This window comes from Canis lupus, chromosome 31 (genome assembly GCF_011100685.1).
Source record: "Canis lupus familiaris isolate Mischka breed German Shepherd chromosome 31, alternate assembly UU_Cfam_GSD_1.0, whole genome shotgun sequence".
Classification (NCBI taxonomy): domain Eukaryota; kingdom Metazoa; phylum Chordata; class Mammalia; order Carnivora; family Canidae; genus Canis; species Canis lupus.
The window spans coordinates 20603782-20675870 of record NC_049252.1 but is presented as its reverse complement, the minus strand read 5'-3'; the positions used below and the strand labels follow the sequence as shown (position 1 = coordinate 20675870).

The 72089-nt window shown below is 33.1% G+C and overlaps 1 long non-coding RNA gene across 1 annotated transcript; it reads left to right on the top strand.

The window, feature by feature from the left end:
• The first annotated feature begins 21411 nt into the window (after positions 1–21411).
• Positions 21412–36396, top strand: LOC111093500. Its single transcript, XR_005381970.1, has 3 exons — positions 21412–21494; positions 31528–31570; positions 36248–36396. It is a non-coding gene; the product is annotated as an uncharacterized LOC111093500 (long non-coding RNA).
• The last annotated feature ends 35693 nt before the right edge of the window (positions 36397–72089 follow it).

Genomic DNA, 72089 nt, shown 5'->3' with positions numbered 1-72089 from the left:
CTAGAGTTTCTGGTTTTCATTCAGCTTTTCAGGTGTCCAGTTCCTCTTCATGAAGGAGAGCCTGCAGAGAATAAATCTTATTCAAGTTAGTAATTACAAATCAGGAGAAAATCTCACATGGCCTTGTAAATCATAGCATGATAATTAGTTTTTATTCTTGGTCAGATGTCAACCACTGGAAAATTTGAAAATACAAGTGTGAAGATTCCAAAGGGCAGTTCTGCCTTCAGGAGAATCTGCAGAAGTGGGAGTGGGAGGATCAGTGAGGAAACTACTAAAATAATCCAAGTGTGGGAAGATGGTAAGGGGAGGGGGCTGTATAGAAACAGTAGTATGGTGAAAAGTGATTGAAGCCCCAGATTTCAAAGGTAGAGCTACCAAGATTTTTTGAAAGACTCCAAAATAGTGTATGAAGGAAAGAAAAGAATCAGTGATGATGGTGAGTATTTTTATCTATGTGATTGAGAAACTTGAGATGTTTGAATTTATAGGGAATGAGGATAAGTACAAAAGAGACAGGGATGAAGGACCAAACCCTAAAACAACATGACATTTAGAATACAGAATGCGAAGAAGAATCAGGCAAAGACTGATTAAGATTGGCCATATGTATAAGTGGAAAATGAGATCAGTTTTATTATTCTGAAAACAAAATGAATAAGTTGTTTCATAAGAGAGAAACCAGTAGGGTCAAATGCTGGTGTGGACGAGTATTTATCACTGGAATTAGCAGTATAAAGATCATCAGTCACACCATTATTAATTATCCAGTTTATCGTAATTATATTTATCTGTGATGGAGACTTATATGCATAACAGTTTGTTGAGGAGGACTTTCTAGAACAAAACCTGTAAAAAATAATTGGGAGCATGACCAGCTGGAGGGAGAACGTTGAATTGTGATTGAGTTGCAAGAAGCCTCAAACCATCCTCCAGGAAGTTTTAGAGTGGGATGATCTCCCCAAAATGAATTAAACTGAAACACAAGGGCCAGGAATAGCCTTGGGTGAGGCATCTTCCCTCAGGCAATGGACATTCCTGGCATCAACTCATCTGGAAGCCATCAGCTGCCAACACTCTCAGAAACTGGAGAAATGAGTGCTTTATTCTTGATGGATAGTCTGCATGGTGTTTCACAGCATCCAAGAGAATATAATCACTGGTCACCTTCCCTTCTTGTTCTCTTATAGTCTATTCTCAACACAGCAGTCAGAGTAATTCTGATGAAATGGAAGTCATGTCATGCGGAAAACCCACCCCTAGCTTCCCTTCTTCCCTTCTTACTGAAGTAAACAACAAAATCTATATAGCAGCTTGCAATGGCCAGCACAAGTTGTCCCTGCATTATTTATCTGGATATGCTACTCTCTCCCTCTTTCCCACTTCTTTGAAACCTTTTTTTAAATAGAGAGGATACCCCTGACTCAGGCATTTTGCACTTTATTTTCATTTGCTTTGGATGCTTTTCTCCCAGAGAATCAATAACATCCCTATGTTTTTCATTTTGTTCTTTAAATAAATACTGACTCCTAATTTTTTTAAAAAATGATTTTATTCATTTATTTGATAATGAGAGAGAGAGCACAAAATGAGAATAGGGAGGGTGAAAGAATCTGAAGCGGGCTCCCCACTGAGTGCAGAACCCCATGTGGGGCTCAATCCCACCACCCTGAGCCAAAGCGAAGAGTTGGAAGCTTAACCAACTGAGCCACTCAGACACCTCTGAATAAATATCATCTTCTTAAAAGATATTCTTTATCATCTCATATAATATCCTAATAAACTCTCTGACTTCTCGAAACCCTATTCCCCATCCCTTCGATAGCTCTATAGTATTTATAAACTTCTGTGTAGTTAAAATACTTATTTTAATGTTTGTCTATTCACACAAGTGTCACAAGGGTAATTATGTGTTTATCTCAACACTAGAAACAGGTTGTAGAACAATCCTGACTTGGAGAGAATCTTCAGGTGATATTTGGTGAATAAAACAAACGAATGAGCGAATGAGTGTATGATAACAATTTACCCCTCCAATATCAACTTGGGTAAGTTTAATCAGAAAAAGTAAATATGATCATAATGCTTATCTTGGTGAGCAGATAAATTTTTATATCTACTGGCTGAATATTATCAGCATACTGGAATACTATAACAAGAAAGCATTCATTATAATTTTTTGGAAAAAAATATTGTAGAAAATGTTGAAATCACTTGTATATTACCAGTGAATCCATTATATGAAGAAATCTGTAACAGAATAATGTCACAGTTATCAACAACAACAACAAAAAAGTACAATATGTAAAAATCAATAAAAATAGAGCTAGTAAACTTTGGATTTAATTGTATCTTTTAGATATGTTTTATCTTTAATTATCTGGTTACTCACCTTGAGTTTCCTCCATCATGTGATCATAGGCTTACAGAATAGGTATACTAGGAAAAACTTGACTTATTTTTATTAATAATACTAGAAGCATAAGATCACTTTGAGAATAACTTAATTGGCCTACGTGCTAAAATTTAGCAGGTTAGGTTAACTGTGGTTGAAAAGTATATTCATATATGTCTATGTATATATCTCTTATTCTGATAAATTACCAAAGCATGAAATTTCTCACACATCACTTTTATTGGAATAATTTTCCAAGGCAGCATTATTTTTTGATGCTTGATAAACTATTTTGTTACAGCTGACATTCTATATGATGTGATTAAATTATATATTTGCATAAAGTTGTATGCATTGCAAGTCAAAGTCATCTTTCATATTCATTCCTTTCAAAAAAGCAATGCATCAGTAGAAACATGTCATTTTGCTTCATCATTCAAATGTAATGGGGGCACTGGAATGTATTAAATATATAGAGTTGAAACATGATTTATAGATTTGTATGAAAATCTACTGATAATGACATCTTGATATTATGCTTGCTCATCCTTGTTCTATATTTTAAAAGAATATTCCATATTTTAAAGAAAATTAGTATATCCTAACTCAAGTTATTTAATGAAATTTTATGTTAATCTATAAAATATGTTTTCCAGCATTATCATCTGTAAAAGGTTCATTTACTAATTGATCTTCTTTTCAGGAGTAGTTTTCCTACATAGAGTAGTACACAAACTTAAGGGAAAAGAAAAACATAACACGAAAATAAAGCCTAATGCCATAAAATATCTTTTTCATACATAATAGAGACAGACTCATAATGATGTGAAAAGATTAGCCAATGAATTCTTATGAAGGATTCTGAGATATTTACCTGTTTGAAATTATTGCAAAGTATGTGCCTTTGTGAGAGATTCTTGTGTCTTCTGCATTGTCTCTGGTCCATTCCACTCCCATCTATCCTACTTTCCCCAAGACATTCATTTAAAGCAATAGAAGTATCTAACTAAATATAAATAAGTTGCCCAAAATAATAATTCTCACATAATCTAGTTATAAAGAGAGAGAAATTAAAATAGATGCCAAATTTATTCAGATGTGTCAAATAGGATCTACTTCATAGGTGAGATAAGACAGTCTTGAGGTCAGTTGCTAGACTGCCTCACATGCTGGAACTTTGGTAGTTTATGGGAACAAAAGAAAATAAAGATACATATGTTGTACACTTGCTTAAAAGAAATACAATTAAATAAATTAGTATATGTACATTGTTTTAAAATAGTGTGTGATACTTAGTAAACAGCAATTATAACCATAACTGTTACTAGAGTTGTGGTATAGACCTACTTCCTCAATAGACTTTTTTTTTTTATTCTTCCTGCAGGTGTTCTGAAATAATGCTTAGTATTATCTTTCAACAGAAGAAATGTGTTTTCTATTAAAGCTTTTACTGGTAGTCATTGCTGGCTTGTGCAGGTCCTGGGGAGAAAGATGTGGGCAAGAGGCATTTTTCCTGACTCATGGTAATAATTGACTCTAGGGTAGTGGGAAAGAAATGTAAGGGAAGTTGGTTCAGTGGTAATAATAAAGGATTTATGCTTCTAATATTTTAATTATGGCTAAATTAAAATATGGATGTATAAAATATTTTTCTTATACTTTAGTTAAAACAAGTAAAAGTTAAATGAAATCCATTTATCATTCTTTTATCCAATTTTTTTGTATGCTTATTTAATATATTTTATGCATTAACTTATTACAGGAAACTGGGCAAAAATATTAAGAATTCTGATTTTCTAGAATCCATAAAATAACAAATATAGCTCCTAAGATACTTTTGCTTTCTTGACTTCCAAAATATCTTCACGCTGGACTTCATTTTATACACGTACACTTGATATAATTTGGTTGAAAACTATGAACTAATTTATAGTAGTCAAGTTTTGGATTCTACATCTATCTTATTTTAAAATATTATATTGTGATAAAATATATTTAACATAAAATTTGCCATTATAAACATTTTACGTGCAAAATTTGGTGACATTACTTTCATTCACAATGTTGTCCGGCAATCATGAATTTTTGGTTACCCAAGACAGAAACTCTGTATCCAATGAACATTAAGCCACCATTCTCACCTTCCTTCAATCTCTGGTAAACTGTAATCATTTCTGTCCTTTGATTTTGCCTTTTCCAGATATTTCATATAAGTGGAATTATGCAATGTTTATTGTTTTATATCTGGCTCGGTTAACTTAACATGGTATTTCCAGGGTCCACCCACGTTGTAGTAAATAGCAACATTTCATTCCTTTTTCTGGTTAATAATATTCCATTGCCACATTTCACTTACTATTCATCTATTGATGGACACTTGGATTGTTTCTACCTATGGCTATTATAAATAATGCCACAATGAACGTTGGTGACAAATACCTGTTTGAGTTCCTATGTCTAATTCTTTTGGGCACATACTGAAGAATGGAATTGCTATGTCATATGGTAATTCTATATTTGACTTTTTGAAGAACTATCAAAGTGTTTTCCACAGTGGATACACCATTTTACCTTCCTACCAACAGTATATAAGAGTTCCTCTTTTTCCATCTCTTCCCCCAAGCATGTTTAGTTTATTTATTTACTTTAATTATAGCTATCCAGCAGGAATAAATTGGTATATAATTGGTATATAGTGACTAATGATGTTGAGAATCTTGTGTATCTATTGTCTGTTTATATATCTACTTTAGAAAAATGTCTATTCAAGTCCTTTGATTATTTTTTAATTAATTTGTTTTTTTTTGTTATTTGAGATAAATTTTTATATATGTTGGATATTAAACCCTTTTCAGAAACATGTTTGGCAAATATTTTCTATCATTCTGTAGGTTGTCTTTCTACTTTCTTGATAACACAAAAGAAGTGCTTGAAGCTGTTTACTATATCATTTTGCTTAAATCATTCTTGCATCTATTATATTTCTCCCCACTTAGAAATATTACAAAATGCTACATGGGGCAACAACAACATAAGAAGCAATCAAGCAATCTCTATTCAAAATGTCTGCTTTACAGATGTTAAACAGACATTGAAACGTGTGCCACTTTCACTGTGACAGGGATAAATCCATCTTCCTCTGAAGGTCATTAAGTTTATTTCTATTTTTATATTTCTAGATATTTCCCGATATGAAGTAGAGATAAAATCCACAAAAATAAGTCACAAACTATTGCAACCATATCATTTTTAGTAATATTTGTATTTGGTGAAGCATCTTAACTATACATATTTTGAACATATTATTTAACATTATTAAAAAAAACACTCATCCTCCAAGAAAAAAGGGACTAAATATATTTATTTACAACATTACAATATTTTGAACTTCTTGATATAGGGCCTGATTAATACTTCTGGTTTAATATGTGTGTTTTAAAGCAAGAAGGAAACCTAGTGTGAGTAGGATATTCTCCAAGTCAGTATAGTCTAGGGAATTCTAATGTACTAATGTACATGCAAGTTTATTGTTTGAAAACAACTATCTCTTAGCTCTTGCCTTTGAGTCTAACAAATTTCCTCTCATCTATCTATCTATCTATCTATTATCTATCTATCTATCTATCTATCTATCTATCTATCTATCTATCTATCTATCTATCATCTTTAAGTAGGCTCTATGCCCAATGTGGAGCCCTATAAGGGGCTCAAACTCATGACAGTGAGATAAAGATCTGAGCTGAGACCAAGAGTCAGACATTTAACCAACGGAGCCATGCAGGCACACCATAAGTTTAATTTTAAATGAGCAATTAGTTGTATTTTTAAAATCATCTTCACATATAAATGTTTCTATCTTTATTTTTAGAGGAGGGAAATAAGAGCAGGGGATTAGATATTAGCATGCTTTTGTTAAATGTAAATTTGTTATTTCCTTACTTCTGTCTCTAATTAACCACTAGAAATCCACAAACATTTTATTTTATCTGTCGCTAGGGTAGAAAAATGATATTTATACTCTCCTCTGTCTGATTAGATAGATAACAAGGAAACTAGAGGAGAATCTTTAAATAAAAACTCTTAAATTGACTGCATTTCAGGGTTTATATGTTTAGCATAATGGAAATATTGAAATAAATACTCTAATGAGCTAAGTTCTCTAACCACTTAACATAGTCCCAGGAGCTATTTAGGCATTTTTGGATCCTAATACATAAGATATATACATGAGCATACATAATCAAATGCATTGTTGGTATTATTTTGAACAAATTGTTATGTTAGATCAGTTAGGAATAATCAATCGTGGCCGGTCTTAAGACAAGAATTCCACCCACAGTCTCTGAAGAAGGAAAATGGAATGATTTGGAAATGGGAGTGTTTGTGAAGAATTCTTCTTCCCGGAGGCTCAAGGTCAGAGTTACTGGCATATAGAGTATAGGGTAGGAACATTTTAGAGAAAGAAAGCCTCTACCCCAGAAGCTTCTAGTGAGAGCAATATCTTTAGGTGACATCTAAGCTTTAATAAGGGGGAAAAAAAGGTGACTAAAATATCCATGAGTATTATTTTCTATCAGAAGACTTCTAAAATTGCTTCATTTAATTCAATTCACCAGCCTCATTTTGATGATACTCATTTGTACAACTTTCTTTGCTTTAATTCACTGTTCTTTCCAAAGTTTGTGACATTTTATCTATTTATTTGCTTGTTATTTTGTTTTATTTTACTTGATTTTCACCCCAATGTTATAATCACTCCATGAGATCACAGATTGTATATAATTTGATTAATATAATGAATGTATTCATTCCTACAGCATAGATGGTCTTATTTAGTTAGTTATTGTTTGTAGATGAATACATATACTTCAATCATAAACCTCTTCTTTCCTAATTTATGCTAGCTCAATTAGGAAAAAAGATGGACTGGTTACAATCTTTGTTAAGTGTATATATATATATATATATTTTTTTAAGTTAAGCTTATGGGGATTTTTTTTATCTCGGTAACTATTGATTTCCTAATCTGTAATGCTGACATAATAATACTTGTCCATAATTTTTATAACAATATAATAAAATAATACAGATAAATTAATTCGTATACACTAAAATATAAATTCTCGGCATGATACTGGAGTCCAGAAAGGCTGTTCCATCAGTCACAATTCCAGAGGAAGAACGACTTACATTTAAACAACTTTGTCTTAATGGATATGGGTCATATGTTAGGATATGTCACTTTAAATTCCTATTTATATTTGTCTAATTCCACATCCAAGTTCCATCAATGATGAAAGTCCTTTGGGTATCAATTTTTATCTTTCACAACAGAGATTTCATTGTCCTATCTTACAAGATCCTTTTAGCACTGGAAACTAAAGTGTAAGTTCTAAGCTTTAACTCTAAAGCTCAGGGTCCAGCCATTATGTACTGGTAAATGTTTAGCAACTGGTTTTACAGGAAAAATAGATCAATTTGTATTTCACTTGTTTCCATGGTGCAAATACTACCACTATAATAGGAGATTTTAAGCAGTAAAAATAATCTTATCAAACATAGAGTAAAGATGTTAAGTTTGAATGTTTACTATCTTCATATTTAGTGTATTTTAATTAATTTAAGCTGATAATATTCACTGTTTGATGATCAGTGTTTTTAACAACCGACCTGTGAATTCTCCAAAATTCACTTTTTGTGCCAGTATGGACCAGTTCCAGCACAAGCTATGTAGATAGGGCTCAGCCACACTGCCCCTTACTATGTCCTTCCGCTTCTCCAGTAGAGCATGGAGCAGGCTTGAACCCATGCTATACAGACAATGCCAATTTGACTTTTCAGCTCTTTACTCTTTGCCTTTCCCTTTAGCCACATCTCCTCTAAGAATGTCCTCTAAGAGGTCATGATTTAGAAATCAAAAGTCAAGAAAATAAATGTCTGCTGAAAACTCCAGCATTTAGTTGTGCAATAGCAACCTACCTCAACAAGATGGCACAAGGAAATACCCGACAACCGTCACATAAGTTTTCGGCCATGTTATCAATTGTGTCTCTTGAGAGTTAACTTGGACAATGCTCACTGACCAGTTTTACACTCTGAAAATTGACTTTTTAAAAATGATGTTGTTAATCTAGTGGCTGTTTATGAGGGAATGAGAGTTATCTGGGGATTAGAGCTCTTTTGATACTGAGCTGCTTTTTTGATGTCTATTTTTTTTTTCAGCATTTGTATATCATTATCCTATTCACTAAAGAGCAAATGACCACTTTTTGGCACTGGTGTCAAATGCTAAAAGCACAACTAGAAAATGAAGGAATACAGCAGTTGAAGGCCAGAGAGAAAAAAATACCATGGGCTTGCCAGTTACTTTTTGTTGTTTGATCAAATGGTAGCTTCCTATGCTGATTATATTGTACATCTGGACAGGCACAGACCTTACTGATCTAAGGTAGAGCTGCCAGCCAGCATGGAGGAAAATAAAGGCTTTCAAATGTGGAAATGATTAAAGCATCCTTCCAATTCATCTTCAATGTGATAGAAAGAGGCTGTTAAATTGCAAGCTGCACTGGTAATATATGAGATAATCATCGTACTTTTGCATAATCTATACATAATTTACTCAAGCCCTTTTCTTGTTCATTCCCAAACACAAGTTTTCCTTAATATCAGATATTCCCTCTGGAAAATTTTGATCCCTCCTTCTACTGATTTATTTGCTAAGAGGAATTACATTTGGACAACACAACTCCTATTTGTTTTCTAAATGTCATTTAAAACTATTTATCAAAAATTTCTCTCTGATTTCCTAGTTGAAGATTGCACCATACTATAAATGGTGAATGAAATACAGAAATACAAAATTTTATTTCCAATAACTTTTAGTATCAAAGAAATTTATAAACAAAAAAACACAAGTGTCAATGAAGGGATAGGGACGTATACTGCCATCAATTAACAGTTGTTTAACTTCTCAGTTTTTCAATTGCACTTCTCACTTTTTCAACTGCTTGATCTCAAATAAAATAAAATAACAAAAACAAAAACAAAACAAGCATTTGACTTAAAAGATCTGTTTATTGCTTTCCATTTTCAAATATTTAAGTTGTAGATTATATTCAAGTACAGAAACACACAGGTATGTGTGTATATATTTATGCACACAAACATATAAGTTAAATTGTCACAAACTGAACACATAAGTTCATAGGGACAAAAGAGATAAAAAGGTGAGCGGGAGGTCAGAGTGGAATGGGAGACAGAGAGGGAGGAAAACAACTTAAGAATCTTGAATTGGAGAGATAGTCAGCAAAAAAACAATTTTGTTAAACAGCACATTCCACCATTAACACAGCTCAGTTCTGCATGCTTCTATTTTCTTCAGCATGTAATCAGACTTATCATCATACTTTAGTTCCAGTCACCAGGGAAATAATTTTGTTAAACTGTTTATTAGCCATCGTCCTCATTTGAGTAGTCTACATATAAAGCTACCAGAAAGTGGTAGCTTAAATTTTATACATTTTATAAATTAACAAATGTTTAATATAAATACAGATAATATATAGAAAGTTAGTATAGATATATAGCACATGCAGTATTTTCTAAAGGAATAGGAAAAACAAAGAATGATGGGGTGACTAATTTGCTAAAATCCAAATATCTGAGCCACCTGGATGGTTCAGTGTTGAGCTTCTGCCTTTTGGGTCTGGAAATCAAGTCCCTCATCAGGCTCCTGCAGGAGCCTGTGTCTCTGCCTCTCTGTCTCTCATAAATAAATGAAATCTTAAGAAAATAAATAAATAAAATCCAAATATCAAAAAATAAGAGAAGCAAAAAAAAATCTTCATATAACTACAGAACAAGTCATTAATTCTGAAATTTCTGAGGCTATGGGCTGCTCTTTACTGTTACCTTCCATGTTACTTTTGTATGTGGTCAGCAGCTTGTGGTCATGCTTTCCATGTAGTCAGAGTCAAATCTCTTTTCCTAGTCATTAGAGTTCTTAAAATGAATCCATCAGCATATAGCATTTAGCTCATTAATTTTGTGGTTATCTTACATATATTATCTCATTTTACCCTCAAAATAACACAATAAGTTAAGTACTAGCTTTAGGTAATTCATAGATGAATCTTAAATATATAAAGTTCATATAATTTTTATATATCAAGTATTTTCAATGTTCATAAGTATTTTTTCACATTGTGATACAGCATATATGGCTGAACAAGTATTCTCGTTACATATTATCAATTAAATAATCTATTAAATAATGTGTTATTTGCAAAATTTTAACAAATATTTTTATATTTTCATGCTGAGTACTGAAATAAATGATTAATTTCACTTCAAATTCTTGTCATGATATAAAATTATGCTAGAAAAATGATCAATCATATCTGCATTCATTAAGTGATAACATTATAATATCTAACTTAATAATCTGAGGAGGAAAAGTCTGGGAAGTTACGGGAAATGTTGATTGATTGCAATTGATCTGAAATTATCTGCTCATTACCATACCACATCTTTGACAGCTTAACGAGTCAATCGTCATAGTGATAATGAAGCAGATTGCACCACCCTGTACATGTAGATGTGGTTTCATAAAATTCTAAATGTTGACTCATAAGATCTTAAAGCTTGATTATACTCTTGATTATAGTTTGGAAATTTATGTTTAACTGTATGTTTTATCAGTAATTGAAGCTGATAGTTTTGGTTTGGTTTGGTTTTTTCCTAAGCCATAATGTGTTATTTCTGTAATAGTGCAAACATTTTAAATTTTCTTCCAATATTTTGCCTATACATACATTTGAATATGTAAAACATTTTAATACAATTTAATAATATTCTACAATGCCTAGAAATGAGTTTCTAGAACAATCTTGGAGACTTATAGAAAATTCTCTGGTGTGAGATTTGAATAATGACTAAAATTGTAAAAAATTTTTAAAATTCCATAAGAAAAAATGCCAATATAATCTGTTTAAGAAAGAGTTGCTATTAATAAGTAACTTATCAAGGTTTAACAGTAACTTCTTCAGGTATTTGTAAGACCTCAAGGTATTCTATATCTGTAAATCATATTAATTCATTTTTAAGGACACAATTTGCTTATAGAATTAGAATATATTTTATTTGCCTTGGAAACTTCAAGATATCTGAAGAAATGATATGAATCCTATTGAAAGTAATAATCATTTAATTTAGAGAGCACTTCACTAGGCTTTGCCAGAAATGAAAGGTCTCAGAGAAATGGCATGGAATATTTGTCTTAATTCATTACTGCACATAGCTGTTATGTTTTAAATTTGCTGCCACATGGTTAGGGAGGCATTAGAATGTAAAACAACATAAGTAAGCATCTTAAGCATTTATCACTATTCTTTAGGCAAGACAATACATCTTTCTGCAAACTGAACTTAGTAGTCATTTTGTTTCCATGCTCCTACTGAAAAAATAACTATTAGTTTAAGATCTGAATTGTGTAATCTAGATGGTAGGGATGAGAGTGTTCAAATTCTTTCAATTTTTCTTTGAGTTTTGAAACTTTCCTAATATTGGAAAAAATAAAACTTGTTAAATTATACATTTAAAATTTTAAAAAATATGAAGTCTGAATAACAAAAGATTCAAGTAAGACATACAAAAGGCTTGGGAAATTTAATTTCTATGTGGAAGTATCTAAGGCTTAAAGAATAGGTAATGTATATAATGAGGTGGCTGTAAGGAAACATGAAGTAGGAAGCCATTTTAAATTTGTAAAATGATGTCAGCAAATACAAATCAAAACTATAATGAGATAAAACCTCACACTTGTCAGAATGACTAAAATTAACAATATGAGAAATAAGTGCTTGTGAGGATGTGGAGAAAGGGGAACCCTCTTGTACAGTCCATGGGAATACAGACTGGTACAGGTACTCTGGAAAACAGGATGGAAGTTCCTCAGAAAGCTAAAAATAGAACTACCTTATGATCCAGCAATGGCACTACTAGGTATCTACCCAAAGAATACAAAAATACTAATTCAAAGAATACATGTACCTTGATGTTTATAGCATCACTATCTACAATAGTGAAATTATGGAAAGAGCTCAAATGTCCATGGACTGATGAATGGATAAAGAAGAAGTGGTGTATACATACAATGGAATATTACTCAGACATAAGAAAGAATGAAATCCTGCCATTCAACAAGGATAGAGACTGTATTATGTAAGCAAAATGTAAGTCAGAGAAAGACAAATAGCATATGATTTAATGCATTTGTGGAATTTAAGAAACAAAACAAATGAACAATGGGTAAAAAAAAGAGAGAAGCAGAGGCAAACCAGGAAGCAGAGTCTTAACTTCAAAGAACAAAGTGATGGTTACCGGAAGAAGGTGTGTGGGGAGACAATGGGTTAAACAGGTAATGGGGATGAAGGAGGGGACTTGCTGTGATGATCACCAGGTGTATGGAAGTGTTGAATCACTATGCTGTACACCTGGACATAATGTCACACTGTTTGTTAACTAACAAGAATTTAAATAAAAACTTACCAAAAAAAAGTTCTAATGCAAAAGTAAAGTTCCAAACCATCATGATTTTAGTGGATTTTAAAATCAAAAGTGATAGAAATCAAGAGTTATCTCAGAATATGTATTAAAATTTCCTAATTAAAACATGAACATAAACACAAAAAATATAAATTACAAACATAATCTAGAAGAAACAAATTTATAGCAGTCTATACTTTGTATTCTTTATACCATATCCTATTTATAATATACTTTTATACTAATTATAGCAGTCTTATATGATGTCCCTTGATACCATCAAATAGATTAACAATTGCCAATTTCCTTGGCATTTTCAATATATCAAATTACTTCTAATCATCTAAACATGATAATAGTGAGTTCTTTTCTCCACAATGCTATCTATGAAGCTGTGTTTCAATAGACTGTCACAAATAGTTGCTTTATTTAACTCATTTCAAAATATTGTTCTAGCAGACAATAAGATTTTGATACCAACTTGCTGAAAACTAAGTTTTTCAATGGTATGTTAAAATACAAAATAAAAAATAATACCACTTAGTTTCTCTATCCCTAAATCTATTTAAGTATTTAATGACAAGTGATCAGATCTCTTCTGCATAAAATAAAATATGCAGAAGTAGCTAATTATATGGAATCTTAGAAAGATTCCAAGAAAGATGGATGTCTTAGAAAGACATCTGTTTAAAATGTGTCACTGATTCTATTTGCATATCAAGTCCACCTATTCTTGAACACTACTCATCTTTTCAGATTTATTTCCACAGAGAGCACATGGTTTAGTCCAGAATTTCAGAAACATTTTTGGTCACATAATACTCTTTTTAAGTATTACAATGACAAACACTAGGTAGGGCACAAAATGAAAGACTCTTTTGAATTAAAAATAACAGTATAAGTAACTTAAAGTGTTATTGAAATTTGATGCATGATTTTATATAAAAAGTATGACAAATATATAATTACAAGTTTATTGTATGAAGATTAAAATGGCAAAATGATTGCATTGTGTCATATTCTGATACCTTTTGACTAAAACAAAATTTGAAGAACACAAGACTCTGCTTTTTGTTTTGGCACACACAGCCTACCTTTATACATACATGCTGGGTAGAGAAAGTTTAAACTTATGATATTTACTTAGAATTGGGAAATACTGTTAAAAAAGATCAGGGATCATCAGATATACAAAGTAAATAATATAAAATTTGGTTAGTGAGTGGTTTCCTTAAAATAAAATGCCAAGCCAAAATGTTAAGAATAAACATATGAAAACTTTAAAACACCTTCTTACATGAAAAATATATGTTTAAAATAATTTTGTAGGGGATCCCTAGGTGGCTCAGTGGTTTAGTGCCTGCCTTTGGCTCAGGCCGTGATCCTGGCGTCCCGAGATGGAGTCCCGCATTAGGCTCCCTGCGTGGAGCCTGCTTCTCCCTCTGCCTTTGTCTCTGCCTCTCTTCCTCTCTCTGTGTATCTCATGAATAAATAAATAAATAAATAAATAAATAAATAAATAAATAAATAATCTTAAAAAAAAAAGCCATAGGGTGAAAAATGGATAAAAAAGGAACACCCGTAAAAAATAATAATAATTTTGTAGTTAAAAAAACTTGCCAGTTTTACTCACCAAATACTCTTATTTCCTTTTCTGGCACATATCAGCTTTCTGCACACATTGATATTTAGCCATCTCTTCACAGAAGTTTCCTACTACTAATCCATGTGTATGCATGCATACACAAAAACCTGTATGACATATCGTTATTATTTTATGTAAAATAAATTCAGTTTCACTCCTGGGTTACTGTCCAAGGAGCAACAAAGGTGACTGAAAAGGCACATTAATGTCATGTCAAGCACTTCAGTGATTGTTACACTGTGATCTTACCATATTAGAGAACAGAGAGTGTGAATATTTATCTGTAACGAAATGTTTAACAGATGCTTTTCTCATTTTACTGTACTCTCTTTTTACTCTCAGAACAACTGCAGTAGTGTATAGGGTGTACGTTTTTCAAATCTAATTTCTATCTCTAGTTGAATTTCTCGAATGAGATCAAGACATGGAGACTGAATATATATTCACAAGATATATAAAAAGTACCAAGTCCAAGTCTGGTTATGGGAAACCTCTATTTTCCCTAATCTTATTCTATATAGAAGTAATTGTCATAGAAATATTAGAATAAATTCTTACTCATTGTCCTCTTCTTACTCCTTCTACTCCAGGAGAAAATACATGCCTCTCTTTGGTTGCTTGGAGAAAATACTGAGAAAATACTCTTCCTGAGAGTTAGCCAGCCTCTCCACTGTATTTACCTGTTTTGTCCAGTTTTCTGCTCTGTGGTCTAAGGCTGCACCCAGGAGAGGAGCTTGCATTATCTAGACATGCCAGTGAATAAATGCAATAGCCATTTCCCCAACTCAGTGATACATTAACTATCCTACTAAATATCCTAGTAATATCCTACTATTTTTCATTGAGTTTCAATAGCCAATTCACTCCTACATCTACTTTTCAGTTGGTTATAAACTTGTAGGGATGTTTATGGGTTTTATGGCAGTCAGCCTCCAAGAGGCCCATGACTCCCCAAATTCACAGCCTGTGTAGTTTTCTTGCACACTGAATAAGGCTGACCTGTGTAATGAGAAGGATATTAATGTGGAAACAATCTTGAGGCTTGGTCATAAATGTCATTGTGGCTTCCACCTTGCTCTTTCTTGGATGAGTCATTCTGGGAAGCCAGCTGTCATTGTCATAAATACTCTCAAGCAGCTCTAAAAGGAAGTACTTATGGTTAGAAACTGAGGCCTCCGCCTCAAAAAACATTAACTTGCAAACATTCAAGTGAGTTCCTTAGAAGTAGATCTTCCAGCTCTGGTGAAGGAGTCAGATCATTGCACCCATCCACCATCTTGACTGTGATGTAATAATAGGCACAGAGCCAGAAATATCCAGCTAAACCACTCTCCAATTTTTGATGGTAACAAATTGTGTGAGATAGATATCCTGATTGATTTTTAAGACTATTTTCAGGAGTAATTTTGTTACATAGTGATAGATACCTAATATAGATGTGTTATTAATTGTCCATCTCAAAAGCCAATATTCACTACTCCTGTCAAAAAAGAAAACTCTATCTTCTTCATCTTTTATATATATATATATATATATATATATATATATATATTTATCTTCTTCATCTTAATAAGTACAGTCACCAGTCATCAAGTTCAAATGTATCTGAGACTTTCTTCATTTCCTCTATTCTCTGTAGAGGTTAGTCACCAATTAATTGATCCTTATTCTTCACATTTTTAAATCAAATCTTTCTGTATTTCCTCAACCCCACGGCACACAATGTATGTCAAATCACTGTGATAATTCCTCTAGATTACAGTCATAGTTATGAACCATGTCTTGCTTTATTTGATCTTCTGGAGCTTTACATGTATTCTCTACAAAGTAGCAAATAAGATAATTTAAGAATATAAAACATCTCATTTAAAACCTGTTAATATTTAACTCCTTAGGTTCTTGAAAATGAAGATTTTATCACAGAATTTATAAAGGCCTGCATATTTTAAGCTCTGCTTTCTTATTATTTTCCACCACTCTTACTCTTCTTAGCTGGAGTATGTCTTTAAGATGCCATAGCTAGCTTGGAACAAATTAATTCAATGTCTAGTTTCTGATTCTCAACTACTGATTTGATTAATTTATTTCCTCTATCCTGATAAACAGAAACATCAGAAGATGTTTGTTTTTATAGCACTGGAACAGCAGAACACTCTTGGTTTTTGGTCTGATTCTCCTTCTTATGAGCTATATGCCAAAGTACAAAGGAGTTAGAGATCATGTTGTCTATCACTTCTTTCAAATAATACAGACAAATTTGATTTAAAAATATATATGGAGAAAATACGGCAAAATATTAAAAAAGTAATCTAAGTGAAAAGTATATGGATATGATTGTATTCTTAAAATTCTGCTGCCATTTTTAAATTGTTCAAAGTGAATTTTTTTTAAAAATAAAAGTAAGTTTTTTTATGGAATAAAAGGAAACAAAGTCCATCTGAAACAACTGAAAGACTAATCTAAACGTATGAAACAATGATCCACCAAACACATTAAATAACAGGCAAAGAAATTCAGTGATCTTTAAGAGTTAGGGGAAAAATTATTTGGGGTGTAAAATTGTCCCAGTTTCCAACCCAAAGAGATCGCAAGCTACAGCATAAGGAGGAGAAACACAGGAAGTTGCCAGAGTCTCCATGAGTTCAGCAGACTAAGATAGCAATCCAGGGAAACCCCACGGCTAGAGTTTGCAGGGCAGAGTAGAGAAGAAAAAGCTGCCTAGAGAGAAATTGGAGATCTAAAATTCATCGTCATACATCTGGGTACAGGAATGTATGAAGAATCCACTTGAGGCCAGAAAAAGAACTTCCTAAAGTCTAAATATTAGAAGCAATTGTGACAAAACACACTATGGGCAGGTGGAAAACTTCATAATTCATGGACAATGGATTGAGTACTAAGAAGGACTTTACCTTGGTAGTCCTGAAAAATCCAGAGATTAAACATTGCACTACCAAGGCTTAAAAGCTAGAGCCAAGAAAGTTGATTTTAAGTAATTTAACTGCAACCAAAAACAGAAACAAAAACAAAAGCAAAGAAATAAAAAAAACAAAAAACTTGAGAATACTTTTTACAAATACAAATATTTAATACCCATATTATCTGGCATGCAGTCAAAATCACCAGGCATTCAAAGAATTGGGCAAGAATCTCACAGTAAAGAAAAAATTACAAACAATATTAACAAAGAAATGACATAAATAATAATATAATTAGAAACATTTTAAAGTACTTTCAAAATATATTTTTCAAAGGACCAAAACAAAAATATTATAACATTATTGAAGGACCAAACCAGAATAAAATAATGTAAACTATAAACCTACATTTATTTGCTGAGTGAATACATATTTCAAAAGGAAAGTAAAATAGAGACTTTATAAAAACTTAAAACCCTCATATGCAGGGCAGCCCAGGTGGCTCAGCAGTTTAGTTCCGCCTTCAGCCCAGAGTCTGATCCTGGAGACCCGGGATTGAGTCCCATGTCAGGCTCCCTGTATAGATCCTGCTTCTCCCTCTGCTTGTGTCTCTGCCTCTCTCTCTCTGCATGTCTCTCATGAATAAATAAATAAAGTCTTTTTAAAAATCCTCTTATGTAGCAGATATACAGTACAAAAAGTTTAAGGTAGTCCTTCAAGCAGAAGAAATGTCACAATAATATGAATGGGCTACATACCTCAATTAAAAGGGATACACTATCATAACGAATTGAAAAAAGTAAGACTTAGCCATATGGTTCCTACAAAAGAATTTTTCTTAAACATATGACACAAGTTAAAAGTAAAATGATGAAAAAATCTATCATATGCTAGACACAAAAAGAAAACTATAAAAATAGTTTTTAGATGAAAAAAATCTATCATATGCTAAACACAAAAAGAAAACTATAAAAATAGTTTTTAGAGCAAAGAAGATTATCATAAAAAAGAAAGTCATTTCATAGTCAGAACAGGGTCAGTTTTAGCAATAAGACATAATGTATTATTATGATTATTATCAACCTAATATCAAAATTCACCAAGAAAAAATCTGCTAGACTGCTAAAGAGGAAAACACAAAGTCCAAAGTTAAAATCAGACATTTTAAACTCTCACAGCAAATAGAAAAAATAGAAAAAAATAATAAATATACAGAAAGTTTTAATAATACTATCAAACAAATTGATCTGGTCAACATTTACGGATTACTTGTGCTAAAGAGGGCAGAAAACTTTTTTTTTTAGACTTCAAGGAATATATAAAATATATACCAGATTCTATGCCATAAAATAGATCATACCCAATAGGTTCTCCAACTATGATATTCAATCTAACCAATAATAAAATAATAACTGGGAAATCACCAAATATTTAGAAATTAAATAACACACTTCTAGACAGCCCAAAGGTCCAAGAAAAAAATCTTCAATGGGAAATTAAAATATATTTTAAAGTTAAAGAAAATTCAAATGCAACATGTCAAAATCTGTGGGAAGCAAATGAAACAGAGGAAAATTGACAGTGACCTCTTGAATGGTTGACCTCATTTTTCAAATTATTAATCTAGAAAAATAAGATCCAATTACTTCAAAGTAGAGAGAATAAATAAAATGGTAAAGACAAGAAGAATTAGTGAAATAAAAAAATAGAAAAAAATGGAGAAAATCAAAGATATCAAACAATAAAATATTTTTTTTAAATATATTGCTTAAGATACTAGAAAAAAAGAGGAGCAGGAAAAGGAAAAATAGGTTATAGGAGGAACAAAGTTTCCATGTGAACAAGACCTTATGTGTCTTCCTCAGAACTACCTTTGGAATTGTCCATGTATGGCAGTCCAAGTATTTGGAATTCAAAAAGTATTTGACAAATAAATAAATTAATAAATTCGTATTTCTTTTTTAAAAGATTTTATGTATTTATTCATGTGAGACACACAGAGAGTGGCAGAGACACAGGCAGGGCTCATGCAGGGACCCCATCCCGGGATTTGATCCCAGGATGCCAGGATCATGCCCTGGGCCTAAGGCAGATGCTCAACTGCTGAGACACCCAGGGCATCCCAATAAATTAATATTTCATTGGCTATTTTCCTACAATATCACCCTTTATTTTCTGGTTAAATAGCATAAGACACTAACAAAAATAATTTTACCTTCCAGGTATCCTGTTGTGGTAGAATATTATTTGGTGATAAACACTCAGCGGGGTTTGAAATTATAAAAGATCTATTTATATATTCCTCATCCATTGTTTCCTGCTGCATATATGGTACAAATGGGGACAACATGCAGAACAAAATCTATTTTTTTAAGAGGGAGAGAGAGAATCCTAAGCAGGCTCCACATGAAACATGGAGCCCAAACTAGAAGCTTCATCAATGACCCTGAGATCATGACCTGAGCCAAAATCAAGAGTTGGATGTTTAATCACTAAGCCAACCATGCACCCTAAAATGAAAACTGTTCTTAAGCATATACTACAATTTTTTTTAAATTTTCATATTTGTATATACTATAAATTATTAAACAATAATTTATCAAACAAGCAACAAAAACATATAGATATGTTATTTTTTAATGATACTTGGTTTGGGGCAGCCCTGGTGGTTCAGTGGTTTAGCGCCACCTTTAGCCCGGGGCGTGATCTGGAGACCCTGGATCAAGTCCCACGTCAGGCTCTCGGCGTGGAGCCTGCTTCTCCCTCTGCCTGTGTCTCTGCCTCTCTCTCTCTCTCTGCACCTCTATGAAAAAATAAATAAATAAAATCTTTAAAAAAAAAGATACTTGGTTTGCATATGTCTAGCATGCCTATCACATGATTATAGCACCTAACAAAAAGATTTGGTGTCTTACACAATACACAAGCACAATTATTATCACAACCATAGAGATTCACACTATTCCTTTGAAAACATATTATTTAAATAATACATAATAATTTTTTAAATAAATGTAAATTGAATATTGTGTTTATTCTTACTTTAAAAGTCTTTTTGGTTCTTATACTATACATATTTTATTTCTAAGGGGTAATTTTCTTTAAGGTTTTCAATTTTTTTCTTGTGAACTTATTAATTCAAGCTAATATTTTTCAGATCTTCAATTCTCCACCACGCTTACGTGGACAAAACCTAAATGTATATTTACAGACATGAAGAAATAATTTAAATGGAACATTATCTTTCAGTTTTTTAAGTAGTCTAAAATATGTTACTACCTTATCCATTAAATTTATCTTTGGTCATTCCATAAGGAAACCAGGCTATTATTTTTTCCCTAGCTTCATACCTATGATAAAATTTATCTCCCTTGTGTGAAAATGTTTAAACTGTTAAAGAAATAAGAATTAAGTGTGCTGCTGGTAAAAAACCTGACACATGCATGTTTGTTAACTATTACCCACCTCATTTAACAACAGACAATCATACATTGGCCTGGTTTTTACTAGGAAAAAAAAAAAAAAAAGACAAACCAGTATTTTCCCTTGAGCAGCACATTTTACCACTAGGTGGTAGTATATCCTTTAATTTTCACTTACATAGCATTTCTTCATTGGATTGCAATTTCCATTTACCCATTTTAATTGTGATGAATCAAAGAAATCACATTGTTTGCAGTTGCCAATTTTTAAAAATGTCTTGATTTTCAATTTTCCTTAATACATCTAATTTTTCGTTAATGTCTACTAGAAACTATTAAAGATGTATGAACTGAATACTTTTATAATGGGTATTATTGTTCAGTTGTTTATTATTATTATTATTATTATTATTATTATTATTATTATAAGAGAATATAGATGCCATTGAGTTTTTGAGAAAAGTTGGTATCATTTTTATTTCTACAGATTGAAAACGCCACCTTGTACCACCAAACTGCCTGCCTCACATCACTTCAAAAATAATTCTTCTATATAGACACTCTCTTTGGTAAGAAGGTATCGATAGTTCAGTACTCTCAAAAGAGAAGAAAATACAGTGTCATAGAATTTATTTTTCAATTAAGAGCAACAAAGAGTTTCACAAGGTACTTGTGAATAGTAGTCCTTTTCCCTACAATAGTGTTGCATTGGTTTTAAAGAAGTCCAGAAAGTACCCATGGCACGTTGTTCTTTTCTATGCAACATAAATGCTCTTCAATATCTTTAAAAATAAGATCTATTTTTACAGATTTATTCAATGCATCAAATTAAGCATTCTTAATATGAATGATTGGAAAATTATTAGGGCACTAAACCTCTCAAATCCTACTTGGTGCATATATAAACTAAGATAAACTATCTGGAGGACCATTGGGTAATTGTAATATGTTTGCATTTTGAATAAATAAATGAGCCCTACAAACATATTTCCAAGGAAATAATGAGAAAATCTGAACAAATTATCCATAAGGATGTCCAATGCAGTATTATTTATAGCCATGAAATATTTGATGCAATCTAAATATTTAATAATATAAAATCATTAAAATTTTTGTGATGAATCTTACAGTGGCTAATTAAATAATTATCAAAATCAGATAAGAATATTTTTCATTATCATGAAAAATCAACAAAATGTTTAAGATCAAATTGCAGTTTATAAAATATTAAGAATATTACTTTTGTAAAAAATATGTTGGTGTACTTATACCTATGAATGTATCTATAACAATATCCATAACTATACCTCCACATCTATCAATACGTCCTAAAAAATATAAAAGATTAAGATCTAAGCTCAATGGTGAATTTTTCTGATAATTAGAATATAGAAAAATTTAATGTTATACATCTGAATTAGAAAATTTAAATTCAAATTTAAAATGCACTAGGGGCACCTGGGTGGCTCAGTTAGTTAAGCATCTGAGACTTGATCTCAGCTCAGGGTTTGATTTCAGGATCCTGAGTTCAAGCCCCACATTGAGCCCCATGCTGAGTGCGGAGCCAACCTAGAAAACAAAATCAAAAACCACTATATCTAATCAGTAAAAACAAAATGTTAAATATAATATTTCTATACATATATAATTTATTATGCAAATATATAACAAACTCTATGTTATTCTTTCATCTCTGTAACTTATTTTACAACTAGAAGTTTTTACCTTTTAATCCCCTTTACCTATTTCACACATCTCCACTCATTGCCCCTCTTGGCAACTACCAATTTATTCTCTGTATTTAAGATCAGTTGGTTTGGGATGCCTAGGTGGCTCAGCAGTTGAGCATCTGCCTTTGGCTCAGGGCATGATCCTGGGGTTCTAGGATCAAGTCCTCTACCTGGGAGAACCCTACTTCACCCTCTGCTTATGTCTCTGCTTCTCTCTGTCTCTCATGAATGAATAAGTAAAATATTTTTTAAAAGATCAGTTGGTTTGTTCATTTATTTGTTTTGTTTTTTGATTCCATATATAAAATGAAATCATATGGTATTTGTCTCTCCTAACTTATTTCACTGTGCATAATACCCTCTATGTTCAGTTATAAAGAAACCAAGAAGTGGTTTAATAACTAAGTACTGCTTACTTGTTATTATATTGTAAATGTATGATATTCACTTTAAATTTTAAAGCATCTATTAATTTATGAATAATTAATCTGTAGTTTTGATTGTCTAGTATGAGCACTAAGTGTTTAATTACAGATAAAAATTTGTAATAGAGCTTGTAGTCCAGAATCGTGATGCCACCAGTTTGTGTTTTCTTTTTTGACAATCTTTTGGCTATTCAGGCAGGGTCTTTTCTGGTTTCATACAAGTTTTAGGATTATTTGTTCCAACTTTGAAATAAGTTGGTGGTATTTTGGTAGGAATTGCATTGAATATACAGAGTTCTCTAGGTAGCACAGACATTTTAATAATTTTGGTTTTCCAATTAATGAGCATTGAACATTTTTCCATTTCTTTGTGTCTTCCTCAATTTCTTTCATTAAATGTTCTATAGTTTTCTGAGTACAGATCTTTTGCCTCTTTGGCTATTTTTATTCCAAGGTATCTTATGGTTTGGGGTGCAATTGTAAATGATACTGATTCCTTAATTTCTCTTTCTTCTGTCCCATTGTTAGTGTATAGAAATCCAACTGATTTCTGTGCATTGATCTCATATCCTACTGCTTTGCTGAATTCCTATATGTGTTTTAGCAAGTTTTGGGTTTTCCATATGGAATGTCAATGTCCCCTGCAAAGAGTGAGAGTTTGAGTTCTTCTTTGCTGAAACGATTGCCTTTTACTTCTTTTTGTTGTCCGATTGCTGAGGCTAGAACTTCAAGTACTATGTTGAACCTCTGTAGCTATCAAGACAGTATGGGTACTGGCACAGAAACAGACATATAGATCAATGGAACAGAATATAAAACCCAGAAATGGACCCAAAACTCAATGGTCAACTAATCTTTGACAAAGCAGGAAAGAACATTCAATGGAAAAAAGACAGTCTCTTGAACAAACGGTACTGGGAAAATTGGACAGCCACATGCAGAAGAATGAAATTGGATCATTTCCTCACACCATACACAAAAATAGACTCAAAATGGGTGAAAAACCTAAATGTAAGATAGGAATCCATCAAAATCCTAGAGGAGGACATAGGCAACAATCTCCTTGACCTTGGCTGCAGCAACTTCTTGCTAGACATGTTTCCAAAGGCAAGGAAAACAAAGGCAAAAATGAATTATTGGGACTCCATCAAGATAAAAAGCTTTTGCACAACAAAAGAAAGAGTTGACAAAACCAAAAGGCAACCTATAGAGTGGAGAAGATATTTGCAAATGACATATCAGATAAAGAGCTAGTATCCAAAATCTATAAAGAACTTATGAAATCAACACCCAAAGAACAAATAATCCAATCAAGAAATGGGCAGAAGACATGAACAGGCATTTCTCCTAAGAAGAAGACACCCAAATTTTCAACAGACACATGAGAAAATGCTCAACATCACTTGACATCAGGGCAACACAAACCAAAACCACAATGAGCTAGCACCTCACAGCAATCAGAATGGCTAAAAACAACAAATCAGGAAATGACAGATGTTGCTGAGGATGTGAGAAAGGGGAACCCTCTAATACTTTTGATGAGAATGCAAGCTGGTGTAGGCACTCTGGAAAACAGTATGGAGGTTCCTCAAAAAGTTAAAAATAGAGCTACCTTATGTCCCAGCAATTGCACTACTGGGTATTTACCCCAAGTTACAAATGTAGTGATCCGTAGGGACATCTGCACCACAATGTTTATAGCAGCTATGTCTATGATAGTCAAACTATGGAAAGGGCCTACATGTCAATTGACAGATGAATGGATAAAGAAGATGAGATGTGTATGTGTGTGTGTATATCATATATATATATATATATATATATATCTGTACACACACACACACACATATATATATATGCATAATGTACTAGTACTCAGCCATCAAAAAATTTAAAAAAAAGTAATCTTGCCATTTGCCATGACATGTATGGAACTAGAGGATTTTATGATAAGTGAATGCATGCAATGACATGTATGGAACTAGAGGATTTTATGATAAGCGAAAAAAGTCAAACAGAGAAAGATAATTATCATATGATCTTACTTATATGTGAAATTTACTCATATGTAAAACAGAGGATCATAGGGGAAAAGAGGAAAAAATAAAAACAAAATGAAATCAGAGAGGGAGACAAACCGTAAGACACTTAATCATAGGAAACAGACTGAGGGTCACTGGGGGGAGGTGGATGGGATAACTTGGTGATGAACATAAAGGAGGGCATGTGATAGAATGAGCACTGGGTATGATATAAGACTGATGAATCACTGACCTCTACCTCTGAAAGCAATAATACATTATATGCTTATTAATTGAATTTAAATAAAACTAAATAAAATATACAAGCGCATATATATGTAGAGTGAAAGAAAAAAAAAAAAACAAGAAAAAAACTGCTTAAGATACCACTGTATGGCCTTTCCCAGGAGGCTGGCATGTAATATATGTACTGAACATATTTAAAATTCATTTTTTTGTTAGGACCCCTGGGTGGCCCAGTGGTTGAGTGCCTGCCTTCCACTCAGGGCATGATCCCAGGGTCCAGGGATTGAATCTAGCATCAGGCTTCCTGTGGGGAGCCTCCTTCTCCCTCTGCCTATGTCTCTGCCTCTAGCTCTGTCTTTCATGAATAAGTAAGTTAAATATTTTTAAAACTTCATTTTTTTTTTGTTAAATGAAAGAACATTTAGAGATCATTCCAAACCATTCTAGAACATACCAAAAATTCTTTTTTTCCCCCCAACATATTTAGGCCTGAGGATTCTCCTAAGTAAGGTCAGTGGCCTTCTAATAATTATGAATTACGAAGTATAACCTTGGCAGGGCAGCTTGATATCTACACTTTAATTAGGATTTGAGTACGTACAAAGCATCTTCAAGGAGATCACTGGCATTCAGAAATTAATGTCACTGGTAGCCTTAGTAGTTCTCTCTTTCAAACATCCCCATTTCTTAATATCTAATAATCTGCCTTCCTGTACTGAAGGAAGTGAATGGCCTTCCTTTATTAAAATTTTTCTCAAGTTATTTAGTTATTTAGTTTGTGTTTTTCAAAGGCACTGGATTGTCCCTTCAGGAATGCATCACTTCTCTGGATGGTTACATTTCTAAAATTGGTAAATTCCCTTAGTAATTCATGGTCACTATTCAGGGAACCAAGATAATAATACACTTTGTTTTAATACCAAGTAACTGCTGTGTTTTGACTGCAGATTATTCCCTCCCCAAATCTAAATAATTATGTGCTTTTAAAAACATAGGTTCTAGGTTCAGAAATCTAGTTATTGCCCATGTAATGAATTTGTAAGATTTCATTGAATAGTGAACTTGTAGCAGTCTCATGATTATTCCATGTAAAATTCGGGCATTTGTAATAGTTTCTACTGAAGTGCAGGCTCCCCATAGGCATAGTTTCTGTGTATTTGAGGACAGCTTTGTCAAAGCTACTGAAAGTGATGCTCTTTTTCCCTTTCTCTCAAAATAGCAACCAATAAATAACTCAGCAATAAATCTCATCACTCTATTTATTAAATCAGCAAAGCAAGCTGGGTTACTGTTTTATGGATTATTTACTTTAGTTGAATTCTATCTACCCAATTCTCTCCCTGCCCTGAATTTTATGTGTATGAAAGATCAGAGGAACTTCTTTATTATGGTAGTTTTATTTGTAATTGCCAAACCTTGGAAGCAACCAGGACATCCTTGGTTGGAAGACATCCTGTATTCATGGATTGGAATACTTAGTATTATTAGAATATTCATACTACCCAAAAGAATCTACAGATTCATTGTGATCCCTGTGAAAATCCTAATGGTATATTTTCTAGCAAAAAACAGATAAAATAATTCTAAAATACATATGTAATCTCAGAAAACACTTGATAAGCCAATCTTGAGAAAGAAAAACAAAGCTGGAGGCCTCATACTTTCTGATTTAAGATATTACCAAATTTTATTAGTTGAAACAGATCAGTACCAGGAAAAAGACAGACATATATAACAATGGAACATAATAGACAGCTCAGGAGTAAAACCTCCTATATGTGGCTAAAGGAACTCTGATAAGATTGCCAAGACTGCACAACGGGAAAAGGATAGTCTCTTCAACAAATGGTGCTGAGAAACAGGATATCCACTTGCAAAGACTGAAGTTGGACCATTACCTTACATCATATAGAAATACTAATTCAAAATGGACTAAAGGGCTAGACATTAGACCTAATTCTGTGAAACTGCTAGAAAAAAACAGGGAAAATCTTCATGGCATTGGATTTGGCAATGATTTCTTAAATCAAAAGCACAGGTTACAAAAGCAAAAATAGACCGTATCAAACTTAAAAACTTCTTTGCACAAAGCATATAATTAACAGAGTCAAAAGACAACTTACATAGTAAAAGAAAATATTTTCAACCCATATATAGGCTTTAATATTCAAAATATATATAAAAAACTCTACAACTCAACACAAAAACAAGTAACCTGATTTAAAAATGAACAAAGAAATTTAAATACACATTTCTTCAAAGAAGATATACAAATGACCAAGAAGCATATGGAAAAGTACTCAACGCCCCTAATAATCAGAGAAATGCAAAAAAAAAAAAAAAAAACCCACAATAAGGTATGAACTCATACATCTTAGCATCACATTATCGATAAAAAAAATAAAAAAATAAAATAAAATAAAAAATGCTGATAGACCCATGGAGAAATTGGAACTCTTGTATTTTCAGAATGTTAAATGTGTGACTATTATGGAAAATAGTAAAGAGGTTCTTTAAAAATTAAAAATAGAAATATCATATGACCCATTATTCCCAATTTGGATATTTATCCCAAAGAATTAGAAAAAAATATCTCAAAGAGAATTTTATACACTGATGTTCACGGCAGTGTTATTCACAATAGTCAAGAGGTGGAAGAAAACTAAATGTCAATTATGTCTAAATTAATAAAATATGATATAAACATACAGTAGAATATTGTTCACTATTATAAAATAAGAAACCATCATATGCTACAGCATAGATAAAACTTGAGTACATTATGCTAAATAAGATAAGCCAATCACAAAAAGACAAATACTGCATGATTACCCTTATATGAGGTACCTAAAATAGTCATATTCTTAGAAACAGAGAGTAGACTGGCAGTTGACAGCAGCTTGGGGATAGGAAGAAAAGGAGAGTTGTTCAATGCACATACAATTTCAATTTTGGAGGATGGAAAAGTCTAGAGATTCGTTATAAAACAATGTTTATATGGCTAACATTATGAAACTGTGCACTTAAAAATGACTAAGAGGGTAAATTTTATGTTAGGTATGGGTTTTTTGTTGTTGTTTTGTTTTGTCTTGTTTTGTACCACATTAAAAAAAGTGGTAGAGGATTGGCAAATAGAATAATAAAGGTCCTCAAAGAAGGAAAAATCATGCTAATAAAAAATATGAAAAACGAGTCCATACACACAATTTAATTGTTTAAATATTCAAATATTTGAATACTTGATTATAACTCATTAGAATACTAAAGTGTTCTGTTATTCAATGCATTTGCCACATTGTGTTATAACCTAAGTATTCCAAGATAAAACGTTACAAATTTAACAGTGAAAAACTCATATAATACTAATATTAATGAGTATGATAAATAGCTACCCCATGTGTGGATTCCTAGTAGGTTTTCTAAAGGCCTTCCCTTTAATTTAATCCCTTTTCCTTTCTAGTATCTCTTATCCTTTTTGTGACTACTTTTCTCTTGCTTTATTTCTCTGTGTTCCCATTTATATTGCTGTTAATCTTCTATCTACAAATAAGCTGGTAAAACCCTTCCAAAAGGTATACTTTCATGTTTGAAGCATTTTAATTCACTTCTCACTTGGTCTTTTTAAATCTCTAATTAGAAATCCTTTAATCCCTCTCAATATAGCCAACACATTCTATTTTTATATTTTCAACTATTTTTCAGATTGTCTCATAGATAACCAAGAAATTTGCATGACCTAAATTGGCACTACTTTTTCTCAACAAAACTCTCCTGATTTGATTCTAATCCAATGGCTCTGTCATTTTCCAATCACCAGAGCTAAAACTTTCCAGTACTGTACACTTTTCTCTCTTTTGGCTTTTGCAGTGAATCTCTATAATCAAGATTCTTAAATTTGTCATTTTATTTTATCTACCACATGGTATTACTATTACCATAACCTGGGGCAATTTTGTTTCATAACTGAACTAGATAAACCATTTGTAATCAATATTTTTAAAATGCCTCTTCCTCTCAATCTGGAATTACTAGATTAATTTTTCTTAAGCATTGATTTCATAATGAAATGTCAAACTCGAAATCTTCTGTAGAAAGTGTAAAGGCTAATCCCTGCAATCTGACATGCGAGTCCTTCAGTATTACTTTCAATCATAATTCCATTTAAATGGAGTGTTTAACTCCCAATTGACATGCTAAAGTGAGGAGTTCTAACTTTATTTTTCTTCTAGCTTATTTACATGTGCAACTCCCATTCTATGTTAAGTGACAGAAACACTTGTAATAAGTTTGAACTTTCCTATTCCTAGCCTCTATTCCAGAGTTGAATTTAGGTCTAGGTGGCATATGCATTGCCAAGGCATGGGCACGGGAACAGAAAAGCACTTAGCCCTTGGTATCTGGTTCCATCTGTCAATAGATATATTTCAGTTCTCGTTCCCCAGTCTCAGTTATTATACCATATAGATTGCCACTAAGATCCTCCTGATTCCCATGGACACACTCTCTTCTCTTCCAGTGGTAATCTGTGTCCCCCATTTTGATATGAGTAAATCATTTCTGTAGCTTCAATGTCTCACTAGTTAACAGGAAATCACTGGAGGTTGTTTAAATATTTGGCTGCTAAGCCTAAATATTCAGCCTCTCTCTACCTGATATATTTTCACACTGTCGAGGGGTATAAAGAGTAGGATAGCGTGTTTTTTTTTTTTCTCTCAAATTTCAAAAACTTCTGAATACTGCCAGTTTACTTAAGCCAATACTAGAAACAATAGCCAAGTCCCCTTTATTTATGACTCAAAAATATCTAAACTTCCTTAGCTTTGTTCCTTCTTCTTCTCCTGTCCTATGGATATCTAGATTTATATATTTCTATCTTATGTATGTATTTACCTTCTTTTTTTTCTATTTGAAACAGAGAAAGTATAACCTAATCAAATCCTATGTTAGCAAACATTTAAGTTTCTTTATTTCCTTAAAAATATATGTATGGAATTCCAATATTTATTCCAATATGGAATAAATATTTTGATGATTACCCTTGAAACAATAAATACAAAATATTCCCATATGAGAAAAGAGGGAAAACAGAGAAAATAAATACATGGCAAAATAACAAATAATTCAAGTATATTCCAACATCATTCAATTTAGATGGACTCATTGCACATTAAATATTTGCTAACATACCAAATCAGCAAATGTCACAGTCCATAAAATCTTTAATTTTTCTTTCCTCATGCAAGTCCATTTCCCTCAGTCTCCCTCAAATTTCGATTATTCTGTAAAGTCTTGCGCAGCAACTTTGGATGAGGATGGTTACTTGTGGTTGATCTCTGAAAGCAGGATGAACACCTCACTCAAAATTTAAATTTAGTTCAGAAAAATGATACCACATACACACAAGTAGATACGTATGAAAGGTTTGTTGTTCACTAATGAGGCTGTCTAGGGAAAACATGGGAAATTCCAAAACAGATTTGAGAGAAAGGTTTGGAAAGAAGGTATAGATGAGTGGCTTGAGTTTTCTTAGGGAATGGGGCTAGAGCGAGGGTTCCCACAAGAAGGCCTGGGTTTACATGATTTGATTTCCCAGAACCATCAAGAAAGGGAGATGAGATTATTTATAATCTTAAACACTGTCCTAAAATATTCCATACTGGGCATGGGTGATATGATCTGAAGAGTAATACATTAGGGGCAGCCCCAGGTGGCTCAGCAGTCTAGCGCCACCTTCCGCCCAGGGCATGATCCTGGAGACCCGGGATTGAGTCCCACATCAAGCTCCCTGCATGGAGCCTGCTTCTCTTTCTGCCTCTGTCTCTGCCTGTGTCTTTGCCTCTTCCTCTCTGTGTCTCTCATGAATAAATAAATAAAATATTTTTTTAAAAGATTAATACATTAAAATGCAACATTTCACATTTATAATCAGTTTCAAATGTCAGATCCCATAGATATTTCCCGGTAGTCGAAAGAAGTAAATAGTGGTTCAATATGAAATAAAATATACTTTAAGGTGTGAAACACATTGTGCAAGAGCTATTTTGAGGAGGGGTTATTGTTCTCACTGATTCTCTCCATTTAACAACCGTATTTGTCCTGTACTTAAACCTGAAAATAATCAGTAGCACTTAACATTGGATAATTACAAACTTAATGTCATACTTTCACCTCTATTTACAGAATTATTTAGATCACTAATCCCATCCAATCCAGTCAGCAACTGGTAAGTACTTTGCATGCATAGATGTAGTTAATATATTCTGTTCAGTGCCTATTTCAGCAACTTTTCAGCCACGGTTTGCCTTCACCTTCAAAAGGACACAAAGAGACATCTTTACAAGCTACCCATGGGTTGTCTCAAAGCCTTACCATTGCACATAATCTTTGAGGCAATATTCAATCATATCTAACTTTCAGGAGTTGATGCATGGCATTATACTGATGGCACCTCTTCTGAAGAAATTCACTCTACATACTCATTCAGAGCATGAAAACTTTCACAAAGGAGCTCACAGTAATGGATCATGGCCTTATACAAAGTACAAGGCCCCATGACCTCAATAAAATTTCTGAGTCTTGTTTGATTAGATAAGAGTTTTCCATTCCTGACACAGTCAAGAAATTCTCTCATCATCCACAACATTAAAATACAAATCCAATATCTTTTAGAAGTTTTTAGGTTCTGTGAGCAACACATTCTTTATTCACAAATTTTACCTAAGCACTTGTATGCTGATACTGACAAATTGACCCATTTTGAATGGACCCTTCCCAACAAAATGTTCTAGAATGTGTTAAAATAACGTATAATAAGCACTCCCATTAATGTCCCACAGACACCTGTTTAGAGGTTTTAACAGCCTCCTTTCATGTCTTTCAGTGTTTCTAGGCCACTCACATTGTTGTTCATGGGTTTTTGATGCAAGAAACTGAATGCTAATTGTCTACTATGCTTTCCTTGTATCAGAGGCTCTCACAGGTCTCGCTCCATAACTCAGTATATACAGATACCCATGGAAGTGCACTCTGCAACCTTGGTATGGACACCAGCCTAAAGGCTAAAATGGCCACCTTGGTATGGCTGCCACCAGCTAAAATGAAAATCCTATCTAGAGGCAAGAGTCAAATCTGTACCCTTTAACACATACAGTCTTTAGGAGGAGCCAACCTTCATTGTCCTCAGCTCCTACTGGATGTCACAGTGCTGGAGATGATCATCCCTGTCCTGGATCCTATGGCAACTGGCGAGTCTTTGGGGGATCAAGAGAGTGGATGGAAAAGATAGTTTTTATAATTTATAGATGCAAGAACCACCAATGCACATGATGGAGCCCACTGGATAGCTGCTGCTTTTCATCCCCTAACTAGGATATCCTGGAATAAGGATAAAACTTTCAGCAGAACTGACCAAAGCTTATTCAGTCATTTTATCACTAAATATCTTGGTCAACAATGGGCTCCATCTGCATATTTTGACAGAATCATTTGTCTACTGGCAATGGTCTGGTCAACTGTTCAGGCTGATTGCAACAACAAAATTTTCATATCTAAGTTTTTTTCCCTTTGGAAAATAAATATGGGAATTTTGGGCATCACAAACACCCACAATATATATCAAGATCTATATATCAAGATCGTACAAGTCTCTTTACTTAATAGAATTATACTATGAGTTTTTATAAAGACATTCCTTATTCTCTTCCAAGTTCTAGGCATTGTTGGTAGTGATCAAGACACTTACTTCACAAAACACACAATGTTGAGCTCATATATATATATAAGAAAATATAAATATATTATATATATATATATAAGAAAAATATATATTTAAAATATATATTAGAAAAAAATCATTTTTTAAAGATTTGTTTATTTTAGAGAGAGAGAGAGAGAGAGCACATTATGGAGGGACAGAGGGAAAGAAAAACTCCAAGTAGACTCTACACTTAGCATGAAGCCCAATATGGGACTTGATCTTAAGACTCCAATATCACTACCTGAGCCAAAAACAAAAATTGGTCATCCAACTGACTGTGCCACCCAGGTGCCCCTAGAAAAATATTTCTTAAGGAATTAGCAGTTATGGAGACTGGTAAGTCCCAAGTTGTGCAGAGTGAATCAGGAAGTGGAGAAAGCTTATGTTTTAGCTCCAATTCTAAATCCAAAAGACTTACAACCAGCTGATGGTATAGTTCCAGTCTAGGTTGGGCATGATCAAGACTAGAGAGAGGAGATATTTCAGCTTGAGTTGGAAGATAGGAAAAAACAAAAACAAAAACAAAACAATGTCTCAGAAATGAAGAAATTTCCTTATTTGGGGAAGAGTCAGATCTTCTCTTTTGTTCTTTCAGACCTTCAACTAATTGGGTGAGTCTCACCCACATTAAGGAAGATAAGCTGCTTTACTCAGTCCAACAATCTCAATGTTAATTGGATGCACAAACAACCTCTTAGGAGCACCCATAATAATATTTGACCAAATGTCTGAGCATCTCGTGCCTAGTCAAGCTGACACATAAAATTAGTAATCATAACTCATTATCAAAGTATTCAATGGAACTTTTAATTCCTCACCAGCCTCATGTTATAACTCTCATTCACATAACAGCTTACTTTAACACATTCAAATACAATTAGAAGAATTATGGCACATTTTAGTTCAGTTAAATACTAGAATAAGCTATTAGAGTCTGAATCCATTTTTGTCTTATTTTTGACAATTTTCATACCCTACCACTCTCTCTTCCTCTTTTGTCCCATATTTTGGTAAGTCAATAATATAATTTGCCTTCCTACCTTGGTGCCAGTGGGAGGATCAAACAAACTATACCCCATACTAAATGCACAAACTCCTAAGCCTGCCCCAATTCTAACACAATAAAAGTCAAGCTAGTGATTTCTCCATGTTTTCTCAAGCTATTTTCAGACATGTCTGGGAGCCCACACACTCTCTCCAGAAACTCTCATTATATGAGAAATATGACATTTCATATCTCTTTGATGTATATATGGCATCATCAGTGTTGATATTTGAACTAAGTTTTGGGTCACAGGCCCATTCTCCCTTCACAGGTCGGTTACAAAATGTCTCTTCTTTTTGTCTTCCTGTAATATCACATAATAACCCCTTTCTATTCTACAATCTTGCCTTTATATCTATGCCTTTGCATCTAATGCTTGAAGTATAACCTTATAAAATTGACATGACTATAATATATCTACCTAGACCCACATTACTCATTACTCAGAAACAGCAAGATTACCTAAAAGATAATATGAAGCATATCTAGTAATATATATTTCTTGAAAGTATATGGTAAAAGGAATTATGTATGTTACTTAGGTATACAGCTTCCTTGTACAACCTATAAATCAAATTAATCCAATCCTCATGCTGGAAGAAGTATAACATTGTGCTTTAATCTGAAAATGATTAATATTTTCCTTATTCCTACTTTTCTGCCACATTATTAAATTGTATTAAGAAAAAATAAAATATATAATGGTGCTTATTAAAGAGTATATATAATAGTTATGGTTAAAGATTAAACAGTAAAATGGCTTCAGATTAAGCTCTAAATAATATAAAATAATATAAAATTATAGAGCAGTCTTGTTGCACTCATTATCAAGTTAAAAATATGTTCCAAACTAGACCCCTTATTTTCTTTCTTTAAGAAGTGCAGACTATACACATCAGGTATTCAAGTAAAATCTCCACAGCAGGATATACAAATTCAAAATCTTTCAAAAGGCAATGTTTTTATTCCCTGTAATTAAGCAATTAATTCTACTGGCATTTATAGGCTGCATGTGGTGAGAGAAAAAGAGATAAAGAAAAGCAGTAAAATCAAATATTTCAATTTTACTTTAAAGGTCACTGAATTATATGACCTACCTTAGAAGTATTTAACTTGAAATAAAGAAGTCAGGAAACAAATGAGCTGAGTAACTCAAGTCATGAAGTTTGTTACTTTAATAAGAACATAAAAGATTTTCTTTTTAAGAACTCACTGGTATATTTGAATAAATGATTTCTTTGTGGATGCCTTGAACTAAAGCTTTTTACTTCCTATATTTCACATATATATTAAATTTAATACTTAGTTTTTGTATAATACAACATCTAGAATTAAAATAATAATTTGTATTGTATAGAAAAAAAACTATGTTTTCAAAGAGTATAAACAAGTATGTACAGGCTTAAATGTCATGCTCTTGAAACATAATAAATTTACCTGCTAAAAAAAATCATCAATACTTACTAAAATTTATATGTTAACAAATTTGTTTCCTGGTTAATGATCACTACCTTAGTTGAAGAGATAATAGAATATTTTTAAAAATAATATTTTATGCACAAAATAATTCAAGAGAAAATATCTAGAAGTTTGAAATCATATATAATAGCTATATTTGTAAAGTGTTTCATAGAAGAGAGAATACATATTCTTTGAAGAGTACATGGGACCCATATATTTATCACATATTAGGCCATATGAAAACTCTGGATAAATCCTCAAAAAACTACACTGAGGACGTATAGTAAAAATAAGAAATAGAAACAAAATGTTAGGAAAAACAAATCTCCCTTACATAATACTTAAAGTGATAATTACAAATTAGTTTACTTTAAAAAAATAGACTATGACAATGATTACTGTAGAGTAGAATAACATTTATCTCCCAATACAGGTTCTAAATGCATCAATAATGAAAGTTTTGAATGGACCTCTAGTCAGCAACTGAAGACTATATTTGTAAAATTCTTTTCCAGATCCCTCAGTAATTAGGTCTAGATTCTGAGTCATCATAAGAGGCTACAAGTTATGAGTACAAGGGTTGGGTTCTGCTATTTGAGGAAGGGAATATATCTCCATTTTTCTCTTCCTTTTTCCAGCAAGCCACAGTGTGGATGAGATGATGAGAACAAAGAACAAAAACAGACATCAGAGCCCTCTGCTGAACATGGCAGAGCAACAAGAGGGAAAGAGCCTGGGACTGCGTATTTATAAGTTTTATGTCCAGCCCTGGAGATACTTGGATTCATATCAGTGAGAAAATAAACTTTTATAATATTTACTCTGTAGTACTAAAATATGTAAAATACCTGAAGCACCATATTTTTGTGTTGCTTTATTACAGTTCCCTGATTTATATTCCAACTAGCAAATCTTTAAATTTTCTACTGTCTCATACCTGTGACATAATTTTCTACTCATAACGCTAGCTCATCCCACTGAAATAAGAGAGGGGATAGAATGCATTAAGATGTCCACTGGGGCTCATTTCTAGCCAAATTATTATGTAGATTAAAAGAATAACAATCAAAATTCTAACTTTTTAATTTTTTCATGAGTTTGCAAAATTATTTAGCCAGAAAAATATTAAAATAATAAAATAATTGAAAATTTATATTCTTTAATAAAACAGTACTATAGGGGGATCCCTGGGAGGCTCAGCGGTTTAGTCCCTGCCTTTGGCCCAGGGTGTGATCCTAGAGTCCCAGGATCGAGTCCCACATCGGGCTCCCTGCATGGAGCCTGTTTCTCCCTCTGCCTTTGTCTCTCTCTCTCTCTCTCTCTCTCTGTCTCTCATGAATGAATAAATAAAAATCTTTAAAAAAACAGTATTATAAAACAATTTAATATGTAAGATATAAGATTGACTATAAAACCAACTACATAGAGACAGTGGTAACAGATCTGATAATATGCAGGAATTTGATATGTGAAAAATTATTGTTGGCATTGGAACAATTGACAGCATACTTTTAACAATATAAAATTAAAGCCCTTAAATCTGTTCCATGTTTACAACATATGAGTTAGACTCTAAAATAAATGTTTAATTAACAAAGTTTTCCCAAAAAATCTTTAGGGAAAATAACAAATAAGTGGTAAAATATTTAAAAATGACATAAACCAGCATACCAAAAAATGAAAGTTAAATGTTCTACTATAACAACTCATCAACACAATACAAAACTTAAATAATACATGAGTATGTATCTAAGCTTCACATCCTCCTGCAACTGATTAGAGACTATTGAGGAGGGGGCTGTATTTGAATCACATCTTCTGAATATAGTTAGAGGACATCCAGTCTGATAGAATGATCGTCTGAGATTAATAGGAAGGTAAAGATTTTCAGTCACTCTCACACTTTGGTGTAATGGAAATACATTAAAGCCTACAAGCTTAAACACCTATAGTAAAATTTAATTTTATGGAAAATAGACTTGTTCATTGATTTCTATACCTAAATTTTTCCATTGCATTGTGTTGGTGCTATTTTAAAACTACTATTAAATAAAGGGATTCATTTCTGTAGAGCTGCTTTAATTGGAACTGATTTGGGACTTTGCTTATTTCTACTTTATTGAATAAAAATTTGAACATTATTTTTAAATGATCCACTCAAGAACCATTTGGCAATCTCAAGGTTATTAGACATTATGATCTGGGATTTCACATTCACCATTTTTAAGGGAATATGGGAGAGATTATAAACAAGACAAAAGAGAAGAAGAGTGAAAATGGAGAGCTGATAATGTACCGTGGTGTCTTTGATCTTTTTTGGGTAGATGCTAGTATGAGCTACTGGGAATAAAAGAAGGAGAAGCCTAAGGAAAATTAGATAGGAGCTGAGTCCATGGGGAATGTTAAAAATACCAGAGAAAGGACACACAGAAGGCTTGAAATGCAGCATCTGGTGCTCTGCTTGATTTAAGCAGTGTCATTTTGTGGAGAATACCAGTGCAATATCAAAAAAAAAAAAATTTTAAGTAGATGAAGAAGAGATAAAAAAAAATGATGGTGCTTCTTTAAGATTTCCCTAGCAATATTAAAAAGAAAATCCACAGATGATAACTTTTCAAGTGATTATAAATACTTTATCAAACTTGTCGACTTAGAGATTGACTTGTAAGCAAGAAAAATGATAAAATCAGCAACCTGTGTTGGGTGACAAAATTCATGACCTAAAATGTCTCATCAGAAAAAAAAAAGTATCTAAATCTTAATAATCCTATTAATTAACATCACCTTATAAAATAATGTTCTTTATGGCATAAGAAGAAAATCTTTTCCTAACAATAAATCACCTAAATTTAATTTGTTTTAGATTTACTGACTTAAAATTCCAAAACTCAACAGAATTTGGCAAAATTCAGAGTTGAAGTTATCATAGTAGCTAAATTCTCTCTCAGTGTTTATCTACATGAATCATTTTGCTTTATATAGTTCAATAGGACCTGGCAGACTTTGAATATTGAAAATATGTAATAATTGAATGTATCAAACACTTAAATGTCAAAATCTATAATACACGTATGCACCATATTCTGTATTCATTATATTTTAATTTAAAATAGATCTTTGAATATGTAATTTGTAAAAGGCTTTGAAAGTAAACACACAGCACTTACCTGTCTTTAGTTAATTGATATGAGACATTAAAAGCATAAAATGATGTTTCTATAAATTAGGATGATAAATGAATTAAAATATTGAGAAAATGAGAAATAAAGATTTAAAAAGTCAATTTTTGGAAAATTGAGATATTCATAAATTATATTTAGTTATAAATTTAATAGTAAAATTCTAAATTATTTATTACTATTGAATCCATTTAATATTGCATAATACATATACAGTAAAATATATGTACTTATTTGCTCATTGGTATTTGGTGTATTTTTATTTATTTTTAAAGATTTTATTTACTTATTCATGAGGGACATACACAGAGAGAGAGGCAGAGACACAGGCAGAGGGAGAAGCAGGCTCTTTGCAGGGAGCCCAATGTGGGACTCAATCCCTGGACTCTGGGATCACACCCTGAGCTGAAGGCTCAACCGCTGAGCCACCCAGGCATCCCCAAGTATTTGGTCTATTTTTAGGTAAATTGGGCAGCCCCGGTGGCTTGGCGGTTTAGCGCCGCCTTTAGCCCGGGTGTGATATGAAATAAATGTCTTTTCTTGTGCTGACAAATTATTTTCTACTTAACACTGCACAGTTTATGTTTCTAAATGTATTTGTTTAGTTTTTCTTAAGATTGTTCCTGTCATATTTTTGTATTCAGGTTACATGAACTTTACAAAATCATTGCAGTTGTATTTTCTTCTTTTTCATATACTGAATAGATTATATGACTTCAGAGTTATTAATTGATTGACAGAACTTCCTTATAAATTAATCTATTTTATTTTCATTCTCAATGTATTATTAAGTTCATACTACTGTTGGTATATGCATGCATTTATTATTATATGATATACATACACTATATATGTGGTAGGTGTGTGTATTTATATGGGATATGGTACATTATGTTATCTATACTAGCAATCATATTCATGGATTACATATTGCATATTCACCTACTAGCTAAAATCTATTTGTAACCTAAGAAATCACTTGTGGCACTTTTCCATAGTCATTTGTGGACACATGCAGAGAAGCAAAAATTCTGAGTTACCCAACACATACACTCCCAAATGAAATTCGACATGGCAATGCTCTTACCTTTTTGTTTCACTCTCTCACTATAAGCAAGTATCCTTTTGGTCGGCCATTTAAGGACAAGTTTTTTTACATTTCTGTGCTTTATTGGAATGGTTGTCCTGTTCAAAATATCCCTAAGTAGTAGTGTTTGAAATACAGCTCAGTGCTCCTAAGTTCAGGAAGAGTAATGGGACTTATGGGGGAAATTTAATGTCAGACAAACTGTGTCTAGACATGAGTTACAGTGCTGCCCAGCAATGAGTTAAATGATGATAAATTAACAAAAATATTAAATAAGTTGTTTCCTAACAGAGGAAGACATAAAACAACAGTATATTGATGAATTGATGAAATTTGACAAAACACAAACAGAAACCTAAACTCGTACCTTTCTAAGATAAGAGTTCAGTATTTGTTAATTCAGTGTTTGTGGCAACTTTTAGAACATAACTATTGCAAATAAAAAGAACAAAATGTCTGTATGTGTTAATATAAATATAGATATGTGTGTTGCATCAATATGTTACAATTAACTATGTTAGTCTCTGTTCTGTCTTTCTGTATGTATGCTATAGTTTATATTCTTTGTAGTGCATATCTTTACTTTGTTGTATCATCCTTTTGAAAGATTTGTCTTACTTTTCAAAAAAATCTTTTGTTTTTCCTTAATTTTTCTATTTCAAGTCATTTTTTCTATATAACTAATTTCTGAATTATTTTTAAAATTATTTTAATTTACAACTCAATTTTCATATTCTATATAGGTTAATTCTACATCTTCTTTAGTCTTTTTTTTTTTCTTCTTTAGTCTTAAGTTAGGTTATGCTATAGACAGAATGGTTGTATTCCCCAAAATCCACGTTGAAGACCTAATCCCCATTATGATAGTGTTCGGGAGGTAATTAGGACATGAAGGTGGAACCCACATGAGTGAGATTAGGGCCCTTTTAGGAAGAGACATGAGAAAGCTGATTGCATGGTGAAATATTGAAAAATACGCATATATATGTAGGATAATCTGCACAGATGTATTTCCCTTCCTCTGTCACATGAAAATCACTGGGAACAAGAATACTCCAGAACAGTGAGCACACTTAACCCCCAGCTCTTGATTTCTAATGGTTTTCTCTAGTAGGGAGAACCAGGGCTCTTTGGAGATATGACTGATTCTAAGAGCATGGCAGGAAATATATGAGATGAGCCTGGAACATCCAGTAGTGTCACAAAGTAAGGAAGGAAAACTGACAATGATGGGAGAATAATAAAGGGCCACAACAACCAACTAAAATAACTCCCAATGACTAAATTTAGAACAATATAAGCAACAAATAAAATATGTATGGTGGATTATAAGTCAAGGTAAAACATTTCATATTGATATAAATAAATCTTCAAAAATATAAATAAATGGAGAGCAATTTTCATATGAAAATTTCAAATTAAAAAAAAAGAAAATTTCAAATCATTTATGTAGATACTTTGCTTTCAAAAATGTAGAGCATAACTCCTTCTCACCTAAGGGTGGGCTGCACACAATGATTTCCTTTCAAAGTGTATGGCATGAAAATGAGGAAAAAGGAGTAACTTTGCAGTGGAGAAAACTGACAAACACTACTTCAGCCAGGTTCTCAAAGCTAACATTATGACTGATAAGTTATATCACTTAATAATATGTACTTTTAAAAATAATATGTACTCTGGTATCATATAATGAAAATTTCACTTTACCACTGTTACCTTTCTCACCAAAACATATTTATGTAGTCTAATCATAATAATAACATAACAAATCCCTAGATATATCATTTAGACAGAGAATCAATAGGGAAACACAGAGTTGAACAACATTATACAACAAACGGACCTAATAGATATATACCGAATATTCTATCTGACAAAAGCAGGACACAGATTTTTCTCAAGCACACATAGAACATTTTTCAGGATAGACCATATATTAGGCAACAAATCAAGTCTTAGTAAATTTCAAAGATTGAAATCATACCAAGTTATTTTCCCTAACCATAATGGCATGGAACTGGAAATCAGCAAGAGGAAAACTGGGTGAGAAACTCATAAATGTATGGAAATTAAACATTCTCTTGAACAATCAATGTATCCAAGAAGAAATTAAACAGGAAATTAAAAAGTATCTTGAGAGAAACAAAAAAATGGAAACACAACAAAACTAAAACTTATAGGATATTTATAGCAATAAATGCTTACATTGAGAAACAAGAGAGATTTCAATAAACAACCTAGCTCTATGCTTCAAAGAAGTAGAAAAAAAGAACAAATTAAGCCAAATATTAGCAGAATGGAAGAAATAATAAAGAATAGAGCATAAGTAAATGCAATAGAGGACAGGAAAACAAATAAAAAGGGATAAACAAAACTAAAAGTAGGTTTCTGAAAAAACAAAATGTGCAAACCTTTAGCTAGACTAACAAAGGAAAAAATAGAGGACCGAAATCAACAAAATTGTAAATAAAAGAGGAGATGTTACAACTGATGCTGCAGAAATACAAAAGAATGTTAAAAGGCTAGTATGAGCATCTATAATTGAATTATCATCACAGTAAATTGGGATAATCAGGGTAAAGAAAATTACTTGGGGTGGAAAAACAAAGAAACAATAACCACCCAGTTGATCCCCAAATAAACAGGACCTCACTGTGAAAGCAATATTTCAGCAGATTTCAAGGAAATGCTAATTAACCCAGGGAAAAGCCAGTGCAGATGCTATAGGACAGTGTGGCAGTTTGGTTCATTGAGGACCAGGTGAGGACCCAAGTGGCTCTAGTATAATGTGAGGGGAAAACTGATAAAGAGATATGCTCCTGGAGGGAGTGAGGTAGGGTGGGACCATATAAGGATTGTATTTTCTTTGGGAAATTGGGGAGCTATTTTTGGATTTTGAACAGAGTATTGACATGACCAGACCTCCCTTTTTACAAAGGTCATAACCTATATAACTTTGGGGAATTGAATAACACACCTAAGAGAATTTTATGGAATATTTAGATTCCCATTTTATTATTCCTACTAGCATACTAATACAGGGAAACTTCTGTCATAACTCACTGTGATTACATTTATGATTAATTATGATTATTTGGTAGAACTTAACATGTTCTTTTGTTTATCTTAAGTAAAATAATGGGTAATGAAATTGAGTTTTGTGTACAAAATTTAATGGAAAACATTTGAACATAACAGACTTTTCCAATTACAAAATATCATGCTTTATATTTCAAGCACCAAATTTATAATTGTGAGGAGAGGACTTAAAGAAATAAACTAGGCAAATTATATTAATAATTTAACATATTCTACCTTAAAGAGGAAGATTGATATAAAAATTAAGTGATTTTATGTGCCAAACATAAAGTAGTAGAAATAAACCACCATCTGTTCCATTTAAGATCGTTATGAAAAATGAGGCTTATAGTGAATCTCATTTTGTAATCTTATTCACACTATTGAGAAGAAATTTTCTCCAATATTTTATAGACTGAGCTGTCTGCATGAACAGCTTTCTTCATTCATTCTTTGAAATAAATGAAGTTATCTAAAGTAAGAAGGAAAAGATTATGTAGCAGAACAACTAGCTTGGTTTAATGAAGTATATCAGTATCCAAATATAATATTTCTTAGTATCTTCCTAAATTAAGAAATGCAACATGCTCATCTCATTTTTCTTTCATAAATTCTAAAGTATTTGTTCCTTAACTTGCAAAATCAATGATAAATGCACCTGTGAGAATCCATCTATGAAACACATGGTCATATATACATGTTCATGTATAAAGTATGTGTATGCAAAATATTCATACTTTAAATACACATTTTCAGTGCACACATAATTATTTGTACAAATATATATGTATTAGAATATATATATATATATATATATCTCCATAAGTGCTGCCTGAAAAAAATTCAACCAGGTGTAGCCAGGGCCTCAGCACCTCTTCTATACAAGCACAAGATGATTTTGATTTAGCATGTGATGTGCATTACAGAATAAAACCCTATGTATTCTCCAAAATTACAGGAGAGAACAATACTGAAAGTAGGTTACAGGGTGATACTAAATATTGTAGTTACTGTGTGCATTATGATTTAAAAATTTTAATTAAAAAAACTGAGCAGAATGCAGAAATGCAAATAACCAGAGTAATTACAAAGTCTGGAAAAAAGCACATGTTTAAATTCCAAAGGGGCACTCAGGCTGATTTGGTGATAAAGAAATCTAAACTAAGAATAGTACATTGGAATGGGAAGGGAAATTCTATGCCGTGTTCTATGTAGTGGTACATGGAAAGCTCAAACCCCCTGTATCCTCAGGATTTCAGTCCGGACCATATTCATACCTACATCTGTACCATTAATCTGATGTCAGGTTCATGGTCATGTACTTTATTCACTCGGTTGTGCTTACGACTAATTTTGTCCAGATAGATAAAATACTTTTCCAAACATGACTTAATTACTGCTTTCTTTAGTTATCCTGTTAATTTATGTAGCCCTCTATCCTAGTATCTGCTTGATGATGATTATTTAAATCAAATGTTTTTTGGTTTTGTGTTTTTAATCCCAATTATGTGTCACTTACTCTGATAATGAAAACATGAGTATTCTTATTAGCTATTTCAATTAAAGGAGGAGAAAAATGGGTGACAAGTGAGTATAAAAATAATTCTTCCAAAAGCGTGATAAGGTTTAATAAAGGTACATATGGGACACAATAGGGGCATGAGTTGATTAAATCGATTTTCACATTTAAACCACATTGGTGGGGGAGCTTTTTGATAAGCAAGTACATTAAGCTGTCCATATACATAAAGCATCAGAAGAGAAATGGGTTCATCTTTTGCTTGAAAAATCAATAGCTTCTTGGTATTTGGTAACACTTAAACTAAGTAATAAAATAAAAACATAGCAAGCAAGATAGAAGTCTTTTTTCTTTCTCATTTAGAAGTTTAAATACAAGTAACTCAGGACTTCTCAATCCTTTTGGATCCAGGCTGCTTCCACCATTTTTTTTTTTTTTTTTAGAAAAAAAATTTAAGAGCCATTTTAGGTTCATAGCAAAATTGAAGAGAAGGTAGATATTTCTATATATTCACTCCTTCATACATGCATGGCCTTTTCCATTATCAGCATCCATCACCAGAGCTGTTCATTTGTTAGAACTAATGGGTGATCATTGACACATTGTTGTCACCCATAGTCCATACTTTACAGTAGGATTCACTCTTGATTTTGGCTGTTCTGTAGGTTTTGACAAATTCATAATGGCATGTAAAATTAGTATAGTGTACTTGTTACAGGAGACATCATAATATATCACACAGAGAAGCTCCATTGCACTAAGAATTCTATGTGCTCCCTATTCATCCCTCCCTCTCCTCTTTACCTCTGGGGATCACTGATCTTCTACTTTCTCCGTGGTTTTGCCTTTTCCAAATTTTCATATAGTTGGAATTGTACAGTATGTAGTCTTTTCAGATTGGCCTTTTAAATTTAATAATACATATGTGAGGTTCATCTATGCCTCCTCATGGCTTGATAGCTCACTTCTCTTTAGCACCAAATAAGATTTCATTGTTCACATGCAACACAGCCTATCCTTTTACCAACTAACCAGTAGCATCGTTGCTTCCAAATATTTTCAGTTGTGAATGAAGCTGCTGTAAACACCCATGTGAAGGTTTCTGTGGGGAAATACATTTTCAATTCTTTTAGGTAAATATCAAGGAGTAAAACTACTGAATTGTATGGTAAAGATACAGTTTTGTAAGAAACTGCCAACATTCCCTCAAATGTGGCTGTAACATTTTATATCTTTATAGGCGATGAATGAGAGTTCCTTTAAAAAAAAGATTTATTAATTTATTTCATAGAAAGAGAGAGAGAGAGCACATGCAGGGAGAGCAGCAGAGAGAGAGGGAAAAGCAGGTTCCCACCAAGCAGGGAGCCCAACATGGGTTTCCATCCCAGGACCTTGAAATCATGACCTGAGCCAAAGGCAGATGTCCAATTGACAGAGTCACTCAGGTGCCCCTGAATGAGAGTTTCTATTGCTCCACATTCTCATAGTATTTGTTATTCTCCATGTTCTTAATTTGAGGATATATTAATACAACAGTAATGGTAGCTTGTTGCTGTTTTAATTTGCATTTCCCTGATGATTTATGATGTTGAGTACATTTTTATTTATTTTTTATTTTTTTAAAGACTTTATTTATTCATGAGACACAGAGAGAGAGAGAGAGAGAGAGAGAGAGGGCAGAGACACAAGCAGAGGGAGAAGCAGGCTCCATGCAGGGAGCCTGACATGGGACTCGATCCCCAGTCTCCAGGATCATGCCCTGGACTGAAGGAGGCGCTAAACCGCTGAGCTACCAGGGCTGCCCTTGAGCACATTTTAAAATTCTTATTTGCCTCTGTACATTTTCTCTGGTAAGATGTCACTTAAGGTCTTGGGCCCATTTTTTTTTTTTTTTACAAGAAAAAAACAGGTTGTTTTCTTATTGTTGAGTATTAAGACTTTTTCTATATTTGCATAATAGTTTTTTTAATCAAATAAGTCTTCTGTATATATTTTCTTCCATATGGCTTGTCTTTTTATACTCTTGAGATTTTAAATGTCAATCAAAATTTTAATAAAGGTCAGCTTATTAATTATTTCTTTCATGGATTGTGCTTTTAATGTCGTATCTTAATTTCACAGCCAAACCCAAGATCATCTAGATTTTCTTCTATATTATCTTCTAAGAATTTTATGGTTTTGCTATCAAGGTCTATGATTCATTTTGACTTAGTTTCTGTGAAGGGTTTATGCCTAGGTTCTTGTTTTCGTACATAAGTACCCTGCTGTTCCAGCACTGTTTTTTGAAAGGACTATCTTTGCTCCATTGAATTGTCCTTGCTCCTTTGTCAAAGATCAGTTGACTATATTTAAAGGAGTCTGTTTCCGGGATTCCTGCCTCATTGATCAATTTGTCTATTCTTTTGCCAGTACCACACTGCCTTAATTACTATAGATTTATAATAAGTCTTGAGGTTCTATAATATAAATCTCCATGTGTTCTTCAATGCTGTGTTGACAATTCTGGGTCTCTTGCCTCTCCATGTATACTTGAGAAGCACCTTGTCGATATCCACAAAATAACTTGCTGGGATTTCTATTAAAACTGACATCTTGATAATATTTAGGCTTTCTATCCATGAACATGGAATATATTTCCATTTATGTAATTTTTCTTTTCTTTGATAAATTGTGTTTTCATTTTCATTCAGATAAAATATTTTAAAATTTCTATCAAGATTTCTTTTTTAAAGCTTTATGTTTCTATAGAGAAAAAAAAGTCTCTTTAATTCTGATAAACACTATACCTAAAGATAAGCTTATTTAAGAAACAAACAAATCTTGTTGACATTTTACTTCTAGAAAATCTTGGAACATTCCACCAGAAGGAAAGTTTAAGCCCTAAGTAAAAAATAGTTATTTGGGCAACTGCTTCCCAGTATCCTGTGAAGAAAAGGCAAGAAGGAGATCAAATACTCTTTATTCAGATTCTGTGAAAGATTAACACCAATTATACCACTAGATGCTGCTTAAAAAAGATTTAACTCTCTCTACTTCTAATGGAAGCTTTATGGAATGAAGAAAGAAGGATGTATTACTTATGTAAGGTTTCTTATGATGGAAACTAGAAATGCAGAAAATGTGTTTTTCTTCTGTAATGATTAACTATTGACTATTACACTGGCAAAATTATTTTTATATAATTTATATTCCCACAAAAGCTCTCGTGTTTTGCCCTTATCATACCTGTACTTAAATCCAACATTTTACTTTATTTTTACTTTAAGATAATTTTAATTGTATTTTTATTTATTTTAGTACTCTGAGCATTATAGACATACATTTTTATAATGAGGATCAATGAGATTAATTTATGTTTTTGCCCTTCTTCAATCCTGGTTGACTACTATTTGGGAACACCTTTCCATTCTTTGAGGAAAATACATTTAAAAATAAACTAAAGGTAATTTTTAAAATAAGATGACTTAAACATAATTGAATACAAACTAGCTCAGTGAAAATATGGCTATCATTAAGCCACTTCTCACCAGGAGAGCAGGCTTGAAATTGGGGATGAAAATTTTAATACTTAGGATGATGTGAGAGTAAGAATGAATTGGAGGCTGAATTACCGAGTATATATTAAATAAATTGCTACAGAAGAATTATCTATCACTTCAGAAATAATTACCATTCTGTTATGGTATGAATTGTATCCCCTCAAAATTTATTATGTTGAAATTCTAATAATCCCTAGTACCTTAGAATGTAATTATATTAGAGATAGTCTTTAAAGAGTTAATGAAGGTAAAATAAGGTCAAAATACAAGGTACTTAATCCAATAAAACTGGTATCTTTCTCAAAATAAGACATTAGGACACAAATTTGCATTGGGCAAGAGGAAGAACATGGGGAGACACAGAGAGAACACCACCACCTGTAAGTCAAGGAGAGAAACCTCAGGAGGAAACAGACCTGCCAAGAACTTGATCTCAGACTTCTAGCTTCCAGAACTATGAGAACATAAATTTCTCCTGACTTAGTCACCCAACCTGTGGTACTAGAGTATTCCTCAATAAGTAATACATATCTATTCTCTTCATTTTGTTCCCAACCTTTAATTTCCCTTTTCTCCTTTATTCCTTTAGAACTATAAAAGGAAAACTTAATTCTAACCAGCAGGCAAGCACAGTACAGCTACTATGGTCTGGTACTGTTCACACACATATCAACACTGCCAAAGGATTCAGAATATCGATGCGCTCCTATATCAGTTATCGCCCTTCAGTTCTGAATGTATCCTTCAATATGTGATAAAGAAATTATTTAAAGTATTGATCCTTTACAGAGAGCAGGATGTTAAGCATTCTTAGAAAAGACCCCAGGAAGGACATTGCAGAAAAAAAGACATGGTTCTACCATTTTGAGAGTGAGAAGGTACACTTGTGTGGGTATGAGAACATCTGGAGCCTGGTAGGCCAATAATCTAGTACCTTTGAACTTGAAGTCTCAGCCTGATGTTTACTTTTTCATTAGCTCCTCACTTGGAGACTAGAGCCCCTGACTAGCCTGAGGGACCTATAGACCTCAATAAAGCCCACAGGAAGTTGCTGGTGGCCTGAAGGGTCAAATGTGAAGTGTACATTCCTTCTGTAGCCTCCACAAAACCCCACACTCTGAAGCTTTCCTGCCTTCTTCTGGACTCCCAATGCATGCCCACACCATAGCACTGGTGATTGATTCATTGACCACCTACACTATTCAGGCTGTCCATTGACTACCTTGCAACTTTGGATCATCTCTGACCTGACCAAACAAGTGAGCTTCCCTACCGTTGGATATATTGAACCATATCTCCTCCAACAGATCTGAACCCCTTTCAAGTCCTTTCTTCTGTAAGTCTCTCAGTTCTAGGGTATCATACAGTGTTTTCATACACCTTGTCATTACTATCATACTTACTTGTAATTAAATAAGATGACCAGAGCAACAAGATTTCTCAGGAGTATCCCTGTGTATTTCTATACGTGTTTTTGTATGAGAAATGAATTTATGTCCCAAACAAAGTGAGCTGTTATTTAGGAGATGGTTGATTTTAGTGTTTGCTTGACACTACCATGATTGTGAAGATTAAAAAAAAAAATCCTCCTCATTTGGCTTAATCTGAGGAATTAATAGGAAGATATCAGAATGAAAATAAAGGTGCATCACATCACAGCCAACACTTGATATTTGGGGGGATATTTTTCTTTAAGCATTCTGGTAAATGTGTAAGACTATTACATTGTGGTTTTTATTTACATTTTCTTGGTGCCATTCAACACCCTTTTATATGCTTCTTGGCCATTTGGATGATCATTTCATGTATAGCTATAAAAATTGGGCCATTTTTGAAATGGAGTGAAAGGTAAAGTTTGAACCACAATTTCACTGTATTGATTGCAGTAAAAATATTTTTCAACTTTCAAAGTAAATATAAAGAGTAAAACATATATGCACTCCTAGTTTTGTTCTAAAAGAGGTACCTATAGGATAAATAGGACACTGGTTGGGAAATATAGGATTATCAAAAGACTTGTCTCATTGAAGTGGAGGGACAATACTATGTTTGAAGAGATTTCCACTCTATTAAACAGGTAGTTATAGAAACAAAAAGGGATAACGTTATCTTCCTAAATGTAAATTGTATCTGTAATGTTATATTTGTCTTGGCACTTTATAAAACCAATGACAAGCCAAATATCCTTCACAGAAATTATAGGTTTTCTTGGATTTTATTCATTATTTCTTTTATATTTTGTCTTAGAACCATTTCAAAACAATAACTTTTCTTCATATTTATTTGATGTCCTAATTGACCAAATTACTTAACTTGTCATGGATGTATGCTATCAGAGACCATTACTCTAGATCAGTCCTAGCAAGAAACAGATGACATGAATCTTTTGGGTTATCTGAGGATAGTTTAATAAATCAAAGTGTGGGATTTATTAAGCCAAAATGATTATTGCTATTTTTTCTGGGGCTATGAACAGAATCCCATTACTTCTCTTAAAGTAAGACGACAAAAATAAGGTGCTTTTCTTGATTTTGGAAAGTGAGAGCAGAGTGGAGAGGATCTGATTGACAGGATCTGTGGCACAGGAATGAATAGGAGGAAAAAACAAGATAGAATCGAGCTATAGTTTAGGTAATTGGACAATTTGTCATTCTATTCACTCAATTACATTTTAGCTTTATCTGAAGCCTAATATTAATCCCATCATGAAAATCTTCATTCATTCCCAGTCAGCAAAATTAGCACTGATAAAAATTATTAAGGGACATATCACTTCCCCTGACTACTGCCATTTTGTTTCCTTACCCCCACCATTGTGCTAAGTTCATGTCGATACTGTTTCCAGACCATAGGGGTGTAGAGTTATATACAGACACATTTACACACACACACACACGAGTTTTGATTATTTCTTGGATTTTAGATTTGATAGATTAAATACCACTAAGACCTATTTATTTCTTTGTAGAAATACAAAGTGACTGTGTCTTTGTAGAATTAAGCAATGTATAATAAATGCCACTTTAGAATTTTGATCAATAATATTTGTTTCAGTATGCCTCATTAAATTTACTTAGATATATGTTTATCCTAACATATAAATTCCCCTGCTTTCCAAAATTTATACAACTTTATGCTTGTTAGGCTTTTTCATTGTCAGAAATCTAAAACCAATGCTCAGTTTTACTCAGTAATTTAAACAACACATAGAAAGCAGCAAAAAGACCATAAACCATTTGCAAAACACTGCATCCTTATATCGTACAGAATGCCATCACACAGAAGCTGGAATAACCTTCAGGATATAACACACTTTGCATCTTGTTGCTCTCTTCACAAAAGACACCAATTCAATTTTCTCCCTTTCAGGGAATTTAAAATCTCCCTTCTAGGAATATATAATTTCTCCTTTATAGCATTTATATCTTGGCCCCAAACAAACTAAAGCTGTTCATTCTACTTTCATGTAGATTAAAATTTATGCATTTTGTTTCATCTCTGTTTGTCTGTGGAAATTCTATTTACTATTCTCTCTTAGTTAATGACCCCCAAAAGGAAACAGTTACAGAGAGCTCTGGATTATTGCTATCCCTTAGGCACTTACTAGGCATCCAATATGGCTTAGAATTAGGTATCCATCATCTCCACTTGCTATACGAGTAACACACTTTTACAATTACAAGAACCCAGAGTATCATTTACCAGAAATTTAATAAAAATATGAAGATACTCCAATAGTACAAATGTGTTCAGCCATCCCTGGATGTATGGAGAGTACAGAGGAAAGTACACCAAAAGGATCCTGGCTTTCTAGTTGTGCATTTTCTTTTTCATCTACTTGCCTAAAATAGTCTGCTTCTTCATCATGCTGGGGCAGAAAACACATCATCATTCCCATTCTCCATGTACCTCTCTGTAAAAAGAAAGGAAAGAAGAAAGAAAGAAAGAAGAAAGAAAGAAAGAAAGAAAGAAAGAAAGAAAGAAAGAAAGAAAGAAAGAAAGAAAGAAAGAAAGAAAGAGAGAAGAAAGAGAGAAGAAAGAGAGAAGAAGGAAGGAAGGAAGGAAGGAAGGAAGGAAGGAAGGAAGGAAGGAAGGAAGGAAGGAAAGAAGGGAGGGGGAGGGAGGGAAAGGGAGAAAGAAGGAAAAGAGAAATATACCATCATATCAATTCCAGCTTTTCCCCAGCTGTATCAGCTAGGTTACCTTACAGCACTTAAATTCTGCTAGTATTCACAGCTAAAATACCCACTGGCCATTTTTGTTAATTTTGGTAAAGCCTTTAATTGTGTGTTTGTGTGTATGTGTGTGTGTGTGTGTGTGTTTTCCATATGTGTATGTTGGAGGGAAGAGGTTGATGTATTCTACTCAAATATTAATACTTCCAAATTCTGTAGTATTTTAATAAGATATCATTAAAAAGAAAAACATATTTTTATATCTTTAAGATGTCCTAGGATTGAATATGTATATGGTCCATAGTGCAAGAAATTTACTGTCTTTCATCTATGTCCATTTCAGCTGAAAGCATGTGTTTTGGGTGACAGATATAATGTAAATCATAAAGCATTTCCTTTTAAATAAAATTACTTGTGTACATAAATTCTCATTATATTCTTATCATCTCATAAGGTAAGTGAAAAACAGACTTCAGTTAAATAACCTAAACAAGAATAATTTTAAATATATGTGTATATTTAAATATATGTGTATATATGCACATATATTTATTTATTTATTTTAGAGAGGAAGAGAGAGTGAGCAAAAGTCGGGGGAAGGATAGGTCTAAGCAGACTGTGTGCTGAGCATGGAGCCCAATGAGGGACTCAATCCTAGGACTCTGAGATCATGACCTAAGCTGAAATCAAGAGTCAGAGATTCAACCAACTGAGCCGCTCAGGTGCCCCTTAAATGTTTTAAAAGCATTGCAATGGAAATAACCTAGACAAGTCAATGCACTGACAAGTATTCATTGAAAAAAATTTAAAGTTAGTAAACAAATGAATTGTGAATATGCTAAATAATCTTAAAATTTAATAATATAACTAAGAATATAAACCATTTTGTACATTTGCTACTTTAAAACCAAGCAAATCAAAAGTCATGACAAATATATCTAGGAACAAAAAAATATTAACATAAGAATTGACTCATTAAGCACAGCAATAATAGCCTGGCAATACCTTATGTACATCACAATGCTGATAATGTACTGAAATTTACACATGTAATCCAGTTGCTTCTATGCCTCTCAGATCAGAGATTTTGTCTAACTCTATTCTTTTTCCTTCACAAAACAGAGAAAACATATTCTAAGCTTTATTTCAAAATGTGCAATTTTTCCTCATAAGGAGTCGAGTGTGTCTTGTTGCATGAGTGTAGCAATCTTATATAATGAAAAACAAAAAAAATTAGTAAGCATACTTCTGAAAATACAAATATATCAATTAAATATATATATCGAAATCTGGGGATAGAAATTAGGACATGTAAAAAACCTCCAAAAAATTATTTTATTTTTCACAATGGCAAAATCAATTTGATTATCTATTTGCCTAGATTTCCTTAAGTAGACACGTAGAATGATTATGTCTTAGCTGTACCTCCATCAAGCTTTTGCTTCAATTACCTTTTTCCACCTGTTTTATTTTTTTCAACCAAGTTTATTTTTAGAGGGTTTTTTTTTTGAGAATGCTAATACATGCATATGATTCAACAAATTCAAATGGTACAAAATATTTCCAACTAAAGCAATTTGAGGATTTACATAAAGAAGCAGCCATCTGTTTGGAATATTCTCTTAACTCACACTCTCATTTCCTTTAAATCTCTGCTTAATGTTGGAGCACTTCATATAAAATAGCACTCATCGCCATTCTGTTCCCCTTACATGCATTATGCTTTTCCATAATGCTCTATCACCTGAAGTACTAATATTTGTATAACTGTACTAGTATCTGTCTCCCTAAGCTGGAAGGCAAGCTCTGTGAGATCAAGAAGCCAAAAACCAGAGAAGGTCTAGAATTTACTTTATCTGTAGGCTCATAAATTAGTGTGCCACCAGTTTATAGATGGTGACAGAGGACATGACTCCTGGCTCAGAGACAAAGGCATTTTTAGTCAGAGCAGACTAAGCAGCTCAGGTTGCATGTTTGCATCTATCTCCTTGCCCTCAAGGATCCCGGGGGTGATGTGAGGCTGCATGTAGGTCGATGCTACACACACAATGGGTTTATGCCACAGCCAAGAATCCCTGAGTTTAGGGAATCTCCAATCATATAAATGTGTCACTGGCCAACCTGCTCAAAATTTATTGAGGACAGAGACATTATATTCATTAGCCTGACCAGGAAACAAAAATGACTCCATCCCTGTGAGAGGCTTTATCTCAATCTCCCAAAGCTGTTTGCTGTACCAAATATTCTTTGAAAATAGTCTGGGATAAAACTGTCAATGTCCCTTCCAGCAATAATGTTGAAAGACCTCTTCTCCTGCCTCCATATCTATGCCATCTTGGGTTCTGGAAAATTTTCTCCTGAATACAATACTCCATCAACTAATTTGACTGACCTGGAATGGGACCTTACCTGTTGAATTTGATTCATGCAGCATTTAATTCAGGCCAATATCAAAGTACTTTAGACAGCAGACTGATGCAAACCTTCGTTATGGACTCAGTCATATCTGATCACATGATTTCCAGTTTCCCAGATGAACAAATCCCCTAAACCATCAGGAACCAGCTCAGAAAGTCAAGCAGCTTTTTTTTTTTAATAATAAATTTATTTTTTATTGGTGTTCAATTTGCCAACATACAGAATAACACCCAGTGCTCATCCCGTCAAGTGCCCCCCTCAGTGCCCGCCACCCAGTCACCCCCACCCTCTGCCCTCCTCCCCTTCCACCACCTCTAGTTCGTTTCCCAGAGGAGTCTTCCATGTTCTGTCTCCCTTTCTGATATTTCCTACTCATTTCTTCTCCCTTCCCCTCTATTCCCTTTCACTATTATTTATATTCCCCAAATGAATGAGACCATATAATGTTTGTATTGGTTTTCGTATTGGCCTTTTCCTTGTAGCTGATTCAGACACGAAATGGTATAGTCAACAGTTCGGTAGGCTTTCCTTTTTAATTGAAACATACTATTACTAAATGATTAAGCATTTCTATTCTTTTTTTTTTTTTTTTTATAAGGGATTTTTTTTTAAATTTTTATTTATTTACTTATGATAGTCAGAGAGAGAGAGAGAGAGAGGCAGAGACACAGGCAGAGGGAGAAGCAGGCTCCATGCATCGGGAGCCTGATATGGGATTCGATCCCGGGTCTCCAGGATCACGCCCTGGGCCAAAGGCAGGCGCCAAACCGCTGCGCCACCCAGGGATCCCAAGCATTTCTATTCTTATGCAAATAACCAAGAGAAAGAAAACTCTGTATCTACACACAGACTTGTAAATGAATATTCATGGTAAACATATTCATAAGAGCTCCTCCTACAAAAAAATCAAATAAAATGTCCAAATGATAAATAGATAAAATAAGTATATCCATACCATGGAATACTACCCAGGAATAAAAAGGCAGAGGAGGGGTAGACTACTAGTAAAAGTACAACATGAGTACATCTTTAAAAAATGATGATAAGGGACGCCTGAGTGGCTCAGTGATTGAGCATCTACCTGCGAGTCCCACACTGAGCTCCCTGCGAGGAGCTGGCTTCTTTCTCTGTCTATGTCTCTGCTCCTCTGTGTTTCTCTCATGAATGAATAAATAAAACCTTAAAAAAAATAAATGATGATAAGTAAGAGAGGCCCCTGGTGTCTCAGTTGGTTAAACATGGACTCTTGATTTCAGCTGAGATCAGTATCTCAAGATCCAAAGATTGCACCCCAAGGTAGGGCTCTGCTCAACAGAGTCTGCTTGTCCATCTTCCTTTACTCCACCCCTAGCTCCTGCTTTCTCTGTCTCTCAAGTAGATAAATAAATAGATAAAATATTTTTAAAAAGGCAAGTGAAAGAAGCCAGACACAAAAGGCCACACATTGTATGATTTAATTTACATTAAATTATCAATAAGGCATAACTCTATTGATAGAAATCTGATCAGTGGGCAGCCTGGGTGGCTCAGCGGTTCAGCACCGCATTCAGCCCAGGGTGTGATCCTGGAGACCCAGGATTGAGTCCGACGTCTGGCTTCCTGCACGGAGCCTGCTTCTCCCTCTGCCTGTGTCTCTGCCTCTCTCTCTCTCTCTCTGTCTCTCATAAATAAATAAATAAATAAATAAATAAATAAATAAATAAATAGATAGATAGATAAATAAATAAATAAATAAAATATTTTTTTTAAAAAGGAAATCTGATCAGTCATAGCCAGGGTTCAATGATCAGAGGAGGAATTGACTATAAAAGAGCCTGAAAGCACACCTGGGGTGACACCAGGTTCTAAAATTAGATAGTGGTAGTGTTTACGGTACTGTTTATGCTTATTTTACATTTATATATAAACCTTCATCAGATTGAACACTTAAGATGAATAAATTTATATAAATTATGCCCCAGTGAAGCCCCAAAATAATAAAATTTAGGTACAGATACATGTATTAATTTATTTTTACACATACCTATGAGACTGATAATAATGGTTTCCTTTAAAGAGAGGATGGTAGATTACATTAGGGTTGAACAAAAAAAATTTTTTTTCTTTCTTTACAGATGACAGAACAAAGGAGGTACTTGATGGTGGTCCTCAACTAGCATTACATTCTCAACCCTGTGAATATACATACAATGAATATACAATCTAAGTAAAAACAATATGTCCACTAAGTCAATACCATCTCAATAAAATTCCTTAGGTTTTTATTTATCATTCATCCTTTCAATAAATAATGGATTTAAACCTCATTATTCATCAAGTGATCTTTATTCTTGGGGAGAAAGTATTCTTTATTCAGCCATCTTAAATCTTTATTAGATCCTTTTAATGAATACATCAGTGACTCTACGTCTCAGCTTTAAGTTTTCCATAAGATTAATTGCCCTTTTTTGTTGATAGTTCCTCCTTGTGCATTAATTTTCATCATTTATTGCTTCAATTATTTTAATATAGTTATAGAAACTATGAAGTGTTTTGCTAAACTCAGCATCTGGACCTACTTAAAGTTAGTTTATGTAGACTACTTTTTTTCAGAATATGTGCCACACTTTCTTACTGCTTTATATATTTAGTAATTTTTAAAAAATATTTTATTTATTTATTCATGAGAGACATAGAGAGAGAGTCAGATATACAGGCAGAAGGAGAAGCAGGCTCCATGCAGGGATCCCGACTTGGGACTCCATTGGGGTCTCCAGGATCCCGCCCTGGGCTGAAGGAGGCAATAAACCGCTGGGCCACCCAGGCTGCCCTATATATTTAGTAATTTTTGTTGTAGTTGTTGAAGACTGGAAATTTTTCTATATTAAATTGTAGTGTGATTCTACAATTTAGATTCTTCTTTTTTCTTTGAAGGTAACCCAATTTTTATTTCCTTTACAATTGATGTGTCTGAACTCATATTTTTAAATTTATATCCCACGTGTGTACAGTCATTTGTTGATGTGTCTCTAGGTTGTCTCCTTAGGGAGCTCCTGCACTTCTATGGTTCAGGAATCAGACTATGATTTTCAGAGGTTGCACTCAGTCTCTTCAAGCCAATTATGCTTTCTGCCAATTGAGATGTATGTGGATTAAATAATACATTCACAGCCACAGCAAGTTTTTAAGTCCCCCAGGCTTTAAATTTTCACTGGGATCCTGGCTTCTCCATTCCAGAATGTGTATTGAATTTATTATCTTAGCCCATCTAGTGACCTCTCACTTAAAAAATTCCTGTTAGTCTGTTAGTTTTACCTTCTTCTTCCAACCCTTAATCCAAAAGCCCTCAAGCTTATTATTCTTATCTCATTAGCTAGATATTTTTCATGAATCATCTTCAAGTTTAATTGCCTTTGAGAACTTACAAATTTGTTGCAGTTATTTTCAAAAAGTTCTTTTTTTCATGTTTTAAAAATGTTTTTCACTTCACAAATAGTTGCTCTGAAGTGAAATTGATTAACATTCCCCAAGCTGCCATTATAAATAGTAGCCTTAAATATGTTTAGTAAGCTGTCTTTGTTAGAACAGTTCTGTGTTCTAAATCATATTCTTTTGCCTTTAGTTTCCTTAAAGGAAACTAAATCATGTTTTCGAGATTGTTAATAATCTTACAACATCAGATTACTTGAAAATATATTTAACACTTTTAGCAATATATTTTATGTAAAGGTTTTATATTTATATTAAGGGATTAATATGATGGATATGGTCATATCGAGCAGTATTTAGAAACATTAGCTGTAGCAGCTCTATACTTGGTACAGGTCTTTCTCCTTAAGAAGTTGCTAAAAAGCAAAGCTTCCTGTAACTTTTCCGTTGATTAAATCATCTAGTTAATTTCAGAAAACCTGGCTTTGCATGATACTGAGTAGAAGATCTAGGAGGAAAATTATGCTAAAATACCAAATAAAATTGATTGTTTTCATTGACATCAGTGTTTTCAAACATTAAATGTCAAATCATTTTCTTTTGATTGTTTATTGAATTGTTATCTTCCTAGAACATAAAAAGCTAAGTGCAATTTGTACTGTCAACTAATAATCTTAATTATTCAGTAAAAAGTAATATGTTCCATTTTATCACTCATAGATCTTCTCACTAATAATGATTAATGGCCTTTTGTGATGTCAGCACTAAAGAAAGCTGAAATTAACTAAAAGAGATAAAGGATTTCAAATGACAGAGACAGCTATTTGTAGTCACCTTTTTTGAAAATGGATATTAATTTTTCATAGTGTTGTAATGCCTCAAAAGTTAATCAGGCTTTCTGAAGGCACTTTATATATATATTTATATGTATGCACACACACGATACACATATACAAATGCATATAATATTTGTATATGTATATATAAAAGTTAATCAGGATTTCTGAGAGCATATTATATATATAAATACATGTATACAAATACATGTAATATATATGTAACATATATATAAACACACACATATGTATATACATATACATACATATATATATATATGTGTGCGTGTGTGTGTGTGTGTGTGTGTGTGTATCCTTTTTTTGAGAGAGAGAGAGAGTGAGCACAGGGTAGGAGGCAGAGGGTAGAGATAGAGAATCTTAAGCAGGCTCCACGTCCAGTGTGGAGCCCAATGCAGGTCTCTATCTTATGACCATGAGATCATATCCTGAGCTGAAATCAAGAGATTGGATGCTTAACTGACTGAGCCACCCAGGTGCCCCAGGCCTGTATTATATCTTAATTCAAAGTTTTAATTATTATTGAAAACAGAATTTTTTAAAAGATTTTATTTGTTTGTTTATTCATGAGAGATACAGAGAAAGAGGCAGAGACCTAGGCAGATGGAGAAGCAGGCTCCTTGCGGGGAGCCTGTTGTGGGACTTGATCCAGAACCCCAGGATCACGACCTTAGCCAAGGGCAGATGCTTAACCACTGGTAGCCACCCAGTTGCCCTCAAAACATAATTTTGATAAATGAAGTTAAGTATATTATTATTATAAAATATAATTTGAAGAACTGAATTCAAAATAGTAAGTGAAATAAAGTTTAACCTGGTACAAAGATTATTAAACCTTTGAGTACTAATAATATGTTCTACAGATGCTTGTTTTTTTTTTTTTTTTTCCATTTTAACCATAACACCATGTTCATCTTTCAACAAACAACTACAAGGCATTCTAAAAGGCAAGAACACAGTTTAAGGAGACTGAACAGGTACCAGAACCCAAATCAGATATGGAAGGGACATTGGAATTATTAAACCAGGAGTTTGTAAAATGAAAACAAAATAAAAATTATTATTAATATGTTAAGGAATATAATGGAAAAGCAAACAGCATTCATGAACAGATGGCTAATGTAAGCAGAGAGATGGAAGATTAAGAAATAATCAAAATGAAAAGCTAGAGATCAAAAACACTGTAAAAGAAATGAAGAATTCTTTTAATGGGCTCATTAGTAGACTGCATGAAGCTGAGAAAAATCTCTGAGCTTGAGGATATGACAATAGTAACTTCCAAAACTGAAAATAAAATAAAATAAAACCATATCCAAGAACCATGGGACAACTTCAAAAGTACAGGTAATGCAGATAACAGAAGAAAATAGAGAAAAGAGCACAGTGACAATGACTAGGAATTTCCTTCAAATTAACGTTAGACTCTCTACTCATGTTTTATGTTAACCTTTTCATGTCCTTGATTTTTTAAAGGAACTAAGATTTCTCATTTTAAATGAGTTAAGGTTTTTATTTACAATGTTTGACAATTTTGCTTTCTCAAAATCAAATCCTAAATGCAGTCTTGATCTTGATCTTGAGATGTCCCAGAGGGTTCTTAGAAAATATCAAATGATTTGTTCTTTCACCTGTAAAAAGAGAATTGTAAAGAAAATAATAATAATTAGGTTTATATGATATGTTGAGTTGCATGAAAAGTGCTGTAAAATAATGAGATGTTTAGCTTTTCCTAAGTTACATTTGTATGGGTAAATGCTATTAAGAAGTTGTATAAACTTCTTAGAAATTTGTTAGCACCTTACTGTCCACAATATCTAGTGCAATGTATCAGTCATAAACTTAGTTATTTTTACTATTATTATTATTTTAAAATCCTATTTATTTATTTGAGAGAGAACATAAGCAGGAGGGAAGGGTAGGAGAAGAGGAAGGGGAGGAAGAGGGGCAGAGGCACAAGCAAACCCCCACCCCAGCTGCCACTGCTGAATGAGGAGCCAGATGTGAGACTCAATCCTAGGACACTGAAATCATGCCCGGAGCCAAAGTCCGATCTTAATCCACTGAACCACCCAGGCTCCCCAAACCTGGCTATTATTTTAAAAGATTTTGTGCCACTGATATAACACAATTTCCTTGTCAATTGAACACTTACTAGATTTTTAATCATGGCATTTGAAGTTTCTGCTATATATGGATAGTTTTTGTTTTATTGATTCCTACGTGAAAGTACGTACAATTAGCTACATGTCAGAGTGCTTCCCTTTCAACAAAAAAGGACTATTTTAGAGACCCATAGAAAGAACTATGATAGGTACTCTGATGGTAATTACTTTGAGATTAAATCACTGGACTGCCTAAGGATTTGTAGAACCTTAGTGGAGAAGCTAATGTGTTCATAACACTACTAACCTAAGGTCAAAAAGAACAAAAATTAATTGCATGGGATGAATGAACTAATTAAAGATGATTATTGCTTCATTTCAAACTTTGCTGGTTCTTTAATGTTCTATTTTCAGGACAAAGCTATGCCCCCTTTTTATTCCTCTTGTCTGTAGCTTCAATTTAGTAGATTGTACTACTGAATTCTGTAAACAGCAGCACCTGGGTGGTAGAGTTGGTTAAGTGTCGGACTCTTGGTTTCAGCTCAGGTCATGATCTCAGGGTCCTGGGATCAAACCCCAGTCAGGCTCTGTGCTTAGTGTGGAATCTGCTTGAAATTCTCTCTTTCCCTCCCTCTTTGCCTCTCCTGTTCTTGCTGTCTCTCTCTCTCTCTCTCTCTCTCTCTCTCTAAAATAAATAAATAAAATCTTTAAAAACAAACAAATAAATAAATGCATACACTTTGTAAACAGAAGTGAAATATTTTCTTTTCTGCCTGCTGGATCTCTCCAGAATTTGAAAACTTTTTTTGAATATTCTTATTTCCATGACAATGTAATTATTTGCATGATTTTAATAAGAATCTCTCTTTGTTGTAACAGAACATCATTGGAAAATTTGGTTGTATAGTCAAGTCTTTGGAATTTCATATTTAAAAATGATGCATAAAATCAGATATGACCCGCCGCTCTCGGAAACTAAGATTGACTTTATGGAGACAATGATTACAAAGACTTATTTCATATTTTTGTGTTATAAGAAAGCTGTTCTTTGTTTTAATGAGTAGTATGTAATTATATGACAAAAATTAATTGCATGGGATGAATGAACTAATTAAAGATGATTATTGCTTTATTTCAAACTTTGCTTACTTACTAGTAATTGGTCTGTTTATAGTTTCAGATATTTAAAAAGAACATTTGTGTAAAGTTTGTGTGTGTATGTATTTGTGTGAACTATATTTTAGTTTCTCTCATGAATACCTAGTAGTGAAACTTTTTGGGTAAAAGTATAAATGTGGGGGATCCCTGGGTGGCTCAGTAGTTTGGCGCCTGCCTTTGGCCCAGGGCGCGATCCTCGAGTCCCGGGGATCGAGTCCCGCATCCCGCTCCAGGCATGGAGCCTGCTTCTCCCTCTGCCTGTCTCTCTCTCTCTCTCTCTCTCTCTCTCTCTCTCCTAAATAAATAAATCTTAAAAAAAAAGTATAAATGTGTGTTTAATGTGCTTTGCCTTTCTTTTTATTGAAGCCATTTTATCACCATTTGATGGTGATATCTTGGGTTGTTATATTTGTGTTTCCTTGATAATTGATGATACTGAACAACTTTTCATCTGCTTATTTGCCATGCACATATTTCCTGTTGTGAATTGTCTGTTTCACTCTTCTATTTCATTGTTTTATTCAAATATCTTATCATTCATTTGTAATCATTTTTTTTTTGTATTCTATATACAAGTGTTTAATAAGAAATATATTTCTAGATATTTTCTCTTAATTTATAAATATGCCATTTCTTTTTCTGCAAAAAATATTACCACCAAATATAGGTCTTTGTAAACTTCATAAAGCTCATTTTTATTCTATTATTATTTATATGTAGTGCTTTTGTGTCCTGGCTAAGTAACCTTTGCTTTTTCCAGGTTTGTAAATATTTTTTTGCTATAAATTTCCTGTTTTCTTTCCTTTTCCTGTGATCAATTTTCAAGTTAATTTTTGTGTATACTATGTTCAATTTTCAAGTTAATTTTTGTATAAGGTAAGGCAACAATAACAGTATTTTTCTTTAGCCACTGTTGTATTTGTTATTTTTTAAAATAAAGGTAATAAGTTATTCTAACATCAACTAATACATTGAGTTATTACACTTTATTACCTATTTGGTTAATGCTTTCTTTATAGAATGAAGTAAAAGAATTGTATTCATCTGTAAATTATAATACATGTTTACTTTTAAACCACAGAAAGTTTGAATTATCTTGTTCATCACCACAACCTGATATTAAAAGACTTAAATATGACTCAGCTGAGAAAAAAAAGGAAAGAAAAGAAAAGGTGAATGCACTTGGGCCAAGGTAGACTTTCACATTTTATTTTTTAAAAAAAGAAACAAAATAAAAACAAAAACAAAAACAAAAAATGTCTTTAAAAACTCCAAACCAAAACAAGTAGCACAAAGAATGATTAGATTTTTAGTTTCTGGAGAAACTGCATATCACAACTACCAAAGTTCTTAGCCCCATATTCACAAATTTATTTATATTAGAATTTAATTTGGTTTGGAACTCCAAGCAACAATTACCTCTTTTAGAGCTTCAGATGCTCTTGCCCAGTCAACTCCTTTGAAGCTGCATATTGCCAGAGCTCAACAATACTAGAAATGTCAGCCACTTGCACTTATGTTGACTGGAGCCTCTGGAATAAGACCTTGACTACCACCAATATATGACTAGTGGGATTTTATTAGAAAGTTACTTGAGGCTGCTGCCAAATACATTCCCTTTGAAATACAACTATTGTCATGAGCTTTAGTTAAAACTGTTACTGTTATGAGAAGACATAAGATTATCTTGAGACCTGAAATACCTAGTATGTCATAAAATATGTCAGAAAAGCATTCCAATAGAAATATTACACAAAAAAAAAAAAATGTCTCCAAGGGACTCTTGGAGGTTCATACTGTATACTTGCAGATGATGATGGTGATGATGATGACGATGATAATGATGATGATGCATGAATTTATGTTAATTCTTGGCAGAGCCAATGAACTGACAATATGGTCAGGAAAGCAGACTTCAAATGATTAGAAGAGAAAAGAAATCATAGTATAGGGTCCATATTATGGGAAAAAAAAAAAAAGATCACTTAGAGAAGGAATAAAAAACACTTCTGAATTCAGAGAGGGAATGAAACCAACAAGTGGATATGCTCTTTATTTTATTGGAAATGGCCCTTTAAGTAGACATGATGAGAGGTCATGAAGTTATACAAGCAACGCAACAAGGAGTAGAAAAAGGCCTACCCCACTTTTACAGAAATAAAGCATGTGACTAAGAGTTGGCCTTTCTGTTAATGGGAATATCACTGTCACTTTACCAAGATCAGGCTATCAGTATGTCCTAAATCAATTAGATTTATTTAGTTGTCAGGATTCAAAGTGGATAACTATGGGTCTTGACTAAAATATGTATTAACTCTGGATTTGGATTTTTCATATCTGGTTCCTGAAGGAGATGTCAGGAATACTATTATGGGGCTTATCCTGAAAATATTTGAAAATGCTCTTTTAATTTGAACTCCCTGATCTATCAGCTGATAAATGAATCCATTTTACTGAAAATGCACCGTAACACCAGACTAAGATTAAAAAACATGTACAATGGACTTATCATTTGCTTTACAACACACAAAAGGTAGATTATTTAAAATTGTAATAGATGACTAAAATATGCTTGCTAAATTGAAGGTTCATAAGAGACTCAAGGGATTCACAGGATTGAATGAATGTGTGTTGAAGTAAGAAGGTCATTTTTGGATCAGTCATTAAAATATGATAGGGAAAAGAGGAAAGGGATAATGGGGGATGACACAAGAACTTGCATGTACTTTACATCTTTTTTATTTTCTGCCTCAAATTGTAGTGCCAGAAAATGTGTCAACGTTATGAATTCTGTTAAAGGGATGCTTGGGTGGCTCAGTGGTTGAGCGCCTGCCTTCCACCCTGGGTGAGATACTAGAGTTCCAGATCAAGTCCCACATCAGGCTCCCAGCATGGAGCCTGCTTCTTCCTTTGCCTGTGTCTCTGCCCCTCTCTCTGTGTCTATCATGAATAAATAATCGTTAAAAAATGAATTATATAAAAAAACCTTGATTGCTAAACATGTCATTATGACCATTCCTTTAAATATTTCTGTCAAAAACATTAGGAAGATGATTATTCCTCTGAGGAATAAGAGATTGTTCTTTTATTTACTTGTCTAATCTGCTTCTTTGCCTCAGTAGATGAAACAGTTCTATATTCATGTACATACCTAATATTACTCCTGGTAACTGGCAGTGGGAAAACATACATCAGACTCATATTGCTGTCATCTTTACAGGTCAGCGATCTTGCTAGTTTGGCCATCATACCCTAGAATTAAGGGTATGAATTAAAATTAATGACAGAAAAAAAACCAAAAAAAATTTAAAAAATTAATGACAGATGGAAAGATAATTGATTGCTGATTGGCAGGAAGCCAATAAAGAGTTAGTGCAAAATGGAAAATATTACATTCCCTTGGTATCTCCTAAGATTCTGAAAAAGAGAAAATATGTATTTACAGATGTCCATAAAGGGGATTGTCTGATGTAATGTACTACTTTACATGAAGGTAAAAATCAGAGTTGGATCTTGATGGTTTTAAGGACATTTACTGTGCATTCATGATGCAGTTTATAAGTGATGAATAAAAATAATTCATAACACCATTACATAAGCACTTGAAATAACCATAATGTTGCTTTATTATTTGGTTCCTATTTTACAGGTAAAACTATTACAGAGAACTTTATTTTTGGTAGTTTACATGTTTCCCTCTCAGAAGTATGCAGATAATTTTTCTAATGTTGGGACAAACATCGCAGTGTAAATAAGAACATAAGGGATGATTTGTGGAGAAATGTACAGAATATGATCTATATTATATCATGTATTGTGAGCCCTGATGCTGTCAACCATGCTTTTTTATGTATGGAGGAAAATAGAGTACACTTGGTCAATTCAAACCAAAGTTAGCTTAGAGGTTACCTGGGGGGCTAGCACACATACTATACTACTGGTAGCCCCAGTGTTCACAGATGTAACCTATGGTAAGTTCTTTGGCACATGCAATCTAAAGTGTATAAGTAGTTAATACACTTAAGACACTAGCTTAGGAAACTAAATACTTTTATGTTAAAAGTGTAGATTCCAGCCACATTTAAACAAGAATGAAAACCATATACTTGATGGATAAACCAATATTTTCTAAGAGTGTAAGAGACTTAAAGCATCATTGACAGAAATCTAGGATTCCCCGGAAAAGCTAACCTAACCATAAGAAAAGGAGTTTTATTGAGGAAAAAGACTCATTGACAATGTTATTATAGGAAGAAAGAAAAAGTGGCAAGAAGTTTGGACAGATAGTATAGATTCAGAAAATGGATTACGCAAATTCAATAATAGCTGAGCAAACTGCTAGGGGAGAAAGCTGGAACAGATTGTGAAGACTGATTCAAGATGGTGTGAAACATATTCCTACAGAGAGAAGTAGATATAGGTGAAGGCAGATGGCCTGGGATCTTGGCAGTAGAAGTACAATAAGTGAATTTGTAGGACAATTATGGCCTCACCAGTCTGTGGGGATTTAAAATCAGAAAATATAATTTGCATATGAGCTGTCTAACTGCCAATGCTCAACACACAAATTAAAAACCAGCTGTGGAAGTCTCCCAAAAGATGCCCACCTCCTAATTTCTGGAACCCATGAATAGATTACCTTACATTGTATATGGGATTTTGCAAATATGATTAAATTAAGGACTTTTAGATGGAGAGATTATCCTATTTTATCTGGATAGATCACGTGTAAGGTCTGTATAAAACAGAGGCAGGAAGGTCAGAAAAATAGTTGTGGTGATAAAAGGAGAGGTTGAGGAGATGTGGGACACATAAACTAAGGAATAGTTAGTTTATTAGATAATCTCTGAATAGCCTCTAGAAACTTGAAAAGTCAAACAGTTCTCCACTAGGAATGAAATCCTGTCCATCAATTTTGTATAGAAAATATCCTAAAAGATGGTTTGTACCTGCTTTCTGTTTTGGTCTCCTGATTTCTGTAATGGAATATGGTCATATAGACAGAGTATTATGAGACACATCCTTGAATGAGATTGGGACTTCTCTGAAATCAAGATGTTGCATATAAATAATGGGTGCTTCGTGATCTAGAAACAAACTGTATCTTATGTGACTGAAGACAAACTCTGGAAACTGAACTTCTCAAACATCTTGGATGTCGGCTTGTGCTTTCTTTCTTCTGCTATATTTTGCCCTAGTAACTATTACAAACCCTTGCATAAATACACCTTGCTAATATGTTTTGTAATTGCTGTAAACCGAACCTTGTAGTACAATGCAATACTAAATTTCCTGGTGGGTCCTGATCTTGAAAGGGGTTGGCTCATTGATATGTCTTTGGTTTAAATTTCAAAGTGACTCTGTTACATTTTGATCACTGGCAAGCTACTAGTTTGTTTGTTTGTTTGTTTTTTTAATGAAATATTAAGTCTCACAGATCTCTGGAGAACTCAGCATTGCTAAAATCTATATTTTCAATTTATTTTTATGAATTTGTTAAAGTATTTCTCATTTCCATAAGCTTTTTTATATTGCTTTAGAACTATACATCATGCTTACAAACTTGCAGCACTCACAAAAACATGAAAATGAGAAGGGTATATAGACATATAAACTTTTATTTATATTTGTCATATTACCAATATGAGCCAGATTTTTAGTATCTGAGAGAGAATAGGGATAAATATATCTTACTATCTTGTTAGGTAAATGGAACTAAGACTAAATATTCTTGAAATTCCTTAATAGTAGTTCTACATATAACCACTTTATATGAATAACCTGAGAAGTAAACCTTCTCAGGGAAATAAAATGGGAGGAATTCTATAAAAAAAAAAGTCATGCTAATATTCATTAAGAATTTATGTCACACAATATGTTAGGTACTAGGGACATAAGTATGCCTAAAACTAAAATTCCACCAAGCTTACGATTTTTAGGGTTAAAGAAGCAAACAAAACCAAGTTCAATAAATTTGCAGAATTTTAAAATTATGACAACTATTTATTGCCACGAAAGTGCTGATAAGTGACATTTAACCCATTTAATCAAATTGGTCAATAGATATATTCTGGAAAAATGATATACTGGTTAAGATATAAAGGATAAGCAACAACCGGAAGGTTCTAAGTTGAAGAGCACTACACATTCATTGAATGAACACCACAGAGGCAGGAGGATTCAAAGTGGATATACCAGTTTTGAGGCAAGGAAATGTTTACTGTTGCCAAATAACAGGGTGCTCTTTGGGGTGGTACGTAATTACAGACATGATGTCAGGTCACACCTAAGAGGTAACCATGCATTTATGAACTCTACAGTAGTGGAAAGAGCCCTGTAATGGTCTCCCCCCATGAGGCTCCCAAGTGGAGAAATAATTTCATGTCATTACTTCCCACATCCAGTTAATATGCTGTACATATTGGTTTATAGTGGTTCCACAATTTCTTTTTTAGGTCTTACATTTGCCCTTCCAATTTAAATCTCTTATGATTGTGATCTCTGGAAGATTTTTTTAAAAAGCAGAAGATCTATAACCTATCACTTGTTCAGCCTGATTTTTTACCTTTGAATATGGACAATAACCTAACGCAAATAATGATGAGTGTAGTTTGCAAAAGATTGAAACCAATGCTGAACTGTTTTTTTACATTGTGCAGATGGAACTTGTAACATATAGTATATTGGAGAAAACACAAAGTATAGGTATTGTGCAACTTTGGCATTTTGGGGCATCTCTTACAGAATTTCAGATTATGACTAAATGATTACTGGTATCTCAGAAATAAAACGAGTACTTCTTGTGCAGAATTGAATAAAAAGATTGTGGAAAACAAAACTTGTGCATTGTTTTCTATATTTGTGAAAACCCATCAGTTTACTAAGTTCTGGGATTCAAGCCATGAGGATACTCAAATAATATTGTCTCCCTACTGCGTAATTTAGTATTCAATTAATTTTTTGATAGTTCCATCTCTTAGTTTCAAGGGTAATAAGACTTCTATTAATTATTTTCATTGCATATAGTGATGCTTTGACTGTTATTAGAAAGCTAATTCTAATAAAATTTCTTAAAAACCTGGAAATTAATTTTACCTTATGATTTTGAGCCACTGCTGAAATTGAGTCAACACAACAGTAGTCAAGATTAAAAAACAAAAATAAAAACAAATATAAAAACTTAAGTCTGTATGAAATCCCATTTAACTTCCCTTTTTATAGTTTACAGGCTTTATAATGTACATTTTGTATTTATTATCTAGATGAAGTCTGTGATAATGGCATGTGAAATGTAGAATTCCTTGGATTGAATACAAATTCAATGAATATTTTATATGCAGCCTGGATAACAATGAAGGCCAATGTTTATATCTGTAAATTAGTTGGAATTTTTTCAATTTCTGATTTTTTATGATAAATGTGTCCGATGTTTGCATATTGATCAGTGTAGTTCTAATCAGAACTCCAGTGTTCTGACTGAGTTATAAATATGAACAACATAAAATCACAAATAGTTGACATTATTATTCTAAGATCTTAAAACCGGTTTAGTGGTAGAGGCCATTTTAGAGAATTAATTAAAGATACAGTCAAGAATGCAGTCAAGTTGCACGCACAAAAAAAAAAACGATTTGATCAAATTAAATGTCCAAGTGGCAAGGAGAAAAAGAACTATGAACCAGGAGATCTAGATTGAGTATAATGTGTCAGATGGGCAGTTTTGAGGATCAGGCTGCCTGATTCTAATCTCAGGTTTGCAATTTGTTAGCCAAAACCTCATATCTATATCTCTCTATCTCTATCTATCTCTATCTCTATCTCTATCTCTATCTCTATCTCTATCTCTATCTCTATCTCTAATCTATATCATCTATATCTCTTTATATCTATATCTATTTATATTTATATTTATATATAATATATAATATATAATAATATATATTGTTTATAAAATAGGGTTAGTATCTCTATCATTTACTTGTTTTAGATTTTAAGTTTTTAATTATAAAAATCATTTAATGCTACTCTTGATCTCTGGTTCATGACTTCAAGCCCCACATTGGGTGTAGAGCCTACTTAAAAAAAATCACTTGGAATGATCCTAACACAGCAATAATTCTTGCTATTATATTTACTGGCTACAAAATAAGTGAACATAACTCTACTTCTCTGACCACAGAAATTTTAAACCATAAAATGTAAAGGATAAAATAAATAAATAGGAATAGAACAACTGTGATATTGTGATTTATAATAAAAAAAATGTATATTTGGTCTTTATCCCTGTTTCTGACATGGAGCTTCTTGAAAGTTCCCAAGGGAGAGGTGAAACAAAGGTCTTTTGCTATGTTAATGAGGTGCCTTTTGGAGCTGCCTAATGATGGAAGCTGGTTGCCTAGGAACCAGCCTGTGATTAGAAGGCTAGAACTTAATCACTGATCCCCAAAACACTGGGGAGAAGAGGAGTCAGAGGGTCAATTCAATAGCCAATAGCCATTGATTTAATCAGCCATGCCTCTGTGATACAAGCTCCATAAAAATCCAAAAGGGCAGGGTATAGGAAGCTTCTGAGTTGGTGAATATGTGATGTGGGACCAGTGGAGGGCCTGGAGAGAGGCTGGAAGCTCTGCAACCTTTCCCCACACCCTATCCTATGCATCTCTTCTGTCTATCTGGTTGTTGCTGAGTTATAGAGGAGACTTGAAAGTTGTCAACAGGGATCCCTGGGTGGCGCAGTGGTTTGGCGCCTGCCTTTGCCCCAGGGAGTGATCCTGGAGACCCGGGATCGAATCCCACATCGGGCTCCTGGTGCATGGAGCCTGCTTCTCCCTCTGCCTGTGTCTCTGCCTCTCTCTCTCTCTCTCTCTCTGTATCTGTCATAAATAAATATTAAAAAAAAAAAAAAGTTGTCAACAACTAAACATCAAAAACGGAGTCAGACTCTTAAGTTTCATTATATGAAATGTAACACTCTATTCAAAGAGCTTTTAAATATAGTTTTAAAATACATAGCTTATGGAATAATGAATTAGATACATTAATGAAGTAATTTATACTAATCATTAATTACATAGATACAAGTAAAAGTAATTTTATTAGGCCTCTGAGAGACAGAAATGGACTTGTGGAAGTGGCCTGAATGATCATGGATTTTGCAGAGTTGACCATCAGTTTTAGTGGATATTATTTCCATTAAATCACTTGTATCGAGAAACAGAAACAGTCTTCATGGCTACACTAATTTTACAATATGTCTGAAATATCTTAGCAGATAATTTTATTAATTGATAGCCTTTTTTCAGTAGAAAAATTGAATGGAAAATACATAGCTTCCACATACCACCTTACCCTTAATCCAGTTTCCCTTATTATAACATCTTGCTAAGTGTGGAACATTTGTTACAATTGATGGGCTGGTGCTGATTAATTGTTATTTAACTGAAGCCCATAGTATACATTAGGGTTCATTCTTTATGTTGTATGTTCTATGGATTTGGGGAAATGTAAAATGACAGGTGTAAGAGCCAAGGACCAACTTCCAAAATGTGCCACTTTGATACATTGATTATTTTAAATAAATGGTACTAAAGAAACACTCAGACCCTCCTCAGTCCCCCTGAAAGCAGGAAACAAACTTCCAATGTGAAAAATATCCTCTCTATACTAAGAAATAAAAAGATATCTTTATCATCAGAAATAGGAACTTTAAAGTTCAGAAAGCTGTAGAAATAAGCCTTATTGATCTTTTTTCTGAAACTAACCTACTTGCTCAGCCCAAATTCCACTTAAAATTATAAAGTTCCCAAACACTTGTTTTCCTTCTACTATAAATACCTCACAAATTTACCATCTTTATGTCTAAAATGTATAAAAACTACCTGTCTCAGTCATTTCTGTAGGTCTCAGTTTCCTTACTGGGTCTCTGTTGAAATGTAATAAAAGTTTTCCCGCTGTTTACCTCCC